Genomic DNA, 72,089 nt, shown 5'->3' on the forward strand with positions numbered 1-72,089 from the left:
AATGCAATGACTGAAAGGTAAATAATAATAATAAGGAAATAAAGGCTTTTTATATCAGCCGCCTGCTATCGAGTCGGCTCTTTCAGGATGTTTCCCAGCTGGCTTGAAAGACTAGAAGAACTAAGCAGAGCTCTTACCTGGAGCGATAGCATTCTAAAGAGGCACTTTCACTCACCGGTTTCAGCTTGCAGTGTATGGAGATTTGACTGGGAGATATGCAGAGAACAAATCTGTCTTTTAGCGGGCTGGAGGGGAAGGGAAGGGGATTTCGAGACATTCTCGGACAAGAAAAGGTTGTGATGTGTGACTGAGTTTCTGGCTCTGTGTGCTCCTGATGTTAGTAAAGTAAGTTTAATTTACAAGCCTGATATATATATATATATATATATATATATATATATATATATATATATATATATATATATATATATATATATATATATATATATATATACATACACACACACAAGCTCACACAAACAATTACATCGCTCTGAAATACATTTTCTCAAATGTTTGTCTCTATTTTCTTGTTCAACACGTTAGTTATTTATGTTCTTCGTCATTATTGTGGCAGACATAACTGCAGTAATCACAAACATGTCATATTAGCAACAAGGGCATTATAATGGCATGTATTCTGTGATGGGAGAAATGTGTGCAAAATTTGGGTTACAGAAGTTAAAATCTTATTCATCTGTATCATATATAAATTAATATAGAAAACCCTCTATAAACCAGCATAACTTAACTTTATTTTACAATAATCACTTTTAATAGCCAAGTGTGAGGTATGAACTACACTATCCACAGTCATAAAGTGAAACATCCAACAATCAGAGATTTGTGGCAAATAAATTGCAACAAATAAGTTCAGAATCACTTGCTTGACACACTGTGACTGATCCTCCTAAATTTATATATATATATATATATATATATATATATATATATATATATATATATATATATATATATATATATATATATATATATATATATATATTCTATATGCAAACCGTTCAAAAGTTTGGGCTCAGTTTTATTTATAATATTACTGTTTTTAATGTATCTTTAGCTTGAATGAGTGTATGAGACTTTTGAATGATGTATATATACCTTATATATACATTTTACTTTAAAGACAGATAGATTTTAATATTTTGCACTAAAGTAAAATGTTTTTATACTTTTAACCAATGGCTATAAATGAATCATTTTCTATTGCAATTACTTTTCCATTCTATAGTTTCATTCACAGTGCTTCATGTAAAGTTAATTACCTCATGAAAGATGTGTGTATCTGGTATTCAAATGTTTACTTTTTGTATTTATTCATTAATTCAAGTATCTATCTATCTATCTATCTATCTATCTATTTATCTATCTATCTATCTATCTATCTATCTATCTATCTATCTATCTATCTATCTATCTATCTATCTATCTATCTATCTATCTATCTATCTATCTATCTATCTATCTATCTATCCATCCATCCATCCATCCCTCCCTCCCTCCCTCCCTCCCTCCCTTCCTCCCTCTCTCTCTCTCTGTCCTTTTTTTTTTTTTTTTTTTACAAAGATGTAATGGTGTCAGATACATTGTTGCGATTCATGCCATAGCTGACCTTCTGAAATCGAATGAATTGAACATTTTCCAGCAAATGTGACCATATTATGATATATTCTGTTACAGTGATATAAAATTACTCAAACTGCGATTTGAGACTTTGTTAATACCACATAGCACACACAGTCTCCTCACCTCATTAATATAAATGATTACAATAAAAATGTGTGGCCCCTTGAGGCTGATGTGAGCCTGCTTTTTGGCTCTAAAATTGAGTAGTCCTGCCTTTGCATATTTTTTTTTTTTTATTTATTATTATATTTTTTTTTTTTTGTATTTCTCACTGCTTTACTTGATATTTGCACAGACTCCAGTGTTTTGACAATCATCTTTCTTTCTCTCATTCTCTACACACCGTCCCTCCCTATATTCTCCCTAAGTCCAATTAGTCAACTCAACATTTTAGTGTGCAGTGATCAGGATAATAAGAATTAATAAGCCATTCACATTGCGTTCAATAGAGAATGTACGCCTCTCATCCTGCGAGAGCCGGCTGCCGCACTATGATCAACGCAATCCTCGTCTCGTTAGAGGGGTCAAGAGTGTACACACATACACACTCACTAATCTGTCCACAATTTACAAAGTCATTATGCAGATATATCTCCCAGTTGATTATGTTGCTTATCATTTGATTTATTTACATTTTCTGTCTTCGTGGCTTCTGGGAATCAGACAAGATGACTGTTTAAAAGGCTTTTACTTTCATTTTGATAGACCTTGAAATTCGGTCATGAGTGGAAAAAGCCAAATTGAAATTCTTTTTGGCAGTGTTTGAATAAAGTACAGCTTTTGATTTGGCATATTTTCTGATTCTGAGGCTAGCAGTCAGAAAGGTCTTCTTTGTTCATGAGCAGTCAGATGCTTTTATCCTAACAGCACTTATCACAGATACGTTTATTAGATACTTTTTCTAAAAATGAACATTTTGACATAATTTAACCATCCTTATGCCATTCCAATCCTGAATGACTTTCTGAAGAGAATATTTTGAAAAAATGTATCAATTGTTTTTTGTCTTTATGAAATTCAGTTTTATCCAGTGAAAGTAGAATACAGTCCAGTGTTTTGGACCCCATTAACTTTCATTGAATACTATGGACATAAACATTTCTTCAAAATATAGCAAAAGTCATACAGTAATCATGCATTGCAAAAGTCATAGGGTAAATGATGGCAGTATTTTAGATTTTGGGTGAACTATACTTGTAAGTGTATTTAATCAAAAGCGCAGGTGATGGAGCTCAAACCTTCAGCCTTTTGGATATTAGACCAGGTCTGTACAAATGTACATGTAAAATTGAAATGATAATGAAGTGTAAAACGTTTGGTAACTGAAGCAAAACAGCAAATAAACCTGATTCTGGTTCCAGAAAGCATATGAACTCAATCTTCTATGTATCACCCTGAAGTCAGGATGCCGATCTCTGGCAGTGAACTTTCATGTTGGCTGATGGTCGTGCTGCACTACATTACAGCTGACGTGTCATGCCTCTCTTCCCTCTTGAGCTTTTGATGAAACATGCTCTTCATTTCTCTCCTCGCTTTTGCTCGAGTGTGAAAGTTGTGAGCTTGTCTCTAGTCTGATAAAAATAACATCCACTGAAGCCTGAAGAAGCTCGACCATCTGTTGCTGTGATCTCAGTTTTTCTTTCTTACACTCCTTCCCCTCTTTTTCTCTCTCTTTCCTCTCTCCTCATCCTTCTTTCTGACTGACAGTAATTCACAATAGCAATAGAACACATTTTGACAAGCTAAACTGTGCTGATTAATTAGAGCTAATTAGTTTTTATGATTAATTGTTTGTTACACAATGAATAGTTCTGGTCTTAGATGCTGATTGGTTAATCCACTGTTCCAGTCATGCTAGAATTAAGCAATATCACACAGGCAAGAGCGCTGTAATGAATGTCATCACACCATGAGGTTGTAGTGTGATATTGTTTATTTAAACAATAAGAACATAACATCTAGTAACTTACATTTCAGACAAAATTTGGGCCAGAAATGCCACATAAATCTCAATATATGAGGACTGTCCACAATCCATCTCCAGAGCTGCTCTGAGAGTTCACGTCATAAGCATTACGAACCATTTCATTTGAGAAAATCATAACTTGAAATTGTTAAATAAATAGATTACTATTGTATAGTACTTCTCAAATTAATACTAGTAACATAATTCTTAAAATATTTTTAATATCAGTTTTTCTTCCATATTGTAATTTTAACAGTACTTCTGTTGTGCAGCACTTTGTTTGCCAAAAAAAGGTACAATGCAATTTTAAAAGATTAATTAAATTATTAATATGTTTGCCTTTATTTGATTATCACAGATCATGTGTAGTATTATACAGTAGGACACAGAAAAAACTAATAAATAAACAAAAACATTCTACAAAAAAATGAAAAATAAGAATATATTAATAATATTATATTTTAAAAGTTACATTTATGTTTAACTAAGTTAAAAAGTTGTGTATTCAATTTAATAGACATGCTTTTTAATATTTGTTTGTATTATTATTATTTTATTTCATAGAGTCCTAGGTTAGGGACTATAATAGTAACATAACTGTACTAATATATGTATAATATAAATCTGATATAAATAATTTTAAAATATATTTTTTTTTATATGCTACAGTATGTGTATCTAAATGGTGTGTTATATACTGCACCAGCACATCCATATTTTATGCAAATATGATCAAACTTCACAAAGAATGAAACAGTAAAGTGCTGTGCTTGTCACCCAACTCCCCTTAGCCATTAGAATATACAGTAGACAATATTACTGCTTCCCAGCAGTTGGACATATAGCTCTAACTACTGAAACACAGAAAGCACTGGCATGTAGTCAATCGTACTTAAAAAGAGAGCTCTCTAATGAAGCCCTCTCAAAAAATAACTAGGGTTATTCTAAAAATACATCAGGCCTGATGTTTATTTCTCAGAGATTACAATATACATTGTAGATTTACCAGACTCTATTGTCCAGAGCCATTTACAGGCAGCACTGTAGTTATCAGCTGTGAGTATGGTAGAGTTACAGAGCTTAGCTGTACTAAGTGTGCCCAGTATGATAGCTTCACCTCTTCCAAGCGTGCACACATGCTGTCGTATAGGGCGCTGGGAGGAATGCATCTGTCAGCATTAACAGGATCACAGACAGCCTGGAGGAGGATGCAGGAGGAAACAGAGTGTTTATTTCCTCCATGTTGCCATGCACACAAGCTCCATGACGACGGGAGTGGGCGGCTCGCTAGCTGCTGGCCGCAAGACTCTCAGACTGCAGCATCTTCTCTTCTGACATCTACCCTGATCTCTCGCTTTCTGCTCTTCTCTTTCTCTCTCATCTTTTCTGTGCCGGCAGTTCTCTTTCTTGTCATCTCCAGGACACTGCTTGAGTATTTAGGAGTGTCTATGTGTGTGTATATATATTATAGTTTTTAAATGTATTTGAATGCTATATTACACAAATACAAGAGTATATATATATATATAAAGGGATAGTTCACTAAAAAATGTAGGTTCTATCAACATTTACTTTCCCTCATTTTATTAATATTTAATATAACATTTATAACAAGTCAGGTTTTTTTTTTCTACAAAGTTTTTATTTTATTTTATTTTTTTATAAAATTCTATTTCAGTTTTAGTTATTTCATTACTTCAAGTTATATATTATTTTATTTCAGTTAAAATTCAAATAACTTTTAATTTTAAATATTATTATCATTGTTAATATATTTTTTAAAAAACCCTGGTTCCAAACATATTCATAAAACCTCAAATGCCTACTAACTTCAAACCTCACTGGTCCTCACAAGTCAAGTGATGAAATGTCATGATGTTTGAGCTTTGTGTTGCCATATGTGACCCTGGACCACAAAAGTGTCAGACTTTTCATACTGAATAAAATAAACTTTCCATTGATGTATGGTTTATTAGGATCGGACAATATTTGGCTGAGATACAGCTATACGAAAATCTGGAATCTGAGGGGGAAAAAATTTTAATCCTGAGAAAATTGGCTTTGAATTTGTCCAATTACTAATCATATATTAGTTTTGATATATTTACGGTAGGAAATTTACAAAATATCTTCATGCAACATGATCTTTACTTCATATTCTAATGGTTTTTTGGCATAAAGAAAAATCTGGAAATTTTGATCCATTCAATGTTTTTTGGCTATTGCTACAAATATACCCCTGCGACTTAAGAATGGTGTGTGCTCCAGGTTAACACATTTGATGAAGTTTGTGTATATGTGAATAGCTCAGTCTGTTTTGAGATCTAATGCATCTAAAGGCTTGCATTTGAATCCGTTCATCACTCAAGATTTTGAGCCTCTTCAGAGTAAGAATATGCCACTTGAGTCCTAAAGATTGTTTAGATGTCCTTGAGACAATTTTTTAAATATCTTCTCCTTTTTTTACAGAAGAAAATAAGTCATACAGGTTTGGAATGATAGGAGGGTGAGTGAATATGACAGAATTTTAAAAGGAAGAATTTTAGGAGACTGCAAAACAGGTATTCTCAAAATGACGTAAATATAAATAACCAGTTGCTTAATCAAGGTTTTCATCCTCAAGCGAAGTTGCCAAAGTGATTTAGTTGTGACTGTGCGACACAAGCCCAAAGCCAAATATTATCAGCATCTGATGAATGACGCAGGACTGCAGGTCAGGACCGTGGCAGGAGCTCAGTTTTTGGGAGAGGATTGTGAAGCTCTGCGGGCTGCTGATATGGGAAAACCCCATTGTAAACATACACACTTCTAACCCAATCAGCTACACTTTGAAATCTGTCTGAATGCCACCTGTGTTGCTAAGAGCAAGTTTCTGATTGGATGTGGGTGTGCTGAGACAAACTCTGATAATAACATTAACACAATGAAGCATCTGCTGTGTGACATTTAACATCCCCTCTCATCGAATTAGACCCCGCGATTCTGAGCGCATCCACTATATCAACTTTACGTCAATCAAGCAATTACAAAAGATTCAAAATGCTTCCATAAATGATGATGTAACGTCTGACAGATGTGTTTTCTCACTCAGAATAATTGATGTAGAATTGAAATCAAGTCTCAAACAAATATTCATCACCGTTCCTCACTACTGCTCGGAGACATGTTTTAAACGCACACCCGGGACCTGCCAGTGACAATCAAACTAAGCCGAAGTGTCAAACTCCATTAGGCACTACGCCGCTGGCAAATGAAAACTCTTGCGTTATGAATTTAAATAGCAAAATTAATAAATAATACCCAATTGATCTAAGTTTGTAATTAACCATGCCACTTCTCTGAAACATTAACTATAATAGCTCCAATAACTCTACTACTGAAGGTTAACAAATTGAGATGGTTGCTATTCATTATCAGTTAACTTTTTAGGGTAAAAAAAGTAGATAAAATACATGCAAAGTATGGATGAAAACATAAGTTTAATGCAAAGTTTAGATATTCTTGAAATGGTCAGAATGTTTCTCTTAAAAGAAATGCAGCATATCAAATCATGGACTAAAATGATCATGTAGCGATTATGATAATGATTGTGATTACTTATTATAATGAATATGCACTGATCTTTGTCACCATCATAATCATCATCTTTATTTAATTAATGGCTGAAGAAGTTCTCCAGATATTTATTAGTCTATACTGAAACACATACTGAGTTAAGCATCAGGCCTTTTCAAGGGAAAATAGCCCACTGTGTGAGTAATAACTTAAGGAATGTGTTTCAAATGAACACATTTTAATAATCAAAAATATGCTTAATTTGTTTTATTAATTTCAGCACTTCTTCTTGATTGAGTTTTTTTTAGATAAATGAGATAAAAACATGTAAAGAACAAAATCTAGATATTATGACTGACAACTCATGTAAAACATGCAGATGGTTCATAAAGTTTAGTAAAAAAACTTTTTTATAAAAACCTAGCTGTAAAATTTTTATCCCACTCCATTTTTTTTCCCATGTCGTGACAGAATTAGAGCAGAATGTTTTTACATGTTGTTAATTAAAGCGACACTGCACTCTGCGTAACATGTGAGTGTGTTATGTGTGTGTGTCCTACTTAGCTGGCCTGTAGACCAAACAGATGTTCTCAAGTCATTTGCATAACATGTAAAATATGTATGCTTCTTTTTTTTTATCAGTTTAGTATTAAAAAAAAAAAAAAACATCAGAAGATCTGAGCATATATCTTTTAACCAATGATACATATCTTAATTAGAACGTTTGGCACAGTATTCAGATGAAGTTTTTTTTTTGTTTTTTTTGCATTAGGCCATGTAATATAATTTTTCATATTCGTAAATTCACACATCAAAGCAAGTGGTGAAGGTGAGGGGAGACTCAGGTTGTATGATACTCTGTCCTCCCTATCATTGATTTCACTTCTTTTTTCATTTGTCCTTGTAGAAGCCATTATTAATTTTATAGATGTTTTTATGGCCCACCGAAGACTCCTGTCCACACTGACAACCATCTCTCTCTCTCTCTCTCTCTCTCTCTCTCTCTCTCTCTCTGAATAGATTTAAGCCCCTCTAACTAATGAAATATTAAATGCGGTGTCTGTATAACTCAATCCCTGAGAAATAAGCTTATGAGTGTTTATCCAACTTTTGAAAAAAACAAAAATGCTCCATTTCACTCTTTTTCGCTGTCAGCCAGCTCATATTAGTTCCTCGACACCAAGACGAAGCTTCTGCCTCATTTGAAGAGCATTAATGAGCGTGCTGGAGATCTCTGTATCATGTGTTATTAATAGAGCTGCAGCAGGGATCGTTCCGTTCACACTCACTCACTCTGCCGCTCTCCGTCAGATGAACTCCGTGTCTTTGTTCTGAAAGATTCATAAATGCACAACGACAGAGGCCGCCTCGACAGAAAGTGATGACAAGCCACGGCGAGAAGTGATGACACGTTACATGTGCCCGCTAGTGACGGCCACGCAGCCATCAGCTGAGCATGCCATCCAGAGAGGCATTAATAATCATCCGTGTCCGTAAGAGAGGGATTCATGTGTCTTGTTCACACTTAGCCATTATAATGTGGCTTTTTCTTAAGATACCTGCCACTTTTTCAGTAAACAGTCATGCCATTACAAAGGATGTTACCTCTTTGGTTTCACAGATGTAAAGTACTCATGCAATGCAGTTTCAAATTTTTATATTATGTTTCTTGCGGATATGAAGTTATTTTTGACCAAAAGATGTAAATTTTTTTGATTAAAGTGGGGGGGGGGGGGGGGTGAAATCCTCGTTTTCACTCAATATCCTGTTAATCTTGAGTACCTATAGAGTAGTACTGCATCCTTCATAACTCCAAAAAGTCTTTAGTTTTATTATATTTATAAGAGAAAGATAGTCTGTACCAATTTTTCACGGAAAAACACGACCGGCTGGAGGCGTGACGTGTGGGCGGAGCTAAAGAATCACGAGCCCCAGTAGGCTTTTGCGTTGAGAGCGTTTGGAAGCTGTGACACAGATCCAGAGGCTGAAATTTAACAAGAGCAGCATCAGCAAACGACGTCTCTATGTGGTATGTACTAAAACTGTATATATTTGCTTAGCGGTTTTGGAAAATGACTAAGTTCCACTTTATGTCGTCTTTTTTTTTTTTTTAAGCTGTACATGTGGAAAGTGCAGTTTGATGACAACACCGCATGTTGTTTACTTGATGTGCTTACGCGCTGATAGCTAAGTTAACAACACAGAGATATTTGAAGCAGTTTTACTCACCGCATGTGGTTCCAACACACGATCGTGACCCTTTTTTGTTGGGACTGCATTATCCTTAAGAAATAAACGATGTGCAAATCCGTCATCAAACTGGGCCTTGTTTGTAAAACAAGCATCTTCGAAATGCAATGAACAAACAAAAACACTTGCACAACTCCGTTGATGCTCTGTAAAAATAAACTCCATCCACTGGTCCCTTAATGCTGTTTCGCTGTTGGTAATCTGTGCAGGGTTGTCTTGCCCTGGCAACCAAAAACACACTTCTTTTGTGACTTTTCGCAACGCTCTTGCTCTGATCAGTGTAAGCCTGTGCTCTCTCAGTGCACTGCTATACGGGAGCGCGCGCTCTTCCGGCAGAAGTGCCCTTATAAGGAAATTCCGCTCCATCTAACGTCACACAGAGCCATACTCGAAAAAAACTTTCCGAAACTTGTGACAAACCGGAAGAGGTTTTTTTGGAACAAAAATACTCCTTCAAACGTACAACTTAATTTTTGAAACTTTGTCCATGTTTAGCATGGGAATCCAACTCTTTAACAGTGTAAAAAAATAGCATTTCACCCCCCCTTTAACCATCCTCATGTTCACTCTTTATGAAAACCACTCAACCTCACAGCATTGACTCTTGTTGCAGAAACTGAAGCAAACACCCTCTGCTGTGATTGGCTAACTTCATCATTCCATATCCATGGACATTTGAAGAGTGCAAAATAGTTTTTTTCTTTTCCATGCTAGATACAATTTAGTCTTGTAAACCTATCTAATAGGTTTTATTAGCCAACATTTAGTCTCTTAAACCTATCTAATAGGTTTCACAGCAGGAAACATCGGATTTGTTCTTTTTCATGCCTTAAAAAGCTGTAAAAAGCAGTTAGCACTTGAGCTTTTTACATTAAATTAATTTGAAATATTCAAATGTGTTAATGCAGGATTTCACAGGTCTCACTGTTCTTTTTGTTTTTAGCTCTGAGTTTATTTCTCACTCTCTTAATTTTGAATCCTCTGTTACACCGTCTTGATTAAACTCGCTGCACTAGAATGTTCTGCTTTTCCTATAACAGCATCTATTGCATAATGTAGATTTGCACATAAAATTATTTCAACTTGTTCCACAACTTTGCTCTGCATAAACAGACCCATTTTTCCACATACTGTATCATACAAAATTTACCAGGTTTATGTTGATAGACCCTTTAATTTTTGCATTATGTGGTCTCGACATCAAAGCAGAAAGACTGATCTAGATTCATGTTAACATGTATAACGTTAAGCCTTACTGTAACTACGAGTTTTCCTTTAGAAAAAGAACGGAGATTATTCTAAATTATGTTCCATGCTAATCAACATTACACCACAAATACTGAAGATAAAGCTTCATTTATACAACACTCATTCCTTTAATTACACTGGGATTTCTGTGGCGCTTAATTAATGGTAAATACTTTTGTTTTACATGCATGCACATGCATCACCCACAATCTACAATTCATAATTTTGTCATAGTGTAATAATGGATAACAGCACAAGGAAAGGCTGATTTTGGGTCAGAGTCTTGGGCAAATCCTCAACTTGTCTGATCTGAACGGTGTCTGGTTGTCATGGGAACCAAAGGAGCTGTGATCACAGTTTCTCACTGAGAAGTCCATACAGAGAGAGAGAGAGAGAGATTGATTTTCTGACGAATATCCTGTTCACAAGGAGGGCATGTTTAACCTTTAATATTGTACTTGCCTGAAATTCCTCAGAATCCACAGACAAATAATTATTGATATACAATTCTCTCATATCTTGGCCCAAATAACATATTCTAACATAAATAATGCTGCCCATGTATAAAAATCTGAAGGAACGAAAAGTATATAAAAACTGGCAAACTTCTTGTTTGTTTTAAAAACTCTCCGAGATCTTATAAAAAAATTCCTTTTCAGGAAGAGTTAGTTCACCAAAAATGGAAGTTTGTCTTGTCATTCCAAACATGTATTTCTTTCTCCTTAGAACAAAAATGGAGAAGAACGTGGCTGGTGTGAATATTTGGAATGAGATTCCAGTTACATGAGGGTGAATAAATAATGACGTGATGTGGTGGGTGAGTTGATGGTGACAGACGTTATGTATCTGTGCGAGAAATCAGAGCAGCGAGTCACTAAAATGCAACAAAAGCTTGTTTGGGTAAATATTTTTGGAGTAATTTGATTTGGAGGGTTAATAATCATGAGCTCAGCAGCCGTGCCTTTGCCCCCATCCCACATGCCACACGGGATTCATGGGAAAAGAATGTTGAGGGCTTTCTTTTCCCAACGCTGATTATATCAAGGCACTGGAAATGGCATTCTGAGTAAAAGCCAATGCCAGGGGGATTGAGTGGGACAGTGTTGTTTGGGTGTGTGTTACTTTGAGTCTGTGGCACCAGACAGGGTTGTTGTTTTGGGACAGATACACCCGAACAAGGGGTGATTTGACGAGTTGACGTCTCCAGAGAGATTATGGAATAAAGCAGAGACACAGAATGCCCTGAACCCGTCTTTGAGAGTGTGTGTGCGTTTGGCTGGCCTTGAGTCATTTTCCACACAAGACCTGAACATCTTACCTTCACATTTATGTTCCTGGAAGGCACGTTCTCGCAAAATTGTTGCTTAAATAGATTTAAGGACCATATGTGCGCGAAGAGCTGGGGACTTTCAACATAACTTTCCGTTAAGCTGCTTTAATTTTCACCTCATCATGCAGCCGCTAAATATACAGAAAGCACAGATGGCAGGAGCAGAGCGCAGCTGTATTCCTTTGTTTCTGATCTCTGAAATCTAACTTTATTTGCTGCTCAATTTGTGGCGCTAGATTCATATTCTGCTTTCAATTTCCCATACACACCTGCCCCCGCTCCTCACCCAGCACACTTTATTTTCATTTTATAGTTATGATTTAAATGTACAAAAACAGTTGCAGTTGTATATATATTGTTAAAATACAACAAAGGGAATTTATAAGCTAATTATACAGTTTTCCGTCCAAGCAGGTCTAATACCTAGAGAAAACTCTCTGTTAGCCGTTAGCATTGTCTGGTTCAGGACCCTCCTAAATTATGTGCTTTGAAATCTGCCAACTTTGATCTTAGGACCACACTTGTGAGCCAATTGCTTGAGGCTGGTTGCATCATCTGTGCTTAATCTAAATCTAGATGTGGTGTAAATGGGCACAATGTTACTATATATCTATGCACAGTCCCTTTCACACCCTATTTGCAATGGCCACCAATAAAGGAATATGACTTTTATTTTTTTTTAAATCCAGATAATGCTATCCAGCCAAACCATGGGTAAAATCAGCAGTATTGATCTGTGTCAAAGGTCACATGTTAAACCCAATGCATAATCAGCTCTGGAGCATCTTATGATGATGCACACCGCTGTAATCCTACCCTGACATTTTCCACTGCTTATAGAGTCTGATTTATATCTTACAGCCTCGGTATTCTGACCAAAACTCGAATCGATACGAACCCTGACGAGGCCACAGACAGAAAGAAAGAGATAGATCAGAAAGAAGAAAACATATTCATAGATGCTCAAGATGTGCAGACAAATCTTCAGATGCAGATTAAAAAACAATCATCAGAAACATATCAAAATCAAGGGCAAAGCGAGATGAAGACTTTGAATCTTAAGCAGACAGATGGATACTATACACAGAAATGGAAGTATATGAGCTTGATTGTGACATAGCAGGCCTCGTCCTATCCTTTTGTAAAAATACAGTAGTGCATTTGAATGGTGCTGCTGTGAAGGTTTTTTTTTTTTTTTTTAATAAGTAACCTCAGAATAAATTTGCTCCTTTGACATTACAATACCATGACACTGATTACCATAATCATTTACAATGATATTTATATGGTACTCCAACAGTCATTTTCATCAAAAAAAAAAAAAAAAAAATGGTTTTGATGCAAGATTTGTTCGTGATTTTTCATACTTCACATTTAAATAATACATCATTACATTTTAACCTGTTAAATGTCACCCCGTCCCGTATACGGGACACCTACGTTGACTATACTATATTACAATCAAATTTAATCTAATCTTGACAAACTATATATCGTTGGAAAGGTCTAAGACTCCCAAATATATATTATACCAATATTTTTTGTTAAAAATTATGTAGGAAAAGTAATAGATCAATTTATGACAAGAGTGCACCCTCAGAAATCTACATTACAAAAGGAGCTTTGACCTTTGTTTAAAAAAAATACTTCCTCGTTGCCTTTTTCTCTATCACTTTTTAGAAATCATCAGAAGTTATATATCACTTGAAAACATAAAATCTCAAAATTCATCCTTCAAAACCCATTTTAAAATCAGACACTACATTACCATGTAAATGGCACATCAAAATCATGTTACAAAATGTTTTCAGTCATGAAATATAAAAATTTTGGTTTGTATCATGCACATTCAAGTCTATCTTCAAAAACGTGAGTGACAGTTATCAGGTTAAATGACAAACTTATAAAAGGAATATTCTTCATGACCACATCCCTAATCCTACCCAACACCTTAACTTAACAACTTAAATTATTTTGCTGGAAGTGTTAGTTCACCAAAAACTACAGTTTGAATTGTAATTTCAGATGTGTATTTCTTTAATCCTTGGAACCAAAAGTTAGACTTTTGGGCCCTCCAGCATGTTCAAAATTCCATGGTATTACCAAGGGTAAATTTCCAAGAAACTGTTATATGTCTGTGGTATCATTTCCTTTTGTTTGTGACGCATACAAATACATAAACTGTGGAATTGTTTTACATCTCTTGGGACAGGTAAAGTAAAACTGTAAAAGTAACCTCTGTCCCAGCTAATCACTTCCTGTGGCATTAGTAAACATGAACTTCAGGCCTCCACAACCCAGGATAGTTCTTTGTTTTTTAACATAACACAGTTACACACAAAACCATTTGTGTTGGACGGCCGAGGTGTGCTTCTGCCCTGAGCGATGCTCTGTATGCTAACGAGTTACACAAATATACTCATGTTTCAACACATCTGTACATACAGCACACACAGATAAATATGTCCAACATAAAGACATAGACATGGACTGAAAATAAACGAAAGAGGATGAGGAGAAGTGAGTATATATATAGAGAAAGACAGATGAGCTGATGGGGCCGATCTCCGAGCGCTGTGTGAGCTGTTTATTATTGCAGGCTTCTAAAACAATCCCGTCCTGCCAGGAATGCACCCCGCCGGAATTTAGGCAGCGTCTGGTTCGCTGGACAGCATTCATATATACAAACATGCACAAAAAAAAAAAAAAAAAGGCACGACTGGATATGAGAAAAGGCAATTTCTTGTCTGTATATGCTGGACTGTGCTATAAACACCAAAGGATTGTGCACAAACATGACTGTCTCCTCAATATGAATAGAATTTTTCATTGTCCAGCATGTCAAAACTCCTTCAACCAGGTCCACATCTCGACAACAAATAATTTTGCTTCAGTTTTGCACTAGTATTTTCAGTCCTGTCACATTCCTTTGGGTCTGTATTAGTGTGCCTGTATAGAAGTTTTGGCTGTATAAATCATCTAAGACTTTAACCAAAATGGGACCTTAAATTGCAGCGTTGCACTTGCCAAACATTTGCTGTACAGATCTAAGGCTGTAAAACTCTAGCGGGCTAGTGTGGTTTGAACATTCATTTTGATTGCATTTAATATCAGGTACAGAATTCAAGCTTACGGGAAAAGTTTGTCTAGTTTAAAGTTCTACATGTAAATATTTGTTAGTTGATGTATATGTATAATGCAGATAAATTGATGCACTTGATGTGTGTAACGACAGATAAAAGAGGAGGAAGCAATTGCAGGCAATCAGATGTTGTTTATTGATAAAGAGTGTCCAGAGTGTTGGCAATGGCAAGGAAGGTCTACGGTGGCGTGAGAAGAGCGGGATGGTGAAGTCAGCGGTGCAGGTGAAGGTGGTCAATGGTTGGAACCAGGAACAGACCGGAACACTGACACGCGGACGACAACACGAATCCAAACCAGCACACAAACACGGAGGACGGTAATCCAGCTAGTGCATGGAGACATAAGAGAGGATCTGACAACAGAGAGAGAGCGAGGTGAGTATAAGTAGCAGAGGTATGATGACGATCAGCTGGAGCGAGACAATCAACACCCAGGTGATAACAATCAACTAAACGAGCACATGGAGACAACGTAAGTACAAAAACAATAACAAAACATGACACGGAGGAAACACTGGATTTCCTACCGTGACAATGTGTGTGTGCAGTGGTGGTAATTTTGTTTGTATTTGAACATCAATGTTCATTAGTTATAGTATATCTAGAGAAGGGAGACTTTTATGTGTATTTTGTTTTGTGATTTAATCATAATAGACTCCGCAATGTCTTTAAGAGAATGATTGAAACACTCAATGTTGGGGGTACAGATTACTTGTACAGTTACTTGTACAGATTACTTTTTTCAAGTAACTAGTAAAGTAACCCATTACTTTTTAATTTAGAAGAAAATATCTGAATAACTTTTTTTCAAACAAGTAACGCCAATCAAGTTATTGATTGAAAGATCTCCTGTCCCATTGAGGAAAAAAAAAAAAGATTTAATTTTACTAAAAATTAATGAAACCAGTTAAAAGCAACTCAGAATATGACTCAAAGCTGTAATAATTAAATATGTAAAATAATACAAATATCCTTTATGTATTTAATCCCATTTTATTAACAATTTTGCTGCTGACCTTCGATGACCCAATTCGACCATACTAATAAGCAAAAATTACACAAGATAAACTAACATTTCTTCTACTTTTACTTTATTACTGAAGAGTTTGGAACTTTTTTCATCTGTGTTCTACTGTACAGACGTGAATTTACATTTCCTTCAGCCTGAGGCTTTTGGTGTGAAAGCGCTTTTACATTTGACAGAAATATATATTTTTTATATTAAAACCAAACAAGCAAGCCCTACCCAGGTTTAAAAAGTAATACAAAAGTATCATAATGCATTAATGTCATTAAAAAGTAACTTAATTCGTTTTTTTTTTTTTTTTTTTTTAGGAAATAACGCAATATTGTAATGCATTACTTTTAAAAGTGACTTTCCCCAACACTGGTGAAGACTGTGGACAAGCCAAAAGAGAATGTGTCATTACTAATAACATCGCAACAAACATTCAACATGATTTAAAAACGACCAATTCCAGCACCAGATTGCATGTTTATTTAACAGAAATTAATGTCAGTTGGATATGTTTCAATGCATTAGGTACGCCCATGCCGCAAGATGTTTGAAAAAGGTGTCAATATATTGACAAGATCGACCCTGGAAAAATGTGGGCATGTCCCCACCACTATATACAGTAATAACACATTTTTTGCATTGATTTTTTAACTGATTTTTATTTGTTGCAGTTGCCTTTGACTTTGTGAAAGAGTACTTTTAAAGTATTGTACTGTAAATTCTATAGTTTGCATTTTACTTTTATTTAATCACTTATTCTATTTTTTGGGGAGCTGTGGAAGAGCTTAGTGCAGTGAAATGTGTTATTGGCAGTCAGTATTAATGGATGTGGATTAAAGGGCTCTAATTCTCATAACCCTGCTCCTAATGGATTGGAGCACTGGGTTCGGCCATTAAACTCTCTGACGAGACTTTTACTGCTGCTCTCAAACTCTCATCCACTGAGTTTCCCTCATCTGCAAGGTTATACCTGAATTATCCCTGCCAACACTCTAAAAAACGCTGGGTTGTTTTTTCAACCCAACTGCTGGGTTGAGGCCGTTTGATAGGACTTTGGGATGTTTTAACCCAAGTTTGGGTTGAAAATAACTTTCTTTTTTAACCCAGCGGGGTGGGTTGAGGACGCGGACGTGAAGGAGAGCACGCACGTCACGTCAAAATCGTACGTCTCCAGTGCGAGCAGCCGCCATTTTCTCAGCGTGATAGAAGCGAGAAGCGAGTGAAAGACTATGGTAAGTAACGTTAAATATTCAAAATGTAAAGTTATCTTTTATTGTTTACCCGGTTGTATGAAAGGCGGAAGGTTTTATGAAAGGCGGAAACAAAGGAGCTTAACGTTATATACGTTATATATATAAAAAAACGCGGTTTTCAAAAAAAACGGACGCGGTTTTCGCCTCGGACACGGAGGTCTTAACTGCCTCATGTAACGTTACTGAACGGAGGATGTACTTTTAATATGACGTCTGTGAATGTATTTTGTCATATTTACATAAGATTTTACATTATCTGTTCTCTTTGAGGCGTTAACAGACGGTTATGGTCACGGTTACGCTCATGTGAATTTGTCTTTTTTTTTTCGCGGTTAAACTGAATGTATGTTTGTCTCCTAAAGGAAACGGCATTGTGTAGTAAAGACTAGCATAATTATTTTGAGGCTGTTGAAGTGGTAACTGTTAAAAGTATGTTTTACATGTAATATTTCAGACTTGTCCAGCTCCTGTCTTCATTGTCCTTCTGTTAAAGACACAGAAGCTGTTTGTGTGAGGAGTCACAGACCTGTGTGAGGATGAGGAGGAGGTGTTCTTCTGAAGAGAGGGACAGACGCTTTAAGGAGAGTAAACTTCAGAATAACATCAAGTTATCTTTATTTTTACTAAGACTAAAATAATGTGTGTGTTTTTTTTTTTAGATGTTGAAATCCAGAGACAAGATAACTTCATTCTTTTGAGACTGATGTGAGTTAAATTATTATTACTTTTTTTTTTTTAGAAAATTAATGTTTCTGTTGTGTCCTGCCTGTTAACTTCACATTTTGATGCAAAAACAGTGTGATTTTATATATATATGTATGTATGTATGTATATGTTAATATTTTATTGAAACCATTGATGTCCCTCTTTGCAGAACTCAAACTAACTGGAGTTAAGGACACACAAGTCTGCTTGTGTGAGGAGGTGGTTTTCTCAGCTTCTTCTGAAGAGAGGGAAAGATCGTATAAGGCAAGTAAACTTCATAATTCATGTTATCAGTTGTTGTTGTTTTACTAAGAGTAAAATAATGTTTGTTTTTTGTTTTTGTAGATGTTAAAAGCAAGAGACATGGGAGAGCATCATTCCTTTGAGATTTTATGTAAGTTATTTTTAGAAAATAAATGTTTCTGTTGTCTCCTGCCAGTTTACTTCACATTTTGATGCAACAACAGTGTGATTACGTGCTCATTTCATTAAGACCATTGATGTCTGTGTTTTTTATTGCAGAACTCAAACCAAGTTTGGAGTTGTCTGATTTGGAGAGTCATTATTCTTGGTCTTCGCTCTTAGAGGTAAAGTTCACACAAAAAATCATTTACTTGCCCTCAAGTCATTCCAAACCTATAAGACTTTTGTCTGTCTTTACAACATAAATTAATATATTTTTAGTTTTCTCATAATATTTGTTAATCTATTTATAGTTTAGATAATCAGTATTTTCAAGCTTCATAAATATAGAGTTATTGTAGAAGTAAATTCTGATATTTATATATGAATACATCTTAAATTATATGATAGCAAACATGTATGTTCAAAATAAAATACTGGTCTCCCAGACCAGCAATGAAGGACACAAAAAGAGAATATTAAATATATTCATATGTTTTCCAAAAAATGAGCAGATTTTGTATGAGTCAGGAAAAACATGAGGAGAGTAAATTATAAACATTTTAATTATTTGGTGAACTAACGGTTTGAAGAGCAGCCCTCCATGTACGTGAATATTGTGAGGTATGTGAATGTCATGTCTGTTTTAATGTTTCAGTAAAGAAGCTTTCTGAAAGCAATATTTATTCAAACAATATCGCATGTCCTCACACTAGTGCTGCCATTATAGCCTCCTGGAGCGCTGTGGTGAACTGAGACATTAAACAACCGCACAAAGTGTTAAAACTTTAAAACCGATTATTTACCTATCCTTACGGATGTGAATACACCTCTACCTGAAAATGGATAGTTTAATTAAATGTTTAATTTTTTCAAATGTGTTTCTCTTAGGCCACTGATGAAGAACAGGCGGTGACTGGGATGAATGCTGGTCAGAGAGGAGGATCTTTCCCCTAAACTGATGCAGCGGTGGTTTTAAAGGAGGACGCTGCCCTGGATGATGTAGAAGATGTCACATGCTGTGCAGATGGGGTTTCTTCATGATTACATCAGTTATGCTAAAGAGATCATGAAAATTGACCGTGATGCATGATCTGTGTTCATGGACTATGAAACAAACTGTAAGTGTATAATTTGTTTAAAAAAAAAAGTTAAATGCTTTTTCTGTGTTGTTTAGTAGAAGAGTTTACACTCTGTCATTCATACACCTGCTCACATTCTTTCACACACACACACACACATGCGTCTGTTAAATGTTATAATATCAAAGTTAATGTTGTGATTTATTTGTGTACTGTCATGCCAGAATATTTGGAAAAAAACCTAACTAATTGTAAATTTATTGTATGTGTTTTCGTATATTTTTATACAATATATACAATTGAACAAAGTCCAATTTGATCTTAAGTTATACTCATCAAATGTTCAATGCTTTGTTTATGAACTCTGTAGCTGTTAATGCCATCCTTTTCTGCATTTCTTCTAACATGTTACTTTTTGACTTTTCTCTTGTTTTTAATAAATATTTTCCTTTTGGTAATTATTATTTGTGTGTAAAAGTGATATTTAAAATGAACAACATTTGTAGGTTTAATGCCTAGCTCAATTTGGGTTAATTTTAACGTAGAAATGCATTGTTTCCCCACATGGCTGCACACTGCGAGTTCATTTTCTGCCAGCAGGAGGCGCTAGGAGCGGGAGAGGTAGGTTTCTCCGGTAACGGCTGCAGAGCGGTACTGAGCTCACAAACGCTGCCTTATCAAGCACATTCGAAATGATATCGAACATTTTCTAAATACAGTAGTTTTCCTTCTGAAATACACTGATAAAAAAAACACCCACTCTGTTTTTTTAAACCCTGCAATATAGTCATTTTAAACTATAAAAAAGGCAACCCAGCAGGCTGGGTTAAATATGATAACCCAACTGGTTGGGTTAAAACAACCCAGCGCTGGGTTCGTCCCTTTTTGACCCAGCGCTGGGTTGTCAAAATAACCCAAATTGGGTTGTTTTCAACCCAGCAGTTTTTAGAGTGAACACTCAGTGGTGAGAACATTCTGCAAAATACACACTTGATGTCCCAAGCACTCAATATTAACTTAAAGCGGCACTAAGTCATTTTTTGGCTGATACAAGTAACAGTGTTCTTGAACTTACCTGAACCTGTTATGGATACAAATGTCATATTAGCAGGTGTATTTGCCATATCTTAAATCCAGATGTCATGGGTTGCTTATACAATGTTGTGTTCAAAGCCATGTGCTGTAATATTAAATCTATTTTACCTCTAAATCTTACCAACAAACAAGAAACCTGGCTGTCCTCTTTTCAAGACACTTATACATACTGTAATAATGTATTATTTTATTATTTTTCTGGATAAATCCTGATTTGTATGGGTAAGGGTCTTATATGCTTTTTCATCTCTATCTTTCGTAGTAAGCTTTTTGCTCTCATGTAGCTCCAAATGAATTTGATTTTGTTGATGAGCATATGCTAGTAAGAACAGAATATGAGTTTTATGTTTCTTCTTTTTCTTTGTCTCATCTGTTCTCTGGTTTTTAAAATGTCTTTTTTTTTTTTTTTAGGAAGATAACGTATTCATGTTTATGTGGTATATTTTAAAGAACAATGATTGCATATATTTGAACCCTTGACTTTTATTCTGTAAACTGATTTATAATGGCCCTAAAAGTTGTCACAATTGTTAACTGAATGTAAATACACGGCATAACAGAATTTCAAATTAAGTGAAATTTATTTTAAATGAGGATAGCACAAACACATTTTTTTTTATTTCTTTTTAATGGTTTTTGATTGGAAGAATTATTAGTCACAGTCAAAAACAGCAAAAACAACATTCCTGGAAGTTCCTACATAGCACATGAGTTATGATGATATTTTATTTTCAGAGTTTTATTATTAAAATATTGCTGTTTTTACTGCAAATTGAACCAGATATTTTAACAGTGTGCTATTAATGTATTCTTATTTAAATAAATAGTAGTTGGTAAGTTAGTTAATCATGTATGTATGTATGTATGTATGTATGTAGAGACATGATCATTTGGGGGAATATGTGTGTTTTTGGTTGTTTGTTTTAAGGGTGAAATTTGACCTGGACATGTTTTAGGGATATAGAAGCTTTTAAGGGGAACTGATGCCTGTTTCCTTTGTATTTTTCTTTTGAAGAGGTTGTTTTTTTGGCTGGGCACGAGGACCAGGTCAAAGGTACATGCAGCAGTCATGCAAAAACTGAATATGAGACAAAACAACACATAAGATCAAACCAATTCAGAGAGGTCCAGCAGCTCAACACCAGCTCTGAGCATTTTTATCCCATGAGCTCAACCTGGGCCTGCTATCAGACAGAAAGCAAGATGGTGAAAAAAAAAAAAAAAAAAAAAAGCTTTCCTTATGTTTTAGCTAGAGTGATGATTTTGACAAACAGACATTGGAACAGGCGTCTAGCCCTGGGTCAAATATGTTCATTGTGTGTAAAATCTAGTGTTGCCTCTGAAGTCTTTAGTGGGTAATTGCTCCACTCAGAAGTGTCAAAGTATACTCCTTTCTGTCTTCTTTCTCTACTTTGTCCGTTTTCAGTTCAGTTTGGGCCACAGATACGCTGGAATTCCAGCATTCATTACTCCAGTCTTTAGTGTCACATGATCTTTCAGTGATCCTTCTAATATTCTCATCTTGTGCTCTAGAAAGATTTCTAAAACATTATTATTTTCTACTCTGTTTTCAGTTCATTTTGGGTGATTGAACAGCTCTGTTGTATGGTTACCATTCAGTACTATGTTATATCACACTCTACTATTATATTGCAGTACTTTTTTGTCAGTTTGAATACAGTGCATTTGCAGTGAACAAATAATTGGATACTTGTTTTTCAGAGCAAATTACAGTCAGTGAGAGCCTTGGTACAATAAACAAATCAATCTGAAACTCCTCTCTTTGACCTTTTCAGATCAGATCTGAAAAATATGTACCGTTATTTACATTTTCATCCACGCAGTGATCTGTGAGTCAACATCATCTCTAGCTACTTTTTAAATCAGACCCTCCATCTCCATTTTTGACGGGCTTTGTGTGTATAATGCATACACTCCACACAGCTGAATGTTTTCTTTTTTTCTGTATTTCAAATCTCTTTTCACCCTTTTCAATCTCTCTCCTTTTTTTTTTTTTTTTTTTTTTGTCTTTTCACCAGGGTTTTGGGCATTCAAATGTGAGCCATTCCAGCTCTCGTCTAATTTAAATTTTGATGGACGGTTTCATTTCTGCACATCAATCATGTGAGCTGCTGCCTCTGTCTGACTAAACACGTCACCTGTAAATGAACAGCCTGATATCATCCGCTCTCACCCTCTCTTTCTTCTGTCCATTCTGTCCATCTGTCAAAGACTTTAGCTGCATGGCTTCAGTCTGGACCTGAGGAGGGAATTGATCAGGACTGGGGGAACTGTCAGGATGTTACCCCAGGGAAGAGCTCCGACGGTGAGTTAGCACTTTCCCCAGGGCTGGCCGTCTGGAGGCTGTTACATATCAAGGGCAACAAAGGAAAAACAAAAACCTCAAAGAAGAGAGAAAGAAGCAGAAGGGAAAAACAATATAGCTATATCATTAGTTAAAAGGAAAGTTCCTAGTGTTAAGAAATCAGTTAAGAAATCATTCATATATTAAATAATCAGTAATGAAATCTGATTGTACATATTAGTAAATAAGCTGAATTTCCAGCAACCGTCTTTGGTGTCACATGAAGTCATTCTAATTTGCAGATTTTTGCTCAAGAAATGTTTACATTTATCTTGAATTTGTGTTGAAAACAATTGAACTGCTCAATTTTTAATTTTTTTTTTTTTTTTTTTTTTTTTTTTTTTTTACCATTTAACATTTTTGTCATGATGCTTTGATTAATAAAAAGTTCAAAAGAACAAAATTTATTTGAACAAAAAATCTGTTGTAACATTATAAAGGTCTCTACTCTACTCTATTTTTTTTTTTTTTTTTTTTTTATCATTGCATCCTTTCTGAGTAATTAAATTTTTAGTCATGTTTAACTGATTAAGATGCATTATGTCTCTCTGTAAGCATGTGTTTCTTGTCTCACCTTAAGTTTCTCAGTGACAGCTCCTAAATCTGCCACACAATCAGAACAATGAAGTGGATGAGCATTTCTTCTGTTTATTACAGTGATTGGGAGGTGACATGTTCAGTCCACTTTGTTTTGTCATGGCCACAAGATTATTATAAAGAAATTATTATATTATTTATTATAGAAAGTATTACACTATTAAATGAATATATTAACCAAAGGCCTTTGCTACCGGACTGTATTACGTGCGATAGTCAGCATTCAGATGAAGTTTATCATAAATATATGATACATAATGTGCATAATATAAAATATGTGTATTTAATTTAATAGATTATTTTTTAATACATCCTACAGTCTTGTAAGTCCATTAACTGATTGTCTTTTCCCCATAATATTTGTATATTATTATTATTATTATTATTATTATTATTAGCCTATTATTATTGCTTATATTTGTATATTAGTTCATATTTAATAGTTTCCTTCATTTCGATCTCTGTACGCAATGTTCTGAATACTTGTGTAAATAATAGCCTAGATAGCCTTTATCATCAAACATGGGCATAAATACAATCATAAATTCAAAACTTTACTGGCATAATTGAAAGACAATTACTTGCAAAATATATGGTAGACTAGCAAATACTTGCATTATTATACAAAACGTTTACTAGGTAAAGTGATACACAAATTGAAATAGCAAATAAGTATATATATATATACTTATATAACTATTGCCCTAATAAGTTAATGTAATGTAATAATAATAATAAATTAATTAAATGTTTAATGTTAATAAAAATGTTTTATCCATTTTTGATAATCCAACCAGCAAAAATATGCTGTTCCCTCAACATAGCATCTCAAGGCCACGAAACAAGGATATTTTTACCTCGATAAAATGATCTCATGGACACAACATAATATAACGTAACCACGAGTTAATATGACGTTACCACAAATTAATATCTCGTGGCCACAACATATTATAACGTCCCATGACAAAACTAAGCGATCCGAACATGTCACCTCCTGAACACCATAGCTTATCACTTAAATAGCGTGAAATCTTCTTTTGTTGCTTTCCTTCAGTTCATTTCAGCACAGATGTCAAATGTCATGCGCACAGCTAGCGGCAGGGTTTCCAATGATGTGAACTTTAAATAAAATAACTGAGGCATTCTTTGAGGTTTTCCTTGAAAGTTCAATTTTTTTGGTCTTGTGGGTTTCCACAATAAAAAAAAAAAAAAGACATGTGCATCTTGGCCTTCACAATAAGAATTTTGTTCTTCTGTGTTTACTGTGTCTGTGTCTGTAACCTTGCCAAGATCCAGAAATGAGAATTCATGATTTGATAAATGGCTAATTTCGTGCCAGTTTTGTGAAAAGTGAGATTTTGCAAACTAAAGTGGTCTTCAGAGCTATACATTATACCATTCTTCAGACAGTTTGCCGTGGACTGAATCACTTTAAGTGTTGCTAGTGCAGGTGTACGCCCTGATGTAGAGAAGGATCCTGTCTTTATTGTTTCTGGAATTAGGCCCTTTGCTGCTCGCCGTTCATCCATTAGCATTGTTTGCGTTTGTCATAAATCTGTTTACAAGTCCAGTGGCCACTTTAGGGGAATTAGCTTGACTTTATCAGCCAGCAGGACAAGTAAGTGCAGCATCCTTTTATTTAGACCCAAACAGAGAAAGGAGAGGAAGCACAGAAAGGCTTTTAAGGAGGCCGGTCAGAATTTTAGTGGGTCTTGGATGCACAAAAGCCATCCAATGGCTTTGGCAGGAGCTTGGTCTGCGGCCATCTCTATTTACATGCTCTCGTCAAAGGGCACTCTGAAAAATGAGTTTCCATGATGGAGATTTTTATATGCATGGGCCAGCAATATTCTTCCTTCTTTTCCTCCCTTTCTTTCTGTTTTCCAGAAAAAAAAAACTCACTTGTTTATAAGTCGGCAGCGGCAAACAAACTCTTGGAATGAAGGTTAGGTGGAAACTTGAGGTCGCTCCTGACTGGCGGGTAATTTTTGGAGTGATGGAGGAGGCTGATGTTTGTGTTGTTTGTGGCTTTAATGAAGGTGCATCTATTTCCACTCCTGCTCTCATATCACTTTCCAACCCTTGTTCCTGGAGTCTGATAAAGATTGACTGATGACATGAGAGAAGTGTGGGAGCCCTGTGTGTGTGCTGAACGGGCATATTAACATGAAGGCAATCACAAGAGCACATCATATCCCGTGTAAGCATCTCTTTCTTTCTCTCAGGCTTCAGTTTTCTCCATGGTAACTCATTTGAGATCTCGCGTTAATGGTGTTCCAGATTAAGGCAGGTAAATTCATTATCACACACAAAGGACTTCTCCTACACCTCGATTATTACAAGTGAGTTCTTTTGACACTCTGGAAGCATAATTGTGAAATATCCAGGGAAATGTTGATAGACTCGTCCTCAAGATATTATCTGTGATGTCCACTCGCTGAGGCATCCACTAATTAATAGAGAAAGGCTTTTGTTGAAGCTGATGTTAAGAGTGTGAAGGCAGCAGACTTGCACTGTCTAGCACATTTTACTCCAATGTATTCTAGACACTTGAAGTGGGTCTTTAAAATTCCCAAAGTGCCTTCGATTACAAAGTTTGTCAATATACTGTATATGCCTGGTTATTCTTCCCAGTCATTTGATGTATTTATTTGCCATAATTACTAGAAATGGTACATTCTTTTGAATTAAAATATTTGCTGTCTGCTTTTCATGAACTAATAGCATTTTATTATTATTATTATTATTATCTATTTTTTTTTAGCATTGATGCATAAAATTAATTAAATGTGAGAGTAAAGCTAACAAAATATTTCAGTTTCAAATAAATTATGTTGTTTTGACAAACAAAAATTACAGATTACACTAAAATATTAAGCAGCACAGCTGTTCTCAAATGATAATAAAAGGAAATATTTAGCCTAAATTTGCATAAAGTTTATAACTAATAATAATAATAATACTTAATATGCAAGTAACTATCTAATAATGGATTTTTTTTATGCACTCAAGCCCAGACAACCAACATCAGATTTTATTCTAATATAGAAATGCAACAGAAACAAATACAGATATTGGTTTCCTTCTTTTTTGCTGATTTACCATGTGCTTCAGTAGGTTTACAGAAGGACAGCGTAACATTGATTATTCACTAAATAATACATTCTTGCTCATGTGTTCTGCGTTGAGAATTTGTAGGTCTGAGTGGCTCATTCTCACAGGAGAAGATCTTCAACTGCAGATGCTTTCACAGCATGTGAGTGAGACCAACGGCAGCAGACGCATTTAAATGAGTGAGATGTTTGCCTCGTCGAATCCTTTTCTACTTTTTCTTTTTCCTCAGTCACTTGGGCTTTCTCTAGGCAGACTCTGGATTTATACAAGTTGACAATAGGCGGCTTTGCAGGGTTGGTTTTTATTGATTTTCATTACTGACCTCTGCAGGGCCGCATGAGATCAACCCTAATGACATCAGCCTCTATCAACATTGCACTAAAGAGCGTGTGATGTGTGTGTGCATGTGCGTATGTGTGTTTCATTATTTATCTCAGGCAAACTATAATTATTTTCTTTCTTTTTTTTCATGCTGCTAAGAAGACCAGCGGCCATGTACGCTTCAAAGTTTTGGGAATGGGATCTGCATATAAATGCAAGACTTACTCTTGAAATTGCTATAGGTAAAGACCATAGCAATGAATGGGACAAAAATGTGTCAAAATACAGACTAGACTACAATACATAGCAAAAAATATGTAATATTAAGGTACACTAGCCTACGCACCAATAGTTTAAGTTATTATAGTTAAAATAGTTGAAGGCGTTGGGTCTCTGAGTGAAATCTCCTGGGAAGTTTATCTTATGAAAACACTTGCATGATGGCATTTCGATTGATTAAACTTTGCATATAAATATTTGATATATATTGATACCAATATTTGAATTTAAGATCACATGTACAACATAGCAAAATGATCATGTAGGTTATGAACATCTTATATGATTCATCTATGCATCATGCTACACCCAAATGGCATATTGCAATGTTAAGAAACAGAACTACTTCTCACTCAAAAAATATTTATATATTAAATGGTCTGTTGCTGGAGACTTGACATTAGTGGTTTTATTTGAATAATTAATAAGGTTATTCAAGGTTTTGGCACTGCTCGGTGGGTGTTACCATACAAAAATGTTACCATAATATTTTGTTACATGAGCCTCAGTTACAAACAGGACAACAGTTCAGGAACAGATGCATGATTAATCCTTACAGTAAAAATCTCAACTGGCTCCTCTGTGTGAACACTTCTCTATCACATGACCGCTGGAATGAGCAGATGAACGATGAAAAGAGAAGGAGAGCAGAAGGAATGTAAATCATATAATATAACTGTCCATCTGATTTCAGCTTGACTCAAATGCTGTATATGTTCACCCTCTCAGAGTAGAATGGCTTTAAAATAATATTTGAAGCTGGTGTGATCTGTATCACTTTACAACATGAGTTTCCACAAAGAATGGTGCTGCTTTAAGAGAAACGATAAAAGTTTATAGGCATGGATCTATTTTTCATGAGGAACGGATACGAACGATACCCATGGGATATAGTAAAAAGACCTGGTGTGGCTGATCCGAGAGCTGCTGTAATAAAATAAGACATCATATAGATATAATATAGCCAGTGTGGTTTGGTGTGTCAGAGGGGGAATGGAAAATAAGAAATGTCTGCTACTCACTAGAAGTGTGAAAGTATTATTATTATTTTTTTATTCCACCCTTTTTTAGAATACTTTCCTCCTCATAAAGAGTTTCATGCATATCAGTTAAGTAGGTTGTGAGAATAATATTTTAAATGTATATATATATTTTTTGCATACAATTCCATAACTTCACAAAATATCATACAGTAACACTTTACAATAAGGTTCATTAGTTAATATTAGTTAACTACTTTAGTTAGCATGAACTAACAATGAACAAAACATCCCAGCATTTATTAATCTTAGTTAATGCTAATTTCAACATTTATTAATGCATTGTTTAAAAAGTTGTAAAAACGAATTAACAAACTAAGTGAACAACTGTATTTTCGTTAATTAACATTATTGAAGAATAATAAATACTGTAATGAATGCATTGCTCATGGTTTATGTTAGTTAATACATTAACTAACATTAACAAATAGAACCTTATTGTAAAGTGTTACCAATCATACAAATAAAACAACAAAAGAGAGACAACAACAAGCAAAATAACAACCTGAACCAAAAGTTTCAGTCGTTGGATCCATGCAACAGGTCTGAGATTTCAAGTCCAAGACTTTAAGTTTGGTGACCAATAATCAGAGTAATGGGACCCTGACCCTGACCCAGCCCAAAGCCCCCCCCCACCCCATCCCCCCAGCTCTGGTGTTAAGCTTATCACTTAAATAGCGTGAAATCTTCTTTTGTTGCTTTCCTTCAGTTCATTTCAGCACAGATGTCAAATGTCATGCGCACAGCTAGCGGCAGGGTTTCCAATGATGTGAACTTTAAATAAAATAACTGAGGCATTCTTTGAGGTTTTCCTTGAAAGTTCAATTTTTTTGGTCTTGTGGGTTTCCACAATAAAAAAAAAAAAAAGACATGTGCATCTTGGCCTTCACAATAAGAATTTTGTTCTTCTGTGTTTACTGTGTCTGTGTCTGTAACCTTGCCAAGATCCAGAAATGAGAATTCATGATTTGATAAATGGCTAATTTCGTGCCAGTTTTGTGAAAAGTGAGATTTTGCAAACTAAAGTGGTCTTCAGAGCTATACATTATACCATTCTTCAGACAGTTTGCCGTGGACTGAATCACTTTAAGTGTTGCTAGTGCAGGTGTACGCCCTGATGTAGAGAAGGATCCTGTCTTTATTGTTTCTGGAATTAGGCCCTTTGCTGCTCGCCGTTCATCCATTAGCATTGTTTGCGTTTGTCATAAATCTGTTTACAAGTCCAGTGGCCACTTTAGGGGAATTAGCTTGACTTTATCAGCCAGCAGGACAAGTAAGTGCAGCATCCTTTTATTTAGACCCAAACAGAGAAAGGAGAGGAAGCACAGAAAGGCTTTTAAGGAGGCCGGTCAGAATTTTAGTGGGTCTTGGATGCACAAAAGCCATCCAATGGCTTTGGCAGGAGCTTGGTCTGCGGCCATCTCTATTTACATGCTCTCGTCAAAGGGCACTCTGAAAAATGAGTTTCCATGATGGAGATTTTTATATGCATGGGCCAGCAATATTCTTCCTTCTTTTCCTCCCTTTCTTTCTGTTTTCCAGAAAAAAAAAACTCACTTGTTTATAAGTCGGCAGCGGCAAACAAACTCTTGGAATGAAGGTTAGGTGGAAACTTGAGGTCGCTCCTGACTGGCGGGTAATTTTTGGAGTGATGGAGGAGGCTGATGTTTGTGTTGTTTGTGGCTTTAATGAAGGTGCATCTATTTCCACTCCTGCTCTCATATCACTTTCCAACCCTTGTTCCTGGAGTCTGATAAAGATTGACTGATGACATGAGAGAAGTGTGGGAGCCCTGTGTGTGTGCTGAACGGGCATATTAACATGAAGGCAATCACAAGAGCACATCATATCCCGTGTAAGCATCTCTTTCTTTCTCTCAGGCTTCAGTTTTCTCCATGGTAACTCATTTGAGATCTCGCGTTAATGGTGTTCCAGATTAAGGCAGGTAAATTCATTATCACACACAAAGGACTTCTCCTACACCTCGATTATTACAAGTGAGTTCTTTTGACACTCTGGAAGCATAATTGTGAAATATCCAGGGAAATGTTGATAGACTCGTCCTCAAGATATTATCTGTGATGTCCACTCGCTGAGGCATCCACTAATTAATAGAGAAAGGCTTTTGTTGAAGCTGATGTTAAGAGTGTGAAGGCAGCAGACTTGCACTGTCTAGCACATTTTACTCCAATGTATTCTAGACACTTGAAGTGGGTCTTTAAAATTCCCAAAGTGCCTTCGATTACAAAGTTTGTCAATATACTGTATATGCCTGGTTATTCTTCCCAGTCATTTGATGTATTTATTTGCCATAATTACTAGAAATGGTACATTCTTTTGAATTAAAATATTTGCTGTCTGCTTTTCATGAACTAATAGCATTTTATTATTATTATTATTATTATCTATTTTTTTTTAGCATTGATGCATAAAATTAATTAAATGTGAGAGTAAAGCTAACAAAATATTTCAGTTTCAAATAAATTATGTTGTTTTGACAAACAAAAATTACAGATTACACTAAAATATTAAGCAGCACAGCTGTTCTCAAATGATAATAAAAGGAAATATTTAGCCTAAATTTGCATAAAGTTTATAACTAATAATAATAATAATACTTAATATGCAAGTAACTATCTAATAATGGATTTTTTTTATGCACTCAAGCCCAGACAACCAACATCAGATTTTATTCTAATATAGAAATGCAACAGAAACAAATACAGATATTGGTTTCCTTCTTTTTTGCTGATTTACCATGTGCTTCAGTAGGTTTACAGAAGGACAGCGTAACATTGATTATTCACTAAATAATACATTCTTGCTCATGTGTTCTGCGTTGAGAATTTGTAGGTCTGAGTGGCTCATTCTCACAGGAGAAGATCTTCAACTGCAGATGCTTTCACAGCATGTGAGTGAGACCAACGGCAGCAGACGCATTTAAATGAGTGAGATGTTTGCCTCGTCGAATCCTTTTCTACTTTTTCTTTTTCCTCAGTCACTTGGGCTTTCTCTAGGCAGACTCTGGATTTATACAAGTTGACAATAGGCGGCTTTGCAGGGTTGGTTTTTATTGATTTTCATTACTGACCTCTGCAGGGCCGCATGAGATCAACCCTAATGACATCAGCCTCTATCAACATTGCACTAAAGAGCGTGTGATGTGTGTGTGCATGTGCGTATGTGTGTTTCATTATTTATCTCAGGCAAACTATAATTATTTTCTTTCTTTTTTTTCATGCTGCTAAGAAGACCAGCGGCCATGTACGCTTCAAAGTTTTGGGAATGGGATCTGCATATAAATGCAAGACTTACTCTTGAAATTGCTATAGGTAAAGACCATAGCAATGAATGGGACAAAAATGTGTCAAAATACAGACTAGACTACAATACATAGCAAAAAATATGTAATATTAAGGTACACTAGCCTACGCACCAATAGTTTAAGTTATTATAGTTAAAATAGTTGAAGGCGTTGGGTCTCTGAGTGAAATCTCCTGGGAAGTTTATCTTATGAAAACACTTGCATGATGGCATTTCGATTGATTAAACTTTGCATATAAATATTTGATATATATTGATACCAATATTTGAATTTAAGATCACATGTACAACATAGCAAAATGATCATGTAGGTTATGAACATCTTATATGATTCATCTATGCATCATGCTACACCCAAATGGCATATTGCAATGTTAAGAAACAGAACTACTTCTCACTCAAAAAATATTTATATATTAAATGGTCTGTTGCTGGAGACTTGACATTAGTGGTTTTATTTGAATAATTAATAAGGTTATTCAAGGTTTTGGCACTGCTCGGTGGGTGTTACCATACAAAAATGTTACCATAATATTTTGTTACATGAGCCTCAGTTACAAACAGGACAACAGTTCAGGAACAGATGCATGATTAATCCTTACAGTAAAAATCTCAACTGGCTCCTCTGTGTGAACACTTCTCTATCACATGACCGCTGGAATGAGCAGATGAACGATGAAAAGAGAAGGAGAGCAGAAGGAATGTAAATCATATAATATAACTGTCCATCTGATTTCAGCTTGACTCAAATGCTGTATATGTTCACCCTCTCAGAGTAGAATGGCTTTAAAATAATATTTGAAGCTGGTGTGATCTGTATCACTTTACAACATGAGTTTCCACAAAGAATGGTGCTGCTTTAAGAGAAACGATAAAAGTTTATAGGCATGGATCTATTTTTCATGAGGAACGGATACGAACGATACCCATGGGATATAGTAAAAAGACCTGGTGTGGCTGATCCGAGAGCTGCTGTAATAAAATAAGACATCATATAGATATAATATAGCCAGTGTGGTTTGGTGTGTCAGAGGGGGAATGGAAAATAAGAAATGTCTGCTACTCACTAGAAGTGTGAAAGTATTATTATTATTTTTTTATTCCACCCTTTTTTAGAATACTTTCCTCCTCATAAAGAGTTTCATGCATATCAGTTAAGTAGGTTGTGAGAATAATATTTTAAATGTATATATATATTTTTTGCATACAATTCCATAACTTCACAAAATATCATACAGTAACACTTTACAATAAGGTTCATTAGTTAATATTAGTTAACTACTTTAGTTAGCATGAACTAACAATGAACAAAACATCCCAGCATTTATTAATCTTAGTTAATGCTAATTTCAACATTTATTAATGCATTGTTTAAAAAGTTGTAAAAACGAATTAACAAACTAAGTGAACAACTGTATTTTCGTTAATTAACATTATTGAAGAATAATAAATACTGTAATGAATGCATTGCTCATGGTTTATGTTAGTTAATACATTAACTAACATTAACAAATAGAACCTTATTGTAAAGTGTTACCAATCATACAAATAAAACAACAAAAGAGAGACAACAACAAGCAAAATAACAACCTGAACCAAAAGTTTCAGTCGTTGGATCCATGCAACAGGTCTGAGATTTCAAGTCCAAGACTTTAAGTTTGGTGACCAATAATCAGAGTAATGGGACCCTGACCCTGACCCAGCCCAAAGCCCCCCCCCACCCCATCCCCCCAGCTCTGGTGTCTGGACATTTGAAGTGGATCATCTGTGAAAGAACTTCTCAACTCTGGCTGGGCTGTGTTTCTTTCACACACACTTTCTCTCTGTCTTCCTGTCCATCGCGTCATGACCAAAATGTAATCAAAGCTCAGAGCGCAAGACTAATGCTTTCTTAATGAGTGCTAAACAAACTGGCGTCCCCACTCGCTGCCTCTCACTCCCCGTCTCTCTTCTCTCTCTCTCTCTAGCAGGAGAAATGTCATTAACACTTTGATTAAGGAGGGAATTGTGCTTATATGTGTTGTGTGATGTGATTGAGAATTCAGCTCATTCATTTAAAGGACAAAATCTGTACCCCACCTCAAACAGACCTTAAGTCAGACATTCTCATCACTCGCCGAATCAATGCCTGGTGCTTAAAAGGATAGTTCACCCTCAGTTGCTGGTCCCCATTGGCTTACTTAGTGTTCTTTTTCCTCCATACTACTGAAGTCAGTGGAAACCAGCAACTGACGGTGAACTATCCCTATAACAAAACAACCCCATTATCTTCATGTCTGCCAGTAAACTGCCTGTGGATTTGAAATACGTGTTTGTTTGTTTTTTCTTGACCATGATGAATGATAACCGAGAGCTATTTTGTATGTCTACCAGCAGGTCTCTCCGTTGGCTTTGTGGCTGTGATTTGATCTTGTTTGTTTGGCTTCTGTGTACACAAAGGCCCTTTTTTGGTTTGCGCTTATTTATGTTCGTAAACCTCTGTTTGCTCAGGTTCACCCAGCTGTGTTAAATGTATGTCCACCGTATGTGGACGGTGGTTTGTATGGTCTTGACGAAGACTAAATAAAGGACTTAAAGAGACAGAGGGAGAGAGAATGACGGTAGCAAAACACTACAATTATGATTGGTCTTCTGTCTTGTTTACGTTTTAATACTGAATTACGATTTTCCTTTCTCTCTCTCTTCACTTTCCCCCATCTGTGTATTCAGAAATAGTTGAGATTATATGCCCACTTTTTAATAACCAAGCCATATGAAGTGTGCATGTATTTGTGTTCACTGTCTCCTGAAAGTTTGAACTGAAAAGTCAAGTGTCTTGAATAGCAACAGTTTAGTCAATATGCAGACCGTTGGGACCTTCATTTCATTAGAGGTGCAGAAAATATTGACCGCAAAGTAGACATGTGGACACAGGCCGCATTCCTGATGGGCTATTCAGTGTTTGTCAGTCTAGTGAGGTCTAGTGATTTATAACGAAGAATGTTACAGGAATAGTTCGCAGAGACACTACAATTATGTCATCATTTATCACCCTCATGTCATTCCAAACCTGTGTGACTTTCTTTCTTGAACCTTGTTCCCTAACAACTCTCTTAGTATAAAAACGAGCAGCAGGGCACGAGGGTGAGTAAATGATGATAGAATTTCCATTTTTGGATGAAATATGCATTTAACCCTAATATCTCCTTATTTTTTCTCACTGGATTATAAATAAATAGATGGAATGAGAAGCAGACTTGCTGCCCGATGTACCCTAGATGACACTTCCTTCAGGAGAGCCCTACTGTGACGGCCTATTACACGGCCTGACAAACTTTGTTTTCTTAAGCACGCCAGTGCACTGCGTAACTCGTGATAAGCTCCCGAAGCGAGGGATTGGAAAAGAGGGGGGATAAGAGGACTGAAAAGAGAGAGACCAATCTTGAGCACTTGAAATAAATGTGTTTGTGTAAAGGTGTATAAATTAAGAAAGGAATTGTGTTTAGACTTCAGTCTGAAGGAAAGCTTTATTGCTCAGTGGTTGCTCTGAAAGACATATCAGTTATGTGTTTGTGGAAAATTAATAGTCCATTTTTCTCAATCGTGCTGTTGTCATGACAATAAGTGATTTTTTTTTTCTGTCAATTGCGAATAGTAATAAATAATTTTCTTTTTATGCAAGTGATCATTTGTTTCCTTCCATTAAGATAACTGTGTACATCAGCCAGCGTTCGTGCCACACCTTTTGTTGTAACACTAAATGAGCCAAATACACGGGAAATTTGACTTTAGTAAACAAGTACATTAAAGATAATCTCATGAAATGAAACAAAGATAGATATTTTTGATCTGATGTTATTGAGAGAATCAAATCAAAGACATTGAAGTACGAAGTGACATTTGTGTTGTGACATTTGCAGTACCCCATACTCAGAATTGGTGCTCTGCATTTAACCCATCCAAGTGCACACACACAGCAGTGAGAAGTGAACACACAACTGGGGGTTCAATGCCTTGCTCAGGGGCACTTCAGCCATGGGTATTGAGGGTGGAAGAGAGCACTGTTTATTCCTCCATATCTGCAATTAAAGTCAGCATGATCAAGCTTGCACTCTTTTGAGTATAATGCCTACATCAAAAAAAATAAAAAAAAATAACAGACAATAACAGAGTATTTCTTTCAGCTGTGTGGCCCCCACACACATTTTTGTATCAATCATCTTAATAATCAGAATAGTACAATACAGCAGCAATGATCTTGTAATACTTCTATTTCATTCCTTTAACAACAAAACAAATGATAATATTGTAAAAGCCTAGCACCTAGCACCTATTATCTCTTTCTTCATTCTGTCCCTTCATCCATCTCTCACTGCTGCTGTTTGTTATTCACTTGAGTTTAAACCTCCAGATTCCAGCTTCAGACCCAGCAGGATGTTTCACTGCTAGCCCAGGTCACCTGCTCCCCGCCTGGCTGCTGTAACTCCATCCATCCCCTCTCCTGTTTCCTCTGGGGTGGAGGTGATGTTGGGATGGGGGACGCCTGAGGAAGGCTCATAAAGGATGACTGTTCTTCAGGCAGGGTTGCCGGTGGAGATGTGGTAGAGGTTGACAGGTTGATCGTTCTGCAGGAAGAATCAGCGCTGAGACTGACAGAAAGCAGTAAATCATCTGGAACAGAAAGTTTTGAACTCAAAGACAGCTTTCTGGGTGAGAATAGCTCGTGGTGGGATTGATTAAACAGGTTGTCTACATGGTTAGCTCTGAGACAAATGAATAGAACACAACTGGAGAAGTGGTAAAGCAGCCTATCTCTGTAAATTTTGATCACTGTAAAAATCTCAACAATCAGAGTGGTTGACCTGTATGTTTTTGTTTCTTTATCTTCTTTATTTATTTATTTAAATTAACATTTTATTGTATTTCAGTTTTATTTCAGTTACCAAATAGGTTACTTAAGAAAACTGGACTGCTGCTCCATCATTTAAATAAAATCTTTTCACGGTGGTCTGTGATTGTTTTGTCATTGATTTCAGATTTGCCCACTCCTAAATGTTTTGTAAAACAGAACAAGCTGTGGTTGTTTGTTTTCCATGTGGTCAGACAGTCTTTTCCTTTATAACTGGGTGGCTCTTGACCTGAATCTGCTGTAAAGTGGAACAGACTTCACGATTTTCAAAAGGCTGTCTACCCAAGACTATATGTATATGAGAATTTGTGTTGTAATTAAAGTCTGACTAATTGTGGTATTTATAACATTAACGGCAGTGGTATTAAAGATAAAGTTTGCAGTTATTTTCAGTCCTAAAATTCTTTTACCTATGCCAGCTGTAGACACAAAGTTAAAATATTTAGTGTGGTTGGTGCTACCAAAATTGTTTTCTGCTTATTTGAGCCTGATATAACAACACAGTCAACCAGTAGTGTGGGTTTGGGTCTGAAAAGTAAAAAAAAAAAAAAAAAAAAACACAGTGAAAGTCATGACATTTGCCAAGTATGGTAACAGTGAGAAGTGAACACACACCCAGAGCAGCGGGCAGCTATATCCAGTGCCTGGGGAGCAACTGGGGATTCAGTGCCTTGCTCAAGGGCACTTCAGCCACGGGGATTGAGGGTGGAAGAGAGTGCGGTTCATTCACTCCCCCCCACCTACAACTCCTGCCAGCTCCGAGACTCGAATTGGCAACCTTCGGGTAACTAGTCAAACTCTCTAACCTTTAGGTCACAGCTTCCCTTGGACTATCTGTACAACCAATGGCAAACTGGGAGTTTTTAGGAAACCTGTTTGAAAACAGTTATTTTCTTTTTCCATTTGGTGATGCTAGTGGTACCAAAAAATGGAACAGTTTCATTTTAAACAGGTCACTTATAATCGCCCTCCATATCTGTAATTGAAGTCAGCTTGAACAACTTGCACTTTTGAGTATAATGCTAACAAATCAAATTCCACTCAATGACAACTCAATGATTTCAGTTTTACCCACCCCTAAATGTTTTGTAAAACAGAACAAACTGTGGTCGAATGTTTTCCATGTAGTCAGTCCTGTCTAACTGGGTGGCTCTTGACCTGAATCTGTTGTAACGTGGAACAGACTTTGTCTCGATAGTCAAAAGTCTGTCTATGCGAGACTATCATGAGTGATCAGACCTGATGCTGATCTCATAGCTGCTCTCGGCACAGTTCCGTTGCCATTCTGATGCTGTCATTCTCCTAGTTTCTGGGCCACAAGGTTTCCACCGTACACCATTTCCAGCTTAACTTTGTCTCTGAAACTGTCTTGTTTTAAAAATGTCTATCCTTACTATGTCCTTTCCTTCTCTGATCCACCAAAATGAGCCACAAACTCTTTCAAAATCTCTTTTTCTTTCAGATGCTTCTATTTGTAGCTCACTTTTGGTGCATAGCGGGCAACACTTTTTATTTCAATTCTGGACCACAGAGACAATGCGAAAGCATTACATTGGAGATGCTGAAGACTCAAGGCGCTACTGCTATTCCGTCCAGCTGTGCTGCTTCCTTCAAAGCCAGACGAGCCTGGAATTATAGAACCCTGACGACACCACACTTCTTCCTCCCACCTGTTCATCTCTCTCTCACTTCATTTCTAAATTTCTTTCCCATTTTACAGCATACTAAGAATGTTTGAAACTGCAAACAACTTTTCCTGATGTGGAAAAAAGTGGTAAAAATTGAGAAAAACTGGGTGAGATGACAGAGAAAAGAAAATGATAAAAGGAAGACAGCTTGAATTTGTTATATAGCACTGTTTTAATTAACATACCTTTTTATCACACTCAAACCTTGAAGTGCCACTGGGTTGAAATAACGAGGGCTTAAAACACAATTACAGGTAGCAGGAAAAATACATAATGGTTACACTGAAAAAGATTTCTATTAAAGAGCTGAACATGTCAAAAGAAAAACCTCTTAAGTAAACTTAAAAATGAGGACCTCATTTCCTCAAGTTCACTATTAGCTGTGTAGTTTGGCTCTCCAAATTTATAGGCCATTACTTTATTAATGAGCATAAAATAGTATATTTAAATACTATATATATATATATATATATATATATATATATATATATATATGTATATACACACACATAACATAATGTTCATAATTCACTTTTGGTTTCATGATTCTGTTTTTGCTGTTAACATCCAGCATATATAGCTTTGCTTATTAGCTTTTTTAAACCATTGCCTACCACTTTCCCATGTTTCACACACACACACACACACACACACACACACACACGCACACACACACACACACACACACACACACACAAACAAACATACAGTACACAGTCTAAATCTTTTTTTTTTTAATAATTAAAAAAAATGCGCGCACACACACACACACACACACACATACGTTTGTTTTTGTGAAAAGTGGGGACATCCCATTGGCGTAATGGTTTTATACGGTACAAACTGTATATTCTATCGCCCCTTCACCAACCCTACACCTAACCCTAACCCTCACAGGAAACTTTGTGCATTTCTCAAAAAAAAAAAAATAATAATTCTATATGGTTTATAAATGCTTTGAAAAATGGGGACATGGGTTATGTCCTCATAAGTCACCCTCTCCTTGTAATACCTGTGTCATATGTCATTATACAGGACATATGAGTTGTGTCCTGATATGTCAAAAAAACAAGAGCACACACACACACACACACTGTTCAATATTGCTTCCAAAAATGTTGTGTCATTTCTTCACCACTGCCAGGGTACACAAGGGGTCAAAAATTTTAAATACACAAATTTTGGGGTATTTTCACCTATTTAGGTATAATAGTTATGCTGCAGAGGAAGTGGCAGCATTGTAAAAGTATCTAGCATACCACAAAAATGAAGATAAATGTTTTTACACTGGAATCCAAAGCATAGGAAACAGTACATCACATGCTTGAAAGTTTAATGTTGCTTAATATTGTTTTAATACAGCTTGATGAAAGCAAGACATGCGCTGATTGACAACAGCAAAGTGTTAAGACTGCCAGGTTTAAACATTTCAAATGACAGAAATCTAGAAACATTGAATGGCTAGATTTCCCAAAATAACAGTGTTTTCATCAGCACCACTGTTTCACCCCCATTACAGACGTTCATGCACCATGTGACTGGCTGTGGGCGGAGCTGTGGCACCCCAGAGATTTGTGGTACAGCAGGCCACTGTTTCCTGTTCTGAAATAGGTATGGGCCCAAAGAAAATTGTATGCAGTTCTCTTTGATACTCCGTTAAGGTTTGTGTAATTGTTATTGACCGGAATATATTCCAGCAGTCCAAATGACTGACATTAACTAATGGTAAAATTATTAAGTTTGGCCCTGGTTATTTATATAATATTCGGTGTTAAAGAATAAGTGGGGTAATGAATTATGTTTCTTGACAACCTCTAATCTTGATCTGAATTGCTCAGTCCTCCAGTTGATTTAATAGATTTGATTTCTATGACTGCTCGGGTTGGAACGGAGGTTAACTGGATTGATTCAAAAAAGTTTAATTTTGTCGCAGACAGAGGAGCTGATTGTTTTGTAAATGTGATTGATGGATGAGGAGTGATGATTGCTCCGCCCACAGCTTCATGAGTAACAGTTTCCAATTTGGTTATTGACATGTTTTCTCTAAATACTTATTTTGATTTGATGGTCGTGTTGGTTGTGAATGAAAAAGCTTATTGATTGATTTCCTTTAGAGACCTGAAGTCTTCAAACAGATTCAATATTTTCCAGGCAACTTGTTGCAAAAACAAATACTTGTTTATATTTAAACATGAAATATCATGGTTTCTTTTTGAATGTAAGTCTTTTTGTTTTATTGACAATTTCCCAGAATTTTTTCTTGCCTGAGGAGTAATTGCTGCTGTGATCAATACAAAATACACATATATCTATTGTGGCAAGCATATACCATAAAATTTTACGAATGAGGTCCAATTGATAATAAGCCTAATTTTTGTACAAAATATGTATTTGCACTAAAAAAAGTGTGTGTCAGTTTTTGTGTGTGTGTGTGTGTCAGTAATATCCCACTTGTAGACTTCAGATATGGCTGTATTTTGACATGGCTGTGATTTGGCCTTAGGTGATCACAGAATTAAAAAAAAATCAGCTTTTCTTTCATCAGGCAAATGTTTGTACCTGATATGAATAGTATTTTGAGATGTCATCCCGCAATCAGGTGCAGTGTTGTGGCTATCTAGGCTGGATTAGATTAAATTTAGCAATTCTGCTTTCCCTGAATGGGCAAATGCTCTGTTAAATAGTGTCTAACAAATTAGTTTAACAGCACCATGTGGCCTCTTTTTTGATTATTCCTTTCATTGCCCTCCCTCAGAATGCCAGTCAGAACAGACAGAAAATGTAGGAGTGTTTCTCCAACAAACTTTGACATGGACATAGAGCAGATATCCTCCTGAATATTCTTGATGAGGAACACACATGTATGCACACCCACGTTATTCAGCTAAAAAAATAAAAAAAGGCACTTCAAAGAAACTCAAGGTATATTCATATGCCCAGGTAACATTGCTATACACACACTGAAATTCTCTCTCTGTGCCGTTTTTATGCTGTAATGGAAGTAAACAGCTGGTTAATCATGTGTTAAATAAAGCTCACCATGTCCAATGACTAAAAGTGTGTAAAATCTCACTTAGTGAATCTCTTCATTATGGAGATTTGATTAGCATTGGCTGTGCGCTAACCGTGAGGCGCAGGTGTTGTGTGTTTACAGACAATAGCACTGTTTCAAAACCCAGTGAGCTAGCTTGTTGAAAGGCTCCCATAGGCTGCATCCAATCTGGAAATGGAAAAAGTCAAGATTGTGATTTGGAACAATATATATGTAGCAATACCATACTGCACCTTATAAAAAGGCTGCAGTGATAATATATTTTCGTAGGTCAACAAAAATTTACGGTTCTTACATGTTTTGTTCATCATTCTAATCTTCACAATTTAACACAACTTTGATGAGTTTTGAAGCCCAAAAATAGTTATAGAAATAGCTAGAAATAAAAGGATGGAAGTAAATATAGGTTTTTTAAAAATACTATACAACGGTAACATGACTTACTTACTTTTCCAATCTGTTAAAAAAAAAATAAAAAAAAAAATAAAAAAAAAATAAACAAGATCTCTGAAAGTTTGCAAGGTGTATATACAAAGCTTACCAGTGAGTATTCTTTTTCTGTTGGATGATATTTAAAGTCCTCGACAACCTCTGTAGTCTGATTTAGCCATTTGTTTGCAACCATCTTTTTCAAGACAATTAAGCTTTAAAAAAAATCACAAAATTGCTGGTGCATTGTATGTTGTAGAATAATAAAATATGAATATATTGAGCTTGTTAGCACAAACCTTATTTCAGGTAAAAAAAAAAAAAAAAAAAAAAAAAAAAAACTTTTATAAAGGGATGCTGCTTTAGAACCATGCACATGCCTGGCCACTTCAGTCCCTCTGACCCCCCATCTATCCTATTTTAACAACCTGTCCTCATCGTTTGTCCAAATCCCTGAAATACGACCCATCAGAGCGTATGCTACAATTGCGCCCCTATAGACAAAATGTTGTTTTCATATTAATGTTTTGTACTCTTTTATTTACACTCTGGTTTGCGTTTTGTGTAGCTCAGTTGGTAGATTATTGCGTTATACCTTGATATGTAATCATGCTATATCATGGGTTTGATCGCAAAGAACCGACGTGCACGAAAATGTATATGCTCAATGAATCATAATTTAGCATGATTTCTGTGAGGGTTAGGCTTAGGGCTGGGGTTAGGTGTGGTCATTCGAACGAATAAGCCACCAAGTAAAATATGTAGGAAATACTGTGAGATCGGTGTAAAAAACCCACACGTTGCATTTAAATAAACGTGCGTTTTGATTGGTAATGACGTTATACATCATTTCATGACGACAGACGCAACGCGATACTGTCATTATTTTTACGCCCGCTAGGAGGCGCTTAACTTTAAAACGTAAATATAGGTCGTAATAAATGCTTGCACAAACGACCTATATGGTCATTTTTTGTTGGAGGACAGGCTCTATTTTAACTGAGGAGGAACTTCCTCTAGAAATAAACTGCACAACTGACCCCCAGTTCGTACTTCTGCTGCATAATCTGGAGGTATCTAAGGAGGACACGTAATTAAATTACCCACTTTTAGAAGAACCTTCACATCGGGAGTTCGATTGCAATATTTTGGAGCAGAATAAATGCTTTACACTTTCTCTGTCTCTCTCACATATCCTGCACTTTTCCGTATTTACTTCCACTGTGTTATTGTGAAATGGTCTCAGTTTGACTGTCGTTTACGAGTAGTCTCTCACTCTCTCTTTCTCTCTTCCTCTCTACCTGAGTGGGGGCAGATGGAAGGGAGCACAGCTTCATTTAATGGTCAGTTTAGCTAAAGAATTAATGACCACTGAGAGAGTGACAGGGAGCTAATGAGCACTTCATTTGGCCAATCAGATCTATTTCTGCCGTGCATAATAAGCGTCTCACCACCGGTTGCTGTGGCAGCATCACCAAGGTAATTGCACCTTTCAAGCACACTGGGATGGATTCAAATGAGAGAGGAAAAGACAGAAAGGAAGGAAAGCACTCGGAAAAGAACACTAAAGCATATTCTAAGCGAGTCTTTCTTCAAGATATGATGCTTGTTTCACGTAAATGTCATGCATACAGATCATATTCAGCCGAAATATCTAAAGTGTGTGAGTTAATGCAGTTCTTTTAATAAAATCTAAATTATTAAAGGGTTTCCAGGGTATAAAACTGCTATGGTGTTGTGCGTGAATTTTGCATGCATGGTCTAGGGTGTTTTGGGTGATTGCCTGATAGCCTAATGCTCTAAGATTTGCTATTCTAAGTGTAAGTGTATGGCAGTTGTTCTCAACCTTTCTGTTCAAAACAACATTCAAAGGCTGACCTCTGCTACAACTTTTGTAGTAAAAAAATAATAATAAATAAATAACCGTTTTTAGCATTTTAATCAAGTTTTTGTTAATAAGACAATTGCTGAGGCCCTGGAGCCATGACCGAAAACCGCTAGATTTTATTATTATTATTATTATATATATATATATATATATATATATATATATATATATATATATATATATATATATTTTTTTTTCCTGCAGGTTTTTTATTGTCTGATAGGTGAATATTGCAAGTTTAAAAACGAAAGCGCAACTCTACTCAACAAGGCATGTAATTTGACATATCATTAAGATCTGTAGCCCAAATAGTTCAAGATATATTATGAGTTTAAATTTAGGGGTTTGTTCAAATTCCTAACATTGATTATACATTATAGTGGTAGAAAACGTAGTAACTTGTGTTTTGGTGTGAAATCTAGTTAACATGATACATTTATGTGAGGAATATTCCCCTCATGTCATGTCTAAGCACTTGCTGTGTTTCTGCTTGAAGAAATTTAGCTGAAAATCCAGCAACAGTCATTATCCTCGAGCTTTTAGCTGCCACACATGCACTTGTGTTCCATTTTATTTTGCTAATGCACCATTTCCCAACATTATTATTTCCCTCAATCACATGTGAGATTACAGGGGTGTATGCGCGTGCTCCAGGGCACGTCATGACTTCACAGACGTCCCACAGATGTCTAATTACTGTACAATCATAGCAGCGGGGGGACATTTCGTTTTTCTCCAACCTCTGTTATTGTCCGTTTCTTTCTCTCCATTGATTAAATCTCTCAGTTGTTTCTCACCAGTACTGCTTAGTTAAAGGGGTCATATGATGTTGCTAAAAATAACATTATAGCGTGTATTTGGTGTAATGCAATGTGTTTATGCAGTTTAATGTTAAAAAACATTATTTTCCAAATAATGTACATTATTGTTGCTCCTCTATACTCCCTCTTTCTGAAACGCATACATTTATACAAAGCTTATTTTTCTGAAAAGCGAGGTGTACACTGATTGGCCAGCTATCCAGTGTGTTGTGATTAGCTGACTACCTCAAGCATGTGACAGAAATGTTATCCCCCTTTACATACATATGTGATGCCATCTCCTGGCATGACCAAACAAAACAGCAAAACCCATTACAAATTAGGCTTTTTTTTTTTTTTGCATCCAGTAGGGAAATAATTACTGATTATAATGACTTATACTGTGTTTTTCTGCATTGTGTTGCATATCGCGCCGCGTAAACATAAAACCATGTCTGCATTTGTGATCAGAGAAATGCTACTTTACACTGCTCAAAACTCATGTTTGAATCATCAGTGGCAAATTCTTTAAATATAAAACTTGTACTTACAGGCTGTGAGTCAGGAGCGCCAGACTATCCTTGCAAAGTTGGAACTGGGAAACTTTATAGAACAGACTTTGATCACAGACCCATTGTAGGCTAGTCTGCAGGTTCTGAATCAGCTCTAGACATGACGAAGCGGTTATCATCCTCTTTTTGAAGGTCAAACAAGGTAGTTTTGCTCTCAGAATGAAACACAGCATCTTCACAACATGGCGGTAACAACAACTCTACAGTGAGAATAAAAGTTACAGCTTTTTTCTTTTCATGAACATTTGGGCGGTGTTATGCAAATCTCCCACATCGTGACATAAACATGTGGGGGCATGCTGAAACGAGCCGTTTTAGGAGACCGTGGACTAGTCTCAACTTTTATTAAGATCATCTCTTTGGATTTTGAGAGCTTGAAACACTCCAAAGAGAAAGGAAAAATTTTAATTGCATCATATGACCCCACGTTGCCCTAAAAGTGTTAATCCTGTAATTGGCCAAAATGTGTTCGATAGGCCACCCAAGTTTCACACAAACTGGCTTCTATATCAGATCCAGAGCGTGATCTGAATAATTTTAAAAGCACGCATCAGTTGGAAGGAACCTGACCATGAAGCACACGCACACGCATATGTTCTGACAACTGCAATTATGCTGTACATGTTCCTGAAGCAGACACAGGGGTCTAGAGTAATTAAATGGAAAATGCACCTAGATATAGAATACAGAGTTATTTATTCACCATCATGATGTCTTTCATCTGTGGAATATATATATTGTCAAGGGTTTTTTTTTTATTTTTATTTTTTATTTGTATTTTATTTTTTTGATTTGCAAACAAAATCAGGGATATTTGAGTGATAATGTCATAAAATATAAAATTAACAAAATACATAAAATAACTTTTAAAACTAAAATAAATAAAAACAATTAAGAATTAGCAGACACATTCTACCATTCAAAAAGGTTGGGGTTTTAATTAAGAAAGAATGTATTGAACTGATCAAAAGTGACAGTAAATACAGGTGCATCTAAATAGATTAGAACGTTGTGGAAAAGTTAATTTATTTCAGTAATTCAACTCGTGTTCAAATTGTGAAACTCATGTATTAAATAAAATCAATGCACACAGACTGAAGTAGTTTAAGTCTTTGGTCCTTTTAATTGGGATGATTTTGACTGACATTTAACAAAAAACCACCAATTCACTATCTCAACAAATTAGAATATGGTGACATGACAATCAGCTAATCAACTCAAAACACCTGCAAAGGTTTTCCTGAGCCTTCAAAATGGTCTCTCAGTTTGTTTCACTAGGCTACATAATCATGGGGAAGATTGCTGATCTGATAGATGGATCATTTACACCCTTCACAAGGAGGGTAGGCCACAAACATTCATTCCCAAAGTAGCTGACTGTTCACAGAGTGCTGTATCCAAGCATTTTAACAGAAAGTTGAGTGGATGGAAAAAGTGTGTTTTATAATAAATATATGAACATATCCATAAAAACAAAATGGTTTAAATTTGTTCTCAGATATATTTTAGAATATAGATTATTTCATTATTTTACACTGGCCAGATAGTATTTCAGTTGTTTTAAACAATTTAAATGTATGCAGTTTCGCAGATTAACATCTTTTAGCTATTTTTAGTGGAAACAGATAGGCCAATATTGAATTATTGTGCACCTATAGCACTCCTCGTTGTCATTAAAACATAGCATATCACAGGAAAATTATGTAGCCTATTGTTAATAAAATTATGTTATGTTTTTTGTAAAATTATGCAATTTCAGTGTTTATCTCCATTAATGCAAGTTGAGTAATTAATGTAAATGTGTATATCGACATGAAAACAGTTTGGATGCTGAAAATTCTGCGTTGCATAACAGGAATAATTTATTAATATTTTGCCAGGTTTTTACTGTATTTTTGATAATTAAAAAAAACAAAAAAACATTAAACATGCACTCTGAGGCTTATCGAAAAAACACATTATTTGAAATTTCAACTCCAAAAATATTAATATTTCTGTGAATTGAAATACTCTTCATACATACATGCACGTTTGAGAGAAGAGCCTCTAGGGTTACCTTGAAAATGTCAAGGGTCTGAATCGTCTGTTCCGTGACACCAGGAATGCAGAATGTGCATGTTTTTGCAGCAAGTCAGTGTGTATGTCTGCCTTTATGTGTGTGTGTGTGTGTTCAATCTAAATTCTTCTGCAGTCTGAAGAGATAAAGATGGCCAGTTTGACACACAGACTTCCAGACCAGACAAACGGTTGATCTGAGCTGTTCTAAGGAGGAATTAGCTCCATCATTATGAGATTTTTCAGGGTTCATACTGTATCTTAATTCTTTGTTATATATATATTTTTCCTCTCTGTGAGGTTCACTTATCATGTTAGTCAAGCCTCTTTGCACGTAGCTGCTGAGCTGCACTGCACATACTGCCAAAGCAAGTGAGAAAAATAAATACAATTTTGCTAATTTTATGGACAAATAATAATTAGTATCATGTAATCAAAAAAATGTAATAAAATAGCAGTTAATCTCTTTCTCTGTCTCTGTAGCAACAGACAGCAGACAACTTTGACAGTTGCAGTCAAAGTTGTACGGGTTTTGGTCGTATGCCTATTTAAACAAGACAGAAAGCGGTGAGTGATTAACCAGATCAGGCGACTGTTGATGCAGACAAAGAGCCAAGTTAGAGAGATCATAAACACACACTCACAAATATGCACGCATAAAATACACACACACACACACACACACAAGCTCATTTATACACAATGGCATGGGCATTTTGGCAATTATTGCTGAATCTTTTATAATGTGTGTGCTGTATTTTGTGGAGAAAATTGTTAAATAAACCTGACAACACAGCTTTAGGTGTGTATTTAAAAGTAAAAGTGATTTAAAATAAATATATATAATAATGTAAATGTGTTATTTTAGGCATAGGGTTTAGTCCAGAGTATAGGCATATAACAAGTACACTGTAAGTACACTTGCAAAAAAAATTATATATTTAGATAAATACATCTGAAGTTCACACCAGGACCCTGGTGTTAAATTATCCCATAATTTTATGCAACTGGTATCAGAACCTGCCAGCCAGACCCCTATTTAATTAGGTGATGTGATACATTTGTGGATGTTTACAAGCAGATTATACATGTGTGTATTTACAGCATGTCAAAAGTTGTATTTCCACCCCCATGCAATTAATGATTACCTTCCTTTGTTTTCATGATATCCGCTGTAGTGCATCTTTACATGATATTATTATATCTGAAATTTCAAAGAAATACTGGACTGATAAGTAGCTGTGTACCTCTTAATTTTAACAGTCATTATAAGTACACATTTAAAAAAAATAAATAAGATAACTTTCAGTACCTCATGAACACTACCACTTTAATGAGTTTTTGAAATAAGTCTCTTATACATGTATTTGATCTAAAATACACTAAAACAGTAATTTACAGTACTGTTATTTAGCAGAATGTAGAATTTAGCTAACAATAATTCCAAGAGTGAGAAGCCAAGAGCCTCTCATAGCCAAACCTTTTATTTTCCATACCTGGAATTGCTTAAGACCAAGCAATCAGATTACTGTGTTGAGAAAGTTGTCTTTTTGTTGTGATATGTGCTTCAGACGGTCAGTGAATAGTCATATCTTGGACAGTCAGTGAACTGACTGGGATTATTTAAATTAAATTTCAATAATTAGTAAAAATATAAGCAGGTTGCTTATGTCTCGCCCTACAAAATGAATAATTTTGTTGATTCATTGATTTGAATCACATGCTTTGAGAAAGAAAGCACACAGTGGCTGCAATAGAAGAAAGAAAGCACACAGTGGCTGCAATAGCTTCAGGAAACTGCCAGAGAACTTTTGGAATCCATCTCTGTCACTTCAAATGAATTCTCATCCAAGATGGCAAAGATGGATTACGTGTTGGCAGCAGCATGACAACAGAGCATTACTGATTGGATACACATGCACACACACACACACACACACGCACACACACACACACACTGTTCTTTGATGGTGGAAACTTTCCATTTTCCATTGACTTCTGTTATATATATATATATATATATATATATATATATATATATATATATATATATATATATATATATATATATATATATATATATATATATATATATATGATACTGAAGTAACAGCATTTTCCATCCCCTATACTTCCCAAAAAGTTAAACTTATTTATTGATAATTATAGTATTATTTATTCATTATTTATTTTTTATTTTTTTTGTGGATATAGTTGGATTTCCCAAAACTCAACCTCAAACACAGATTATGTTCATTAAACAGTTTAGTTCATTATTGTGATATAATATAAAGTTCAGTTTATTATGACTGGAATATTTGTTTTTGTATGAAAACATGCACTACCAACCAAAGGTTTTGGGTTAAAACATTTCTTCTTCTTCTTTTAAATATACTTTTATTAAGTAAGGACATTTTTTTTTTTTATTTCAAATAAATCCTGCTCATGCTGAAAAGAGACCACCTTGAAACACCTTTCACACAAGCTCAAATTCACATGGAGTTTCCCTCTAAGCATTTTTTTTACATTCCTTGTCCAAATCTTCACCTGATCTGCACCGATGTCAACCACCAAATCTGTTACATCATTTAAACACAGCTTTCAAATTCACATCACAATTGTCAGATTCACTTGCCTTGTTCTTCACAGTGCTGATCTCTTTGTTCTGCTGTCTTTAGATCCCAGGCTTTCTCTTCCAAAAGAAAATCTTTGGGGAAATGTTTATATTCAAAGAATCTGGGGCATAGGTCTATAAAACTTTTGCTCCTGCTGTATGGCATCAGAGGAAAGGGATGTCTCAGATGTTCAGCTTAAATTTGATAGCATTGATAGAGCTTTATACCTTTAAGCCCACAACACTTAATTTTGCATAATCTATATTTATTGATTATGAATATATGATCGTAGGTGGTTAACGCTGTGAAGCACTGTCTAATAGGTATATGCTCTGCTGTAGCTGTTCAGAAAAGTTCTACTAGTTTGGTTTGGTTCAGTCCTGTAAGTGCACATTTAATGAAGTACTGTATGTGTTATGGCAACAAATTCCTCTGCTAGAAATTGTTTTTCTTGTACTTTTTTCTACATTATGTTGAGTCTTGTCTGTCCATAATTTGTGTGTGTGTGTGTGTGTGTGTGTGTGTGTGTGTGTGTGTGTGTGTGTGTGTGTGTGTGAGCATTTATGTGGGAGCGTGTTAGTGATCTCTCTTTGCAAATTCGCTCTGCCTCTCTAGACCACAAACAAAGAAAAGAGCACTTACAAAATTCAAACACAATATCTTTCTCGTAAATAGGAAAGATTGATTTTAGCAAGCCGGTTTACTTTAATGAACAAGTTCAAAAATAATAACAGAAATAAGAAATAAAATATTCTCTGATTCAGTTAAATAATCACTCGTGACATTTTTTTTTTGTAAAAGAAATAGTACAATATTACAGTGAAATGTACAGGTAGATGTAACACCTGCTAGGCATCCGGTGCCCATGGGTCAGCTGCAAGGGTCATCAGCCAGGAACCAACATTCGCCAACGTTTCACTCCTTTAATCCTGGAACGTCTCCTGGTGGTGGAGCAGTAACAGAGGACGTCTCCTTGTCACCCTCCGCAGCTGACAGATGTTCTCTTCTGCGGCTGCTGTAGTCTTCTAGCCAGCCTCCCGGCACTCAGCAGCCAGTTCTTAGTACTTTGCCTTCTTACATTCGTAGGCGGCCTCCATCGCCCCCTTCACTGGTATTGTGATCTCAAAGAGCACCACAGATTTTGCCTTGGAGGACCACACCACTATATCAGGGCAGAGAGATGTAGCATTGACCTGCCTGTCAAGGTGGACTCTCAAATTCTACTCCTGGTCAAGGGAAAATGGCCTAGGTGCTTCTCTTGGTCTGAGGTTTCTTCTCCCCCCGTCTTCATTTACAAAGCTTATGTGGTTGTGGTTCTCTGCTGGTGGTACTCCTTTGCTGTCCTGTTGTCACCCCTCTAGCACCTCGGCTAGCTTTCTCAGGACCTGGTCGTGGCGCAATCTGTAGCGTCCTTGGCCTGTCAGAACCTCAGGGTTCGCGTTTCTTACAGCCTGGTCAGTGGACTCTCTCAACTCCAGAACAAGCCTGCTCTTTTTCTGCTTTTCCTGTGAAATAACAATGTCACACAAGCAAGAGTGCTATCGCCAATTACATATATAGACAAACAGCAGGGTTTTCTGTGTGATTTTGCTTTGCTGTTTTGTTCCTGAATGAATCAGCATTTTGAACAAAGCAGCTGGATTGTGATGGATGATTTAGTGACTCACTGATGATGACAATCAGTTTTTTTTTTTTTTTTTTTTGAAAATAAATGTTTTTGAATGAATTGGTTGAATGAATCAATGATTCAGTCATAAAAACAGTCACTTCTCGCCACCTACTGGTATAACGATGTAACCTGCAGAAAGTATTGTTGAAAAAAATGTCGCTAAAACTATTACTATTACAAATTTAAAAAATTGATAATTATACTGTGAAACATGTTTTTTCCCATTTATATAATAGTTCAATAGAATGGCATATCAAATTAAACTAAATGCATTCAGTCTGTCAAATATTTTCGTGTTATATTTCCTCTCCTTTATATATCTTTGCATTTGTTCTCAGAAATGTCTTTTTTTTTTGGCTAAATTACCAACTATCACTTTGTAGAAAGAGGAACATACCAGAAAAGCAAAATCCCATTAAAAGTTTTACTCACACCCACAAAGTTTCTTTGACAATTAGTATGCCTCTTGCATATGTTTATTTGTGTATGTTTCGTTGCATTTATTGCCGCAGAGGCATTTAATCTCAAGGGTGGGAGGAAAATCAACCACAATCACATGAAAGAGGGAATAGAATAATGAAGAAGAGACACATGACACACTAACGTTCAGCTCTGATCTGTATGTCTGCTTCAGTGTCATGCTCTGTACAGACTCTGTACAGACTCTACTGGATAGACTGTGGGTGGCAGAGCAAGATATCTCTCTCTATAGCTCTGTTCCAAAACCGAGTGAGCTTGTTGTCTGCACAGGAGGATACCTTCTATGACAGCATGCTTACTTAAATGAAAACTCATTAAAACAAATAAATGAGTGATTTGAAATGCTCTACATAGGCAGTGATTCTCATAATGATTTCTCAGGCACATCATTAGTACTCCTCATGAGAACTGATAAATTATAATGCTCACAGTTGTTTCCAGTAGTGTTATGGTTGCATGTGGCTAAGCTAATAATTTGAAATTCTAATAAGCATACAAACACTTATAAAATGAAATACAACGCTTAATTTATAAAAATTTCCCTGCAAAAAAAGAAATTTGCATTTGGATAACATTTGAGAAGTTAAGGGATATATTTTTTTATTTAATTTAATTTTATATTTAATTTAATTTTTTTATTTAATTTTATTTAGTTTTTTATATTTTAGACAGCCTATCTTCATCTTTTCATTGCGTCTAACCAAATAAAATCTTCAGTTTTGATTCGTACTCAAAAAGCACATTTACTGGATTTGTATTATTTTATTCCTCACATAAACAGACAGACATGAAAAGTTGCTTTGGATAAAAGCACCTTTTCAATGCATAAAAAATAAAGCTAACTTTATTTTGTATTTTTTTTATATAAAGCTAACTTTATTTAAAAAAAATAAAAAAAAATAAAAAAAATAATAAATAAAAAAATCTGCCTAGCATATATTATGATATAAATGCCTATATTTTTATTAATCTGTATATCGTCTTTTTCTATTTTAAGATGAGTCATCCAGACATTTGAGTTTCTTACTGTTTTTTTTTTTTTTTACAACATTCATTAATTTTCATAAATATTTGACCCCCAAATACCACGACTGATCAAGTATTTAAGAGCATGGTGATGAATGCTTTCACTGTATGAAAAGGAGCAGCTTATACATTCTTCAGAACTCTTTGATTTCTGTTTCATGGATAAAATCATACATGTTTGGAATGACATGAAAAACATTTTACATACATTTTATATTTTGGGGTGAACAATCCCTTCTAGGCAGGCAGCTTGGTTTTGAAACAGCTTATACTGTATATCTCTCTATAGAGTATCTCTTCTTCATCAGTTCTTTTCTCTTTAATATCTACCAGCGGTATAGCTTGTGGAATAGTATGTGAGAAAAAAAAAAAAAAGGCTTAAACAGTGCAGTTCACAAGATGCCAGAAGTTTTGGAGAGAGTAAGTCTTTGTAGTGACAGAGAGGGATGTGGCTGCCTATAGAAAGAGAGGTGTAAGTGTAGAGGGATGAGCTTATCTCCAGGTCTGTAAGGAGGATGATGTCTGCTGGAGCTTTAGACGGCCAAAGTAAATGACAACACAGGGGAACCAGGAAGAGCCAGAGCTGTCAGTCACACAGAGACGTAAGCTGGATCAGAAAGCATAATGCAGGCTTTATATATATGTGTGTGTGTGTGTGTGTGTGCAGATGTTCCTGCAGTATCAGTTTGTGGACTAACAGGGATTACCACCACTGAGCCGTCAAAGGAGTCACATAGCTATTAGTATCTGTATCCACCCTCCTCTATCTCTCGCCGTCTATCTTTGCCACGTGAATCACTTCTTTTTGCAAATCGCAGACTCTTCACCATCCTTTTTCTGTCTCCTTCCTTTGTCTGAACATTTTTACCTTTCCCCTGAACTACATTTTAGAACAGTGTGTGAAAAGATCTGTGACAAATCACCTCGTCCAGACGGTCTGTCTGAAGCTTCACATGCCACCAGGTATATTCATTTCCGTCAGCATACAGCAATCCCTACAGACATATATCATAATTGAAATACAATCCTCTGACTTTGAGAACTAACCACTCTCTCACACAAAAACAACATTTTTATTTTCTGCTTTGTCAAATAAAGGTGTTGAAACATGAGGTAAGTTGTAGAACTGTCAGATTAAGCATGTAGAAATGTGCTACGAGGTGACATCTAACTGTAGAAGTCTATGTTTAAAAATATATGATTTTATGGGTCTAATTTTGAGGTAAGAAAATAAAATTGTATACTCATGAACACGTCTTGTTCTCATGCCATGTCTCCAGTCATAGAATGCTATCTGTGAAAACCAGAGGCAATGAAACAAACAGCTTGCAAACATGAAACACTCTTATCTTTCACCAGTCTGTATCTCTAGCCAAACGTTTGTTTGCACAGCCGCGACTTCTGTTTTTCAATGTTTATTTAATGCAAGCAAAGTTTCAGCTCTTCATGTTCTTTATCATCAGTCATTTGAAACAAACATGCATTTGTTATTTTAATGACTTCAACCCATTAACTGTGCCTGTCTTTTATACTTCACTTGTGGAAAGTTTGCTTCATTCTTTCTTAATTGAACAATTACCTTGCAGGGTAAGTTCACCCAAAACATAAGAATTATGACATCATTTACTCACCCCCATTTCATTTTAAAACCTGTATGTTTGTTTTATTCAGAAGTTTCATTTTTGGATGAACGATCCCCAGCAGTTAGCAGTAAGATTTTATACTGCGGTCTGGCAAATCCATACATTATTCTGGATGATCAGTGATGGAGTCTAGTAACCTAAGTTATATCGCTCATAAAAAAAAGTAACACGATACTTTTATTTTAAAAGGGAGAATAATTATGTTTATATTAAATAATTACCTTTCTTAGTGTTAGTTGGCTGAAGCTGTATGGTTGGCTTTGAGGAGCATTAGCAAAGAAATGTGCACAAAATGCACGTTTTGGCCAGTTGCAATCCATATAAAGCCACCACCTTAATATTTTAAACACTTAAAAAGTGGGGTATTAAAATGTTTATTTTTTGGGGGAAAGTGTCTATCACTTTTAAAACAGTGATATTAAAACAACAGATTCAGTATACACCATATTGATGATGCATACTTTAACAAGCAGTTGAGTCTGGAATGTGAACTCGGTTCTCTGAATTGTTAAGTGTTTTCTTTTAAATGGTTTATATGAGGAAACACTTAATGTAAAACATTTCACAATGAATTTATATTCTGGGTTTACCTGCTTTCCTGTACAAAGTATGCATCGTCAATAAGGTTTATACTGAGTTTGGCCTATCACTGTATCACTGTCTTTGCTAATACACTACTTGTAAAAATAACTGATGGTCAGTGGAGGAAAGCCTTGTTACACTCTACATGTGGCCATTCCTAGAAGGATGTGATATCAAGTTAAAACTATGAAAAAATAAATAAATAAGAAAGTAATTCAGGCACTATAGTACATTTAAAAAGTAACACACTTTGTGATTATGTAATGCAAAATGGCTTCAAACTATAAAAACATGGATGTAGTGTCCGTGACGTCACCCATAGGTTTCCGAAAAGCTTTTTGAAGCCAAAAGTACGCGGAGTCAGCCATCGCCATCTTGGCAGCGCATCACTGTGTCACTCCCGGATAATCAAAGAGCAAAATTAGCTATATAGAAAAATAACTTTTTGAACCAGGCTATAAAGTTTTTTTTATTTATTTCTTTTGCTGTAAAGTTGGGGATATTAAAAGGGAAGTCTATGGGATTGACTCCCTTTTGTAGCGTCTCTAGCGGCCAGTTGACAAATTACAGTTTAAGTCACTTCCTTGTTGGCTTCAGGAGAGAGAGTGGGAGGTTGCCCGCTTGGTCAGAATGTTCACGTGAATTGATCAATGTGTGTGCGTGTGTGTGTGTGGTAACATTAAAGACTCCCTTAGAACAGCTGCCTCAGCCTTCAGCAAGACTACATCAAACACATAATATCTAATCTAGAGAGCGAGGGAAAATAATCGGAAGGAAGTGTATGACTGGACGGAATAAAAATAAGAAGCTTTTTTTTCCCGTTGTTTGTGAGCTTCACACATTCAATCATGTGCAATTTGCTGGGGTAATTGAGGTGGGACAAATAGGAAAGAGTTAAGCAATTAAGAGTTCACAGGTTGCAGCTGTGTTCTGACAAGCCGTCATTAGTTTTCTAATGATCTGCTTTTTTCTGTTGCTTTCCCTTAGGTTTTCTCGGGCCAGGATAGGGTTTCAGATTGGAACATCTGGAGTTTTATGTTGAAATGGTATCATTCTGCCAACGAGACCCGGGTGAAACCATTAGGCCAATGAAGACAGAAGAGCAAGTTTGACTGCGTTGACACACGCAGCGTTCTGGTATGCTCTTTAATCACCGCTTATCTGCAGGAGCACAGTTAAACAGCTTCCTCTCCTTCCTCTTGACATCTACATCACTCCCTCAAACCTTGGCCCTTCATCTCTCTCTCCCTCTGTAATGTCGTTGTTTTCAGCTGTACTTTGTTTACACTCTCTTTTCCCCAAGTTTGAAAAAACAGCCTGTGCCACTGATATGTGTGCCGACTATGACAAAAGCGCTGCTGAGGAATGTACTGTGTGTCTGTATGATAGAATACTGGGTAAATATAGCTGTCGTTTTTTATGCGGGTCTGTTTCTGCACCATTGTTTTCGCTGACAGAATGAAAGCACAAGGCCTAAACAAATTCAGACAAATAAGGTAAAGTGTGCATGCATTCAGTCTTTAATTTTCCCTTTTTGTATGTTCTGTCTGCAGTTTTATTGACCATTACTTGATCGATTGATTGGTTGGTCGATTTTTTGTTTTTCGGTCTATAATATTTATAATTATATTTTGGTCTATATAACTAATTTTGCCCTTCATGACAACTGTGAGGGGGGGTGAAGTTTTTTTTATTTTTATAACTCATCTGTTTAAATTACATTAAGCCTTAAAGGGTTGCATATTTAAGGGTGTGGCCACTTGAGTGACAGGTGGATTGCCACTGCTGACACTGTCGTCACGCTACATGGGTGTGGTTTGAGCAACCAGGTCCCACCTCATTTTTGCCCATTTTTGATTATCCCGGGGTGATGACTGCCAAGATGGTGATGGCCTCCTCTGCCCACTTTTGGCTTCAAAAACACTCTTCGGAAACCTATGCAGTCTATGGCTCAGATACATTGAGAAATCACAAATCAGCTCAGTTTTGCGCAATTTCTATGGCTCCATTAGGACAAGTATGGTATCAGCAGCTAGGCTACTTGAGTCTTCAATCGGTGCTGAATCACCCACATTAATGAACCTTGTCTTAGTCTTGCATGGCATTTAATGCAAGACCCTGAGTTTACGTCCGCCAACAACGTTTTTAAAGGAGTTGTCGAACAGATCCGACGATCCGTTACAGACGGAACTTCACACTACCCTCCAATTTCATCGGAAGACCAGCAAATACTGAAGCGATCTGCTGCACTTGACCCTGGCAACCCGAAAGGTTTATTTAACAAGGTGTGGTATGACATACAGTTACACTTTGCCTGAAGAGGGAAGGAGGACAATCGACAACTTTTGCCAGAATCATTTGAACTAAAGAGAGACGAAAATGGTAAATAATATTTTCCTTTTTTTTTTTTTTTTTTTTTTTTTTTCACTTCTTAAACAATTGTGAATTTACATTATGCCTTTAAATTAATAGTACCCACTGCAAATCATCCAAGGGGTGGCCACAGGGGTGGCCAGAGTTTGTACAGTGGTGGCTGTGGCCACCCCTTACAAAGGAAGGTCAGTCATACAGGTTTCAAATGATATGATAAAGAATATGAATTAGCAACAAATCGTTTCTTCCATATTGTGAAGTACATCCAAGCACACTAATTTTAACTATCATAAAAATAAAAAAGTGGGGTGTGAAGTGGGGACTTGTTTGTATCCATCAGATTGTCCTTATGTAAGCTTGCAGTCAGTTTTAAGAAAGGGCCTGTTTAAACCAACTAAATGATTGGAGGAGTCAGGCTTACACAACCAGTGAGTAGTCGAGTTATGACATTTTGATTAAAAATTACAAGGTAGAAATTACAAAACTCAAACACAGATGAATCATTTAACCGTAAGGTTAGAGGCAATCATTTAAGTCTCTTCCCATTCTAGGAATTGTTTCGGAGCTGTCATTAAGAGGGCAGTGTTATGTAGGTCTGGGATACCACCCTGTGATTTCTGTTCAGATCTGTATCGCAGTAGTTCGGCTCATATGTGACATTCTCATCAGCTGCATCATATGTGGTATTTCCTGTTGACATTAGATCAAGCAGAGGGCTGGGAACAGAGGAAGCGGACTAATTGATGGATCGATTGCTTATCAACACTGCAAATCAGTGAAATTGGTATTTAGCTTTCCATCTTAACAAGCAAAGCAAATCACAGCACAGTTCGTGGAGTAGTTCACCCCAAAATGAAAATGCTGTCATTATTAACTCCACTCTCCTTTCATTCCAAACTCATGTTATTATGTTTGTCTATGCAGCACCAAGATATATGTATGCAGCTATAAGGACTGCTCCAAAAAATTACAACAAAACCGTAGAAGCTGTCCATTTGATTGGTGCATTATTTGCCAGGTCCTCTAATATGACATTACAGCAGCTTTGTGTGAAGAACAGACTTAAACATAGTTGTTTTCAGTCATATTCCTTCCCTGCCAAAGCTTTTAATCAAGACACATTCACATTCCATTCCTAAAGCTCAAACATTAGAACATGATGTTCACGCAAGTTGCTTTGCACTGAAGCATCTGCCAAATGCATAAATGTAAATTTTGTCAGTACTGACGCCAAAATTCCATGGAGAGTGATACTTGAATTTTCACAAATTTTCCATGAATAACAACCTAAATTTCTATATTTTCTGCCCACTCAAAGCTATCATGTCTTCAGAAGACTCAGGCATGAGTCATTATTTATCCTGTTTTATCATATTTTTTATGCTAACTAGACACCATCTTTGATTCTCTCTTTTGTATAAGGCTAAAACACCAAGCTTCCCAATGCTTCCCAAAAACGGTTCATACTTCTGCTCTGCCCAAAATGTGTTGAATAGTTCTGATGTAATTTATTTTTATAGTTCAAATATTACAGTGCATATCATGCCTTATTTGTGCTATATTGATATAATTTAATCTGAGCTGGTCCAGAACAACTTTCTGTAAAACTGCTTTCAGTCAAACTTAATTAGACATGACTGGCACACACTGACATTACCTCTGACATAAACATCACTTCTCGTAGAATGACTGTAGCTGTGGCGTAGCTGAGAGCTGAGTTCAGTAATAACAACAAATGTGCCCATCTTTGTAAAAATAATCATGGATAATAGCACATTTTAGTCTCTTTTTCTTTCTTTCTTTCCTGAAACATTTGCTATAGAAACATGCCATGAGAAATCATGTTACAGTTATTTTACTAGTGTTGTTAATTGTTGGTAATAGTACAGAAAAAAAAGAGCACTTATGTGTGTTGAATATTTTGGGTCCATTTTTCCTGCACACAACTTGAATAAAGTATAACAGGTATGTCAGCTGTGTTGATGCACTTCGCTGTGACCAAAAATGATGTAGGATCGCAATATGTAACCTTTGTTTGGCTGAAATATGGAGAGAGAGCTTGTTGCTGAAGGACTTCACTGTGACCGGTTTAACTTATTACACCCTGAACTGCATACCGAGTGTAGTTTGTTTAAAGCCCAAAACTTTATTTTTGATTTCAGTTTTTAGTGAAAACTTGAACATAGTCTTTAATAAACCAAGAAATAATTACTGTACGGGTGTTCTTAGTCATGAGCTTAATAATTTTAACAAAATGGCAGTAATGCTACTAAATGGAATGAACTATTTTTTTCAGCAGGTAACAGTATCAAAGTCTGTTTTAGTGCATTGCATTGAACGCTTCTCATCCAATCAAAAACATCTTTATGTCATATATATATATATATATATATATATACCAAGCTTCTGTTTTTTGCTTTTGTCTTCTCTATTGATTGATTTTCTAATCTCTCTCGGCAGTGACCGAGGAAAGGAAAACAGACCTTGTTTGGCTAAAGCCATCTTTTCCTTTCCTTCCTTTCTCTTGTAGCTCATACAGACAAAACCTGTTGAGCCTGGAGGGCAGGAGAGAGAAAGAGGCACGGGCGAGGGCAGGAGAGCAGGTAAATAAACAGAACAAACTACAAACCCCCGTGAGCATTGATAGCCAGCTTTCTCCTCAGATCATTCACTCAGTCGAGAGCCTCTCTCTCACTGTCCACCCTTTAAACAGCAGCTGGTGGACCTGAACCTCGATGGAGGCCTCAATCCCTTACAAATGTTTGGATTACAGAAATGACCCGCTGAAGGAGTGTTGCACTGTTAAGTGAGACATTATTCTTGTGGGCTACTCTCGGGCGAAAAGCAAATTCTATACCTGTTTTGACATAAAGGTTTCAGTGTACATGTACAGTATGCTTCAACAAAGAGCTCCTTGTGTTCAGAGTGAACACGCACACACTTACAAGAAAAGAAAAGATGAAAAGCGGGATGGGGTAACACTGCCTAGGTGGAGTCAGTCAATGGAGCCGTCAAGTTATCAGTTAACTCCAGTGGCATGTAGTCAGCGGAGCAGAGCAAGAGAGAAAGAAGTGAAGTAGAGGGGAAGAAAGGAGTGAAGGGGAGGGCTGAAACAGGATACTGGTTTAGGGTGCGACGGCTGAGTTGAGCTCTTATCAGCACTTCTCTCTCAATTACACTGCTAACGCTACTCTCTCGCTCTCTTCATTTCAATCTCTCCATTATTCCACTTATCTGTGTTGCTTTCTTACCTAGTGCCTTTGCAAAAGGGCAAATTACATGAAAGAGGAGACCATATTTGAACAGATCCCAAACTGTGAGCTCAGTGAGGGGGTTTGTGTGTATGTGAGAGAGGGAGAGAGTCACTGAAAGTCAAAGGCATCTCACATTAATATTCTGTAAAATCTTTTTATTTTTTTAAAGAACTGTCCTCTGTTAATCTAAATCAGTAGTTACCAAAATATCAGATGCTTTATTATTATTATTATTATTATTATTATTATTATATTTTGTAAAAGATTAAATGTTCAAAGTGCTCAACAGGACTTCATTTATTTGATCAAAAATACAGTAATACTTAATATTATATATATATATATATATATATATATATATAAATTACTTGGTATTTAATGGAACAGTGGTGAATTTTATTAATTATTTGTTAGAAAATTCAGAAGCATTTCAACATGAATCACTTTTGTAACTGCACTGACATTGACTGTGCACCTTCCTTCCCGTTTGGTCTCACAAGCCTACTTATATATATATATATATATATATATATATATATATATATATATATATATATATATATATATATATATATATATATATGTATATACATGCAGGTTTATATTTTTTGTAGGTCTGCTTTTACTAGTTTAGGGTGAATTATTCCTTTTTTAGATTTAAGCCTTTAAGCCCCTCTATGTACTGTATGATTAGAGTTGGCTGATGTTTTTGCATTTGCTGAGAGCATCAGCATGTCAAACTGGCAAACAACACGAGAATGCACAGTATTGTAGAAAGATGGCGATGGATTATGGCTCTTCACAATGAATATCACTGCATAGTTCACACTCATGCACACACACCCACACCTGTGTGAACTCGGCAGCTGCTTTGGCATTTCGGGAATAGAACATGAGACACTGTATAGAGAGTAGCATTTTTAACACTTTCCAACGCTTTTAAGAACATGACACCTGCTGATGAACTCTGCAGCTGGACGCTCTTAAACTACGGATTGCAACAAAGGTGAAAAAATCCAAATGAAAGGCAGCTGCACAACACCTCTATTCTCAGGATCTTTTTAAAATATGTAGCTGCTTTTCTATATTCCTCCATCTTTCATAAGAATGCAAAATGTGTGTTTTTTTGCACTCATCTCTTTGAGATTTTAGGAAGTCTTTTCTCTTTTCCAGCTCTCTGAATGTTTTTCTTTGTTTTTAGCACTTTCGTTTTAGTTTTTCTCTCTCTCTCTCTCTCTCTCTCTCTCTCTCTCTCTTATATTGATTTTAGTGCAATATTTGTAAAAGCCTTAGAGTTTTTTTTTTCTGATTGTTTAAGATTAAAGGTTTCTGAATGCAGTGTAGAGATTCATATATATATATATATATATATATATATATATATATATATATATATATATATATATATATATATATATATATATATATATATATATATAATATTATTATTATTATTATTATTATTATTATTTATTTTTTTTTTATTATTATTTTTTATATTCATGATATACTTTTAAAAATGCATATATTTTAACTTTTTGTAGGTACAGCATACATGTAGCATACATTTAGTATCATGGCACCAAAATTCTTGCACTTCATAACATGTATTTTTTATTTTTATTTTTTTGCAATTTTTATTTTTTGCAATTTTTTTAGACCTTTTGTTTGTTTTCTTTATTCACAGAGTTAGAAACATAAGCTCAGACCGTCATTACAGTATTAATGAACTAATTAGTTGCATTGTTTGTTAGTCCGTTTTTGCTTTAGTTAGCTCACAATGTTGCACATTAATGTCTCCTCATGGCTCATGAAAGAGTTTTAATATTTAGTTGGGTATTGATGTCACAGATGGGGATGATTACACACTGTCACACAGCATTTATGTTCTCAACACAGCATTTGCCTTTGTTTTATCCATAATATCTTACAATTTCAACAAAAGTATCAGAATCAAGCCTTTAAACTGTCAGTTTAATATCTATAATGCTTTGCAAACTCCTTTGTGACATGACCTGTGCCCAGGAAGGAATTTTTTTTTACCTGAGACATGGCGCCAGTGTAATTAGCATGACCGCGTAAACTATATTCACGTCTAAAAGCTCTAAATGTTTGTTATTGTGCTGGTTTTAATTCTCTTTTATGCAGGCAGTGAACTATAGACAAAGAGCCGAGGTCCTTCAGGACACCAGAGTGCTTTCCAAAGGCACTTAAATCTATTGTTTACAAAGCAAATGCTTAATTACCAGGTTGAATTAATTAATTACACTTCTTCTAAAGACAACAATACCCCATCCCCTGAGTGAACCTGGTGTGTGTGTGTGTGTGTGTGTGTGTGTGTGTGTGTGTGTGTGCGTGTGTGTGTGTGTGTGTGGAGTCAAGGGGGCTAGAGGTGACCCGGTCCTTCTTCCCTCTAAAAATAAACTAACGGGAAAGAATTGCAGAGCAGGAGAGGACTCGAGTGGGGTGGCTCCAGGGGGAGAAGACAGGTTAACATCACATTAAGTGGAAAGGGCAGAGCAGTTTCTCTCTGCTTAAAGTGGAAATTGTGTGCATATCACAGAACACCCCACACGCTGAAAGATCCATTAGCATAAGGCAGAGAGACAGGTTCTCCAGGGGTGTGCCCACGTTTGAACCAGAGACCCTTCAGGAAGAGATCGATGGAATTGTAAATGTTTGCACTCTTTGTTTAACACATTAAATCAATTCAACTTTTAAGGTGAATGATGTTAAAATAGTTTCTCCTGTCTCAGTTTAACATGGTAGATTGACTTCCTGAAGAGTGTAAACACTGACTCTGCAACGCTTTCAAAGCATCGCTATCTTTTTTTAAGCGACCTGACAGGTCAGCTTTTGAATCAACCAGTGGGTTTTGGTTGGGGCTATCTGCTTATCAAAGAATAGCAGTCAGTGATGGTGTGAGTTCTGAGAAGCCTGTTTGGTATTATTATTATTATTTTGCTGTGTCAGCAAAAACATAATTTTATTCATTATGAGGGTTGATGTAATTCAATAATCAACTGAGAAATCTGTCTGAAAATAAGGAAATTATGAGAAATTATGAGAATAATGAGCATGCAGTTCAAAAATGTATAGTCAGATTTTATTATTATTATTTATAATAATTAAGAAATGAATACGTTTATTTAGCCAGGATGTGTTAAATTTATCAAAAATGACGGTAACGACTTTCTTTTTTTAATAAAAGAATTTGGAACCCTTTAGGGATAATTTCTCACTATTAACTAGTTGTTTATTAGCATGCATACAGTATTACTAGCATATTGGGTGTTTATTAGTACTTAAAAAGCACATATTAATGCCTCATTCCGGATGACCATATTTTAGATCCCCATTCCTACATAATACCTAAACAACTACTTTTCAAACTATTAGTAAGAAGCAAATTAGGAGATTATTGGGGCAAAAGTAGTAATTGTTAGTTACTTAATAGTGAGAATTGGACCTTAAAATAAAGTGTGACCAAATAATCCTGAAAGAAAAAAAGAAAAGAAAAAAAACATTGATGTATTAGAATGATCTCTGAAGGATCACATGACATCGAAGACTGTAGTAATGACTGCTGAACAGTAATATATATATACATGAACAGTGTTGTTAAGAAAATTTACAGTATAATTTGATATTTAATCAAACTTAATTTTATCATTTGAATAATTAACATTTAAACGGATACTTAAAAAAAATGATGGGAGAAGGTTACATATGTTGTGTAATTTCCAAGTGATTGATTATTGTGTTTTTATTGATTAGTGTTTTATTATTATTATTATTATTATTATATAGATTTTTGCTAATCTGCTTTTTTTTATCAAAAACCCTTTATGATCATAATTAAAAGCTTTATTAATTTAGTAGTTTTCCAGTTTGATGTATTGATTTCGCAGTTTAACAAATATTTTACAGTGGGAAATTTATTCAGTTTACATGCTAAATGTGAGCAGTACTAGAATAGCATATTGACTAGAAAGGGACACCATCAATCATGTAGTTCAAATCACTCCGTAATGCTCTTCTTTTTTTTTTTTTTTTTCTCAAGACTGATACATATGTGTTGTATTGTCCTTCATAGAGGAGGATAACAGAGAACTTGGCGATTTCCCTGAAGAGACATGCCCATTCCCCTGGTGCACTATGGGATATGCTCACCATTTTTACATTTCCTTCCCATCTTTATTCACCCTTTCTGCTTAGCATTATCTAGCGCTTTTCATAAAACTTGTCTCCCGTTTACCCATTCTTTCTGAATCCTGATTGGCTGCAACTGTCCTGTATAATGTTTGCAGATGTGTCTCATTGAGTTTTGAATGTCTGCAATTAATCTCCCACAAAGCACCAGCAAGACAATAATAGGCCATTTGAATGCGATTGGCCAACAAAGTCTATGAAAGTGAGAGACTGTAGAAATGCATGCACATTTACTCTGTGTGTCTGACTCTCAGTCCAACCAGGGGAACGATAAAATGCTTAATGTTTTCATGGGAGCACAAGTGAATGGCTTTGCTTTTATACCCTCTATTAATGTGTAATTATAATTCAGATGAAAAGAGAGCTATTATCATTGTGCTGATGAGGCACAGCTCGTTCGCTCTTACTCACTATTGAAAAGCTCTTATTACGATTTTCAGTGTCACTGTGACTGTCTGAGCCTCAGTGGTGAATGCACAAAGGTGTCTGGGTGCTTTTGTTCAGCTGCAAAACTCCCATAAATGTCTGGACCTTTTCTCCTCACCGAATGTAATGTCTGTGTTTTATCGGTGGAGTAATTTCTTTGAACTGTGTGTAACTGATCATGTGACTGAATACTGGATTAATGGCTGCTAAAAATTCTGAATTATATATTACAGTGTACTTTGACAATATCTTGACTTAAGGTTGAAAACAAAATTTAGTCAGACATCATTCATGCTTAAGGGTTTCCAGAAGCATGAGAGCAATTTGACCTTTAGTTTTATAATTCAAGTGCTATTTGTGTGTGCATGTATGTACAGCAGGACTGTAAGACTTTTCTGCGTTCACTGTTAAGAATGACTGATGGTTTTGCTTCTCTTAAGCACATCATTATGGGAGATGAGTGCATGAAAAGCACTCAAACACACATCTCTGCTGACACTGAGCTCCTTAAGAATGTCAGCTCTACTGAGAGCCTGTTAATCTAATAAATGAATGTGTGCCTATGTGAGTATAAGCAGGATAGAGAAAGAAAGATGTTTTTATCACCAACATACATCTCAGAAATTACTTATAAATATATACTTATATATTTTGCTTACTAATGCAGTCCCCATTGGCTGAACTTTGTGCATGTGTGTGTTTGTGTGTGTTAAAGAGAAATATGTGTGTGAAAGTGCTTCTTCGCACCTCTGGATGGAAGGTAATGTGGTCCGACTCAGACCCAGAGTAAATAAATAAACAAGGGAGGAGAAAGATGACAATGACACATTCCCTCTTTGGAAAAAAATAAGTTGGACATTTTCAAAGGGGAGCGTGTGAAGTGAATGTTATGCGTCACATTGGAAGACTAGTGTCAATGTTTTGCTGACAGAACTTTTAGAGACTTAAACCCAGGTCAGTTGCCAAAGCATTCTGGTTAAGGAAAATTACATTTGAAGGTCTATAAAACATAAAAAAGCAGGAGAATAAACCAGATGGACAGTGAATAGTGATTTGAAAGTCAGGACATTGATTGTTTTGCAAATCACTCTTCAAAGCAACGCTTCCAAATCACACGGATGAGAACAGGCAGACTAGAGGCAACCAGAGACATGATGAAGGACGGCGTTGGTAGAGGGCTGAACACAATGCTGTCAGATTACCTCATGTCTCGTTCACCGGTGAGAAAACCTTACGATACGAAGCGCATGATAATAAAATAACAACACCTTCCATTCACTTAGTCTTTAATAGCGTAATGGAACGTGCTGAGGATGTATGTGTGTGGACAGGATGCACCAGAGGCATCCAAATACATAGACTGACAGGAGGGAAGGTCAGACTGGAATGAGGGATATGACTAGACAAACAGTTTATGTCCTTACGCCTTCCAAAGATTATATAAATACATGTAGACCACATAATTTAATGATTGTTACTGGGATGTGACTTTCAACCAGAATAACAAAGTTTTTGAACCAAATCATCCTGCCTTTAAGTTTCAGCATTTATCCTTTGTTGTATTAGCTCATTGAAGTAGCTTGCAGCAACAACAGTTTTCTTGAGTCTACCCACCAACGATGTTCCACAGTGTTTTAGACATGTTTATAGGGTTGCTGCTGGGTGCATAAAATAAATTCTTAGTCTTTGAACCAACTACACCCTCTATCCTCCTTACTTTATGTGTGTGTGTGTGTGTGTGTGTGTGTTAGTGAGACTCCATCAGTGTTTTTGTTCCTGAGATGAACTATTGGCTGGGGTCCACAGCTCTTCATACACACTTCAGAGACCGATGCCCTGCTCTCAGCTCTCTGTTGCCCAGGAAACAACCTTCTCAGTGCCACAGGCAAGGGTGGGCCGCCATTGTGGAGCTATTGAGTAGAGCACTTCAGCTCACAGGACTATAATTCCCTCTCTCATGCTTTCTGTAGAATCCCTCTACCACTGCTGTTCATTATCTTTGGCCATTGTGTGCGCGTGTGTGTGTGTTTGTGCGCGAACACTTGAATGTGTTTGGTAGTTGCACACCATATCCACGTAAATAACTACCCTTGTATCTCATTCTAATTATTATAATGGTATCATTTTAATGGCATCACAACTTTATTATTGCAGCACTGTGCTTTATACATTGCTATTCCTCAGAAAGAATAGTTTAATCTCATTTTGTGTTCATTTCTCAGTGTTGGAAACAAGATTACATAAAAACTTTTTAAAATGAGTATCCACAGTAATGAACTCTTCTTCTTTATTGCATCTTTGTGGTATCTGTTACCTACATGCTGTTTCAGGACTGATTCCAAACAAGACAACATTAATCCGAAAGCTTTGTTCATGTACGGAGTCTCAGCAGGTCTTGCCCTGAAACCCAAAACCCCTCTGTTATCTGGGATTCATCTAAGAGAAAAGGGGACAGAATCTTTATTAAATTTGGTAATTAATTCAATTTCACTAAAGCTGTGCTGCATTACTTAAATGAGTATTTTAATGTGAACCAGACTTCACATCGAGCATGCAGGGCACAAAAACAAATAGTCACTTGAACTCGATGACACGGCGTTGCATTGTGAAAAGCTAAAAGTGTCTTGACTTCAGCAATAGATAATGATACTGCAAAATCAGTAAATTTTCTAATGGTGTTGATTTTGTGCAGCTTTGAAAGCTTTGCAAAGTAAATAACGTGAGTATGTCATGTAACACTTTTTTTGTTTACACGCATCACTTCAATCTTCTGGCACTGGCTTTTTGCTGCAGTTAATTTGATAATTGCTTGTTCTTTTGTTTAAGCTCATAAATAACCGGTTGATTTGTGCCATGTAGTCTCATTTCACTGTCTGATGCATACTAAATATAAAAAGGCATGCTCTAACTGAACATTGACAGATCCAAGCTGGCTTTATACAATTTTCAGAGTTTTTGGCAAAGAAGACAAGACTGGATGTCCATATAGTCAAAAACAGACATAAAATGCCAAAAAGACAAAAACACACACAAAAAAAAACCTACTAAAACTATAACATTTAAATTAAAACATAAAATATCAAAGCAATAAATATTTCAGAATATTAATAAAAATATAATAACATTTCTGGTTAAAAAATTTGGGACCGTTTATGCTCACAAAACTGTTGTTCTTTAATCTAAAATACATTTAAACAGTACTATTGTTAAATGTTGTTACAAATTAAAATGACTATTTGTGTAATAGCAAATTTTCTGCAGAGATTACTTAAGTCTTTAATGTCACATGATTCTTAAATTATCACATAATCTTTAAATTATTATAATAAATATGCTGAATTAAAGGTTTTAATTTCTTAACATTAATAAATAAAGATTGGTTCTGTGTTGTTTCATGTATGTTGTTGCTCTTGAGGAGGATGTCACATGGTTTTGACAGAAGATCTGACTTACAAGGGTCGGTAGCACAGCAAACCATTTACACCCAGCCACATCCATATTGTTTACAGCACCTGATCCATTAGCAATGCATCATATTAGCAATGCAAGGACCATCTGTGCTATTGACAAAACAGTTTTTATCGATTAATCTTTTTTTTTTTTTTTGGTCTGTTTTTAATCATCTACACCATACAACTGCACTCGCCTTAAATAAGTTATGCATTCATATCTGCACAGTGCAAAGCAAAGCAATTTTCTCTCAGTGGTTGAGGTTGATTATGTGTGTCACCGACATTCAGCGAGTATGTAATCAGAGAGGATAGATTTAATCATGTGCTGTCATGCCATCTTATGCAGGCCTGAACTCAGACATTAGTCAAAGTGACAATTGGACATGTTTGCAGACTCGAAATATGACCTTTTAACAGCGTTGTCCAAAGGTTGTTTTCTCAATGTAATTTATTCAGTGCGTGACTTAATTGGGCTTTAAGGTCCATTCACACAAAGCAGAAACCAATCACACTGGACGGCGTGTGGAAAAGGCATTCCAAAAAGGTATAAAGAATAGATTCATTATAAGGAACAAAAAGTCAGAAAAGTGAAAATAAGTATAATTATTAGAATGTATTATTATTATTATTATTATTATTATTATTATTATTATTAGTATTATGCAGATCATATCTAGTTTACTAGATATAGTTATTTATTTTCAGGCATGTATTTTGCATTAAAAATAAAATAAAAATATTATATAATAAAATAGTAAAATATTGTCTGTTGAGAAATATTTATTCAAAGTGTGTGTGAAATGTGTGGACAGGCACTTTGTCTGGTATTTGATTTGCTTTTTTATTTTAGTGTGTGTGTGTGTGTGTGTGTGTGTGAATGGGACTTAACAGTGGATATTTAGCTTTTTAACTGTACAACTGTTCATATTTCATCATACACAAAGGTCAAGTTTCAGAAAGAGCTGTTGTGTGAAATCTGCTAAATGTTTGGCTGAAGTAGAGGTTCTCATCTCTCTCTTCCTTTTCTGGTGCTCTCTTTCTTCTCTTTTTTTCAGTGGAGATTAATGTTACCCATCTGCTGTAACATGTGGGGTTTGTCTACATGATACTACTGTGACATGATAAATAATGGAGCCATTGTTTCAGCAAAGTGGCTCGATCAGCCGAGATTTGTTTAATATTGCGCCTGATAAGACATCGAGCTGTCACAGACATGATCATCTTTTCTGTAAATGGTTTCAAATAAAAAAAATAACTTTCATATTTGTCGGTGGTAGAAAGGAATTATTTTGTTAGGTAAAGGTAAAGCATTATAAAATATATTGTATGTTATAATGGTGTAACTAATCATACTGTATATTAAAATATTGCATTACACACCTAACACAAACAAATATATATGCTATATGGCTGTCAATTTAAAATATTAATTTTGAAAGAGGTCTGGTGTTAACAGTGGTTAACATTTATTTGCGCAAAAATACAGTAAAAATTGAAACAATATAACAATAAAAAAATACTGTTTTCTATTTGAAAATTTAATTTATTCCTGTTCCATGATCCTTCTAATATCCTTATACAAATTATTCAAATATGCTAATTTGTTGCTCAAGAAACATTTATTTGTATTATTTTCAGTGCTGAAAATGTTAACATTTTTGTGAAAACCGTGATACAGATTATTTGATTAATAGAAAGTAGAGTGGAATTTATTGAAAGGTGTAAAAAAGGCTGCTTCTCCCTTCATCTTTTTACTTTGGTCGTTTATTTAGAGACTCTTCATGTCCTTTATGTGATTGTGGTATGCAGTGCATATATAGTCGATACCTATTGAGCATAAAACATAAGTATCCTGCTTTCATGTTCATTTAAGCATGCTGACACAGCCTCTGTTCTTTATTGACACTTTCCACCTCTGTAATTTATTTGCACAATGTTAATATCTTTGAAGTATGCCAGCTCACCGTTGGATATCATATCTATCACATAATATTCACCATAGAGTCATAGAGCTGTGTTAATGCGAGCCATCTGCTATGTTTTCTTTTCTTCTTAGTTCAAGCTATCTTGTCACCATGCTGTGACAGTTATGCAAAAAGCACAAATACAAAGTGGTTAGGAAAGTTTAATGTGGTTAATGAAGGCGCCACATTCATTGCACCCACGTTCCCTTGCACTTCACAACTACACAATTCAAACATTTTAAGGGTCATATAATTTTGAGGTCCACTTGTCAAGGTTTCTTGCCAAGCAAAAACAGTCATAATTTAGTTTTCCCCATTTTCCTCCCTCTCTTTGAACTTTAGACTTTGCTATTGTACCTTGAAGGCATTTATGCTGACACAGTCTTTTGTTTGGCTAATATTTTCTGTAACAGTGCACACTTACAGGTTTGCTTTCAGATCCAATATAGTTTTCATTTCTTTCTGTCTGTAATATATTGTGTGACAGGTTCACAACAGACACGAGACAAACTGAGACACAGCAGCATTTATACGAAGCGTTTTGAGCTCTGACTGTGAAGATCGCATCCTGCTGCATTTATCACGGAGCTGGACAGTGTAGATTATGGAAGAATGGAACAAAAAAGATTATATGTGGTGCAGAAATGAATCAGCTTGACAGGAACAAATCCGTTTAAGAGTGATGGAGGAGGAGAGAGGGAGAGCGAGGAAAAAGAGAAAAAGCTGAGAAGGGAGGAGTGATAAAAACACAGATGAGAGGAATGTAATTGAATAAAAGCAGGAATGTGAGGGAGCAGTCAGAGACCCTGATCTCATTAGCTTTAAAAACAGGCCTTTGTGCACGATTGTATAAGCAAGCACAGATATAATGACAGACAAAGCAAAACATTTCCATCAGAGAATATTAATGAATGAATTCAGATTTTAGGTATAGTTGGTTGTTTTCTTTCAAAATATCTTAGAAGCCTCCCTCCACATGTACTGTTTAATGAATGTCTGCAGCTACAGATACAATCCACTACAGAACACATTTCCAGACCCAGGATAGCTTGGTCTGCACAAATTTTGGGGGTAAATTTACAGAATGCATTTTGCATATCAGTGTGGCTCTTATTGGTGGTTCATAAAAATGAAAGCAAAGACAATTGTTATTATACAAGGTTTCTTATTCCAATAAATGCCATTCCTACGAACTTTGTTCATCAGTTCTGAAGAAATGAATCACAGTTTCAACAAAAAAATATTAAGCAGCACAACTGTTTTCAACCGATACTTACAACCCCATTT

General features: G+C 35.7%; 2 long non-coding RNA genes across 2 annotated transcripts; both read left to right on the plus strand.

Annotated features, from left to right (window-relative positions):
* The first annotated feature begins 17,142 nt into the window (after positions 1-17,142).
* LOC128020328 (uncharacterized) lies at positions 17,143-18,381 on the plus strand. Its single transcript, XR_008185351.1, has 3 exons — positions 17,143-17,386; positions 17,862-18,112; positions 18,282-18,381. It is a non-coding gene; the product is annotated as an uncharacterized LOC128020328 (long non-coding RNA).
* A 74-nt stretch (positions 18,382-18,455) lies between these two features.
* On the plus strand, positions 18,456-20,027 carry LOC128020329 (uncharacterized). The gene is made up of 3 exons (XR_008185352.1): positions 18,456-18,506; positions 18,635-18,699; positions 19,406-20,027. It is a non-coding gene; the product is annotated as an uncharacterized LOC128020329 (long non-coding RNA).
* Positions 20,028-72,089: the final 52,062 nt, after the last annotated feature.

Source organism: Carassius gibelio, chromosome A9 (assembly GCF_023724105.1).
Source record: "Carassius gibelio isolate Cgi1373 ecotype wild population from Czech Republic chromosome A9, carGib1.2-hapl.c, whole genome shotgun sequence".
NCBI classification, from domain to species: Eukaryota; Metazoa; Chordata; class Actinopteri; order Cypriniformes; family Cyprinidae; genus Carassius; species Carassius gibelio.